General features: G+C 40.2%; 12 protein-coding genes across 20 annotated transcripts in view; 7 read left to right on the forward strand and 5 right to left on the reverse strand.

Annotated features, from left to right (window-relative positions):
• Window positions 1–1,388: 1,388 nt before the first annotated feature.
• Window positions 1,389–4,808, forward strand: LOC116199277 (putative E3 ubiquitin-protein ligase XBAT31). Its single transcript, XM_031529574.1, has 8 exons — window positions 1,389–1,568; window positions 1,983–2,042; window positions 2,148–2,219; window positions 2,329–2,450; window positions 2,533–2,673; window positions 2,767–2,874; window positions 3,219–3,474; window positions 3,778–4,808. Exons 1-8 carry the CDS (start codon window positions 1,389–1,391, stop codon window positions 4,174–4,176), a joined length of 1,338 nt encoding a protein of 445 aa, XP_031385434.1. The 3' UTR covers window positions 4,177–4,808.
• A 1,148-nt stretch (window positions 4,809–5,956) lies between these two features.
• LOC116199279 (uncharacterized protein At3g17950-like) lies at window positions 5,957–8,098 on the reverse strand. Of its 3 annotated transcripts, XM_031529577.1 has the most exons (4): window positions 7,999–8,065; window positions 7,822–7,903; window positions 7,081–7,254; window positions 5,995–6,669 (listed from the first exon to the last, which is right to left on the reverse strand). In XM_031529577.1, exons 2-4 carry the CDS (start codon window positions 7,840–7,842, stop codon window positions 6,166–6,168), a joined length of 699 nt encoding a protein of 232 aa, XP_031385437.1. In that variant the 5' UTR covers window positions 7,843–7,903; window positions 7,999–8,065; the 3' UTR covers window positions 5,995–6,165. The 3 variants fall into 3 exon arrangements, with proteins under 3 accessions (XP_031385438.1, XP_031385437.1, XP_031385436.1); XM_031529578.1 differs by having other exon boundaries at window positions 5,957–6,645; window positions 7,822–8,098; XM_031529576.1 differs by having other exon boundaries at window positions 7,822–8,088.
• Window positions 8,099–8,774: 676 nt separating this feature from the next.
• On the forward strand, window positions 8,775–11,798 carry LOC116199278 (actin-97). The gene is made up of 5 exons (XM_031529575.1): window positions 8,775–9,001; window positions 9,426–9,494; window positions 9,756–10,149; window positions 10,627–11,240; window positions 11,497–11,798. Exons 2-5 carry the CDS (start codon window positions 9,435–9,437, stop codon window positions 11,560–11,562), a joined length of 1,134 nt encoding a protein of 377 aa, XP_031385435.1. The 5' UTR covers window positions 8,775–9,001; window positions 9,426–9,434; the 3' UTR covers window positions 11,563–11,798.
• A 3,848-nt stretch (window positions 11,799–15,646) lies between these two features.
• Window positions 15,647–20,048, forward strand: LOC116198520 (U-box domain-containing protein 33-like). The gene is made up of 6 exons (XM_031528686.1): window positions 15,647–16,442; window positions 17,023–17,141; window positions 17,329–17,438; window positions 17,538–18,603; window positions 18,816–19,538; window positions 19,676–20,048. The coding sequence occupies exons 1-6, from the start codon at window positions 16,172–16,174 to the stop codon at window positions 19,856–19,858; spliced, it is 2,472 nt and encodes an 823-aa protein (XP_031384546.1). The 5' UTR covers window positions 15,647–16,171; the 3' UTR covers window positions 19,859–20,048.
• Window positions 20,049–20,243: 195 nt separating this feature from the next.
• Window positions 20,244–21,836, reverse strand: LOC116198523 (epsin-3). Its single transcript, XM_031528688.1, has 4 exons — window positions 21,530–21,836; window positions 21,309–21,431; window positions 21,056–21,217; window positions 20,244–20,965 (listed from the first exon to the last, which is right to left on the reverse strand). The coding sequence occupies exons 1-4, from the start codon at window positions 21,682–21,684 to the stop codon at window positions 20,434–20,436; spliced, it is 972 nt and encodes a 323-aa protein (XP_031384548.1). The 5' UTR covers window positions 21,685–21,836; the 3' UTR covers window positions 20,244–20,433.
• Window positions 21,837–23,173: 1,337 nt separating this feature from the next.
• On the reverse strand, window positions 23,174–26,531 carry LOC116198521 (probable protein phosphatase 2C 23). Its single transcript, XM_031528687.1, has 4 exons — window positions 24,568–26,531; window positions 24,356–24,469; window positions 23,728–23,992; window positions 23,174–23,544 (listed from the first exon to the last, which is right to left on the reverse strand). The coding sequence occupies exons 1-4, from the start codon at window positions 26,254–26,256 to the stop codon at window positions 23,429–23,431; spliced, it is 2,184 nt and encodes a 727-aa protein (XP_031384547.1). The 5' UTR covers window positions 26,257–26,531; the 3' UTR covers window positions 23,174–23,428.
• An 11,276-nt stretch (window positions 26,532–37,807) lies between these two features.
• On the reverse strand, window positions 37,808–39,663 carry LOC116199963 (fasciclin-like arabinogalactan protein 4). Its single transcript, XM_031530567.1, has one exon. It carries the CDS (start codon window positions 39,399–39,401, stop codon window positions 38,136–38,138), a length of 1,266 nt encoding a protein of 421 aa, XP_031386427.1. The 5' UTR covers window positions 39,402–39,663; the 3' UTR covers window positions 37,808–38,135.
• A 5,296-nt stretch (window positions 39,664–44,959) lies between these two features.
• On the forward strand, window positions 44,960–48,321 carry LOC116199964 (protein TRM32-like). The gene is made up of 5 exons (XM_031530568.1): window positions 44,960–45,117; window positions 45,536–45,724; window positions 45,931–46,016; window positions 46,113–47,451; window positions 47,658–48,321. The coding sequence occupies exons 2-5, from the start codon at window positions 45,568–45,570 to the stop codon at window positions 48,233–48,235; spliced, it is 2,160 nt and encodes a 719-aa protein (XP_031386428.1). The 5' UTR covers window positions 44,960–45,117; window positions 45,536–45,567; the 3' UTR covers window positions 48,236–48,321.
• A 2,951-nt stretch (window positions 48,322–51,272) lies between these two features.
• LOC116199965 (metallothionein-like protein 1) lies at window positions 51,273–52,205 on the forward strand. The gene is made up of 3 exons (XM_031530569.1): window positions 51,273–51,437; window positions 51,539–51,625; window positions 51,792–52,205. Exons 1-3 carry the CDS (start codon window positions 51,382–51,384, stop codon window positions 51,880–51,882), a joined length of 234 nt encoding a protein of 77 aa, XP_031386429.1. The 5' UTR covers window positions 51,273–51,381; the 3' UTR covers window positions 51,883–52,205.
• A 1,797-nt stretch (window positions 52,206–54,002) lies between these two features.
• LOC116199767 lies at window positions 54,003–58,565 on the forward strand. 6 transcript variants are annotated; one of them, XR_004155600.1, is made up of 5 exons: window positions 54,003–54,238; window positions 54,996–57,350; window positions 57,455–57,491; window positions 57,663–58,003; window positions 58,169–58,565. XR_004155600.1 is itself a non-coding variant. In XM_031530248.1 (2 exons), the coding sequence occupies exon 2, from the start codon at window positions 55,141–55,143 to the stop codon at window positions 57,115–57,117; it is 1,977 nt and encodes a 658-aa protein (XP_031386108.1). In that variant the 5' UTR covers window positions 54,003–54,238; window positions 54,996–55,140; the 3' UTR covers window positions 57,118–57,603. The 6 variants fall into 6 exon arrangements, 1 of the variants encoding a protein (XP_031386108.1); XR_004155597.1 differs by having other exon boundaries at window positions 54,993–57,491; XR_004155596.1 differs by having other exon boundaries at window positions 54,996–57,491.
• Window positions 58,566–64,207: 5,642 nt separating this feature from the next.
• On the forward strand, window positions 64,208–67,379 carry LOC116200064 (receptor-like cytoplasmic kinase 176). Its single transcript, XM_031530735.1, has 7 exons — window positions 64,208–64,451; window positions 64,614–64,697; window positions 65,138–65,466; window positions 65,714–65,849; window positions 65,930–66,072; window positions 66,155–66,278; window positions 66,399–67,379. Exons 2-7 carry the CDS (start codon window positions 64,646–64,648, stop codon window positions 66,839–66,841), a joined length of 1,227 nt encoding a protein of 408 aa, XP_031386595.1. The 5' UTR covers window positions 64,208–64,451; window positions 64,614–64,645; the 3' UTR covers window positions 66,842–67,379.
• Window positions 67,380–67,581: 202 nt separating this feature from the next.
• Window positions 67,582–67,660, reverse strand: part of LOC116200063 (serine/threonine-protein kinase PCRK1) — a 2,892-nt gene continuing 2,813 nt past the window's right edge. For both annotated transcript variants that reach the window (XM_031530733.1, XM_031530734.1), the window contains exon 4: window positions 67,582–67,660. This exon is cut by the window's right edge and continues 870 nt beyond it. The gene's annotated coding sequence lies outside the window, so the exon portion shown is untranslated.

Genomic DNA, 67,660 nt, shown 5'->3' on the forward strand with positions numbered 1-67,660 from the left:
AAATTTGTTTGGTAATGATCGGACAAGAAACATATAAAACATAGTGTGAAATAATAATAGCAACAAGAAGAAGAAACATATATATATAATGCTGAGAAAGACTTATTGACTAATTATATAGTGTTAATCCGACAAGAAAAAGTTTTTTCCCCCAAATTATTGTAAATTATGAAAATTCTTAGCTGGATCAAATGGTTAAGGGTCAGAAAAATTAAAGAAATGAATTATATGAGGTAATTTTCCACACGTCTTTATGATATTTCGCTTTGACACGGATTAGTGGTAAACACACGGTTCCTTTTTTTCTTTCTTATTGTTGTATTACTTTTAATCAAGCTCCAATATCTGGGAAGTAAAGTTCCCAGCAGGCAAAAAAAAAAAAAAAACTGCCCAGTTTCTTCTACTCACCAAATTCAAATCAGATCCAAATCATTTTCGATTCAATGTTCATTCGGAATACTAGCTAGTTTATTCAACTCGACATCCATTCCATCAGTCGATGGAATAAACGTAAAACACGAACAAAAGACAAAAATATCAAGTACTAATTGGAAAAAGGACATCATCTTAGTTAACTTTTGAATGGTCTAATAACATTACTTTATAATAATTTCCTAAACTCTTTTTCAAATGTGCCTTCACATTATTGTTCCACGGGATTATTTTTCCAAGAAATGAATTAGCGAAAAGTAAACTCTGGATGATTTGGTGTTATATATTTATCTGTTTGAATTTCGGACTAAGACTTCTTATTTAAAAAAAAAAAGACTGGAAAAACAATTTTTATTTTTTCCTTTAATGCTTTCGGAGAGGAGACTGATGCATGGCCCCACTTACAGTGATATTTTACTATAAACCCGGTGCAGCATGTGCTGAGAGGCAGACGGGCCCCACATGGGGCCCAACTACTAATAAGGGCGTACATGGACCGGGCGTAGGAACGCTTCCATATTTACCCGGAGTCTAATCCAACTGCCCAAAAATAAATATCTGACTGCTGCCCGAAGAGTCAGAGTTCGCTGCCCGCTCCCTCCCTCCGGTCAGCTGCTGATACCCTTACACGGGCAGCTCCGCACTCCAATGAGCTCCTCTCTCTCTCTCTCTCTCTAAAAATGCAGTCTTCGTTTTTTTTTTTTTAAATAATAATAGAAACACCAAAAATTCTTCGCTTTCGCAGAGTATATAATGTGAAAGTCCAATTTTTTGGAAATTGTTCAGCTGCCTGCGGTACAATCTGAGGCTGGGGAGGACGCGCCCGCTACAACCACAGCCACCACACTCTCTCCACGGCCGACGGCGCCCGGAGATAGGAGGTGGAGCCTCCGACTGGGGTCGTCGGCGGCAGCTTCTGAAGTGTGCGCGGTCTTGCGGAGGACGAGCTACCAGCAATGGGGCAGGGGCTGAGCTGCGTGCCGAGTCACGAGCACGGCCTGTTCAGTGCTGTTCAGTACGGCGATTTGGAGGCCGTGGAAGCTCTGGTTGGGGGAGACACTGCGCTGCTCCACCAGACGACTCCCTACGATCGCCAGTCTCTGCTTCACGTAGCTGCTGCTAATGGCCAGATCGAGGTGTGCTGACTGATCCTCCATTTGACTCTCACTACCATTGCTGTGCTTTGATGTCGGAGAAAATCGATTCACAAATCGGATTCTTTTTCTGTTTCTGTTTCTGCTGAAGATTTTACAATTAACTTTCTGTTTCCGCGGAGCTCTTTGATGAAATCAGCGCGAATGATTTCATCAAGTATGTTTTGTGATCCGGAACGGAAATGAGGAAGAACAGCTGTTGAAAAGTTTTGAAAGCTTATCAGATAAACATTGACTAATCAAAGCAGAACGCAAAATCTGTGTGTTTGTTTATGATCTAAGCAGAAAGCTTTTGAAGATTTTAGTGTTTGTTTCTTGATGCAGATTCAGTTTATCTAACTATTCTGTGTCCTATCTGCACTCCAACTTATGGATTTTGCATGTAATGATGCGCAGATTCTGTCTATGCTCTTGGATCAGTCTCTAAATCCAGATTTATTGAACCGCAACAAGCAGGTTAGTCGCAGCTTCATCTTTTGTGATCAGAAGTGCTTGATATTGCGGTTTTTGATATTAACTGTTGGATCTCTGATTATCTTCTTTGGTGTTTGATGTTTTCAGACTCCTCTTATGTTGGCTGCAATGCATGGCAAGATATCCTGCGTCAAGAAGCTGCTTGATGCTGGGGCTAATGTATGTGCAATTTAGTTGCTTTCGATTGCTCCGTCGTTTTTCAGTTCTTCGATGTAATATATTAATGTTTATCCGGGGATTTATACCCGTACTTGCACAAATATGTCAGGTGTTGAAGTTTGATTCTCTCAATGGAAGAACTTGTTTGCACTACGCTGCTTATTATGGCCATTCAGACTGCCTTAAAGCCATATTGTCGGCTGCTCAATCTAGCCCTGTTGCCGCCTCTTGGTTAGTCTCTGTCCCAATTTTTAAACTTTGTTTTTATCATCCATGCATAATGATAACTGTATGTAATTATAATACTTTGTAGGGGATATGCAAGATTTGTTAATATTAGAGATGGACGCGGAGCCACTCCTTTGCACTTAGCGGCTCGTCAAAGGCGACCTGATTGTGTGCATATTTTGTTAGACAATGGAGCTCTGGTCTGTGCTTCAACGGGTGGATATGGGTAATCTTTCTGAGAGTTTCTATGATTAGATAGTAATTCGTATGGTCGTGTCATCAAGTTGTGTCGTGATACCAATAAGATTGCTTTATGCAGCTATCCTGGGAGTACTCCTCTTCACCTCGCAGCAAGAGGAGGATCTCTTGATTGCATCAGAGAATTACTTGCATGGGGTGCAGATCGTCTTCAAAGAGATGCATCAGGGTAAGCCTCATGGTTTCCTTCGTACTTTTCCAAGAAAATTTGGAACTGTAGTAGTAATATAGAAAAGTCTTTCTCGGGTAACTCAGAGCACATAATCTTTGGAAAGTGAAGCCATCTGAAGGGATTCATGCACGTAATATTTCTTGTTTCTGGAAATTCTGATGTTAAGTTTGATATTGACTGCTTGAAGTAGGCACGGAGAGTTAAAAGTATTCCTTTACCCTTTAAATTCACCGCTGGCAATAGACTTTGTTAGATTCTTAATTTAATCGATAGTTATGTCCCGACTTTCTTTCCTTAAGAGCCCTGCCAAACATTTTCTCATACTAACTCTGTCTATGCAGGAGAATACCACATTCAGTTGCTATAAAGCACATGCATGGAGCATGTGCAGCGTTGTTAAATCCTTCATCAGCAGAGCCTCTTGTGTGGCCATCACCTTTAAAATTTATCAGTGAGTTGAATCAAGACGCGAAGGTTCTCTTGGAACGGGCCTTGATGGAGGCAAACAAAGAGAGAGAAAGGAGCATCTTAAATGGAGCTGCTTTCTCAGTTTCTCCATCTCATTCTGATTCCGGAGCAGATGATGATATTTCAGAGGTAAGTTAGTTTTCCATGTCCATGCTCCATGTAACTTTGTTCAACATGTAAAAAAGATGATGGAATCTGTCTTCAGAACCTTTGACCTTGGTGAGATTGTTGAGACTAAGGACTATGAATTTGGAAATAGTTTTATTCCTGGTCGAGTGCCGATAGGTTCAATTCAAGCGGGATCTGTTGCTCTTGCATGCTTGTCAAACTTTGTAGATCATCTGTGAGGAATCATTAGGTCATACTGCTTATTAAAAGGATTATTTGTGGTTATACTTATGATTCTAAGAGGAAGATTCTCTTATTATGCAGGCAAGTGACAATGACTTGTGTTCCATATGCTTCGAGCAAGTATGCACGATTGAAGTCCAAAACTGTGGACACCAAATGTGCGCCCACTGCACGCTTGCCCTCTGCTGCCACAACAAGCCTAACCCGACCACAGCCTCCATAAACCCGCCAGTCTGCCCATTCTGCCGAGGTCCAATAGCCCGCCTTGCAGTCGCCAAGATCAAGAACTCTGATGATCACGATCATGAAGTGAACGAGATTAGTTCCTCGAAGCTAAAGAAGTCGAGGAAGTCGAGGAACTTCAGCGAGGGAAGCAGCAGCTTCAAGGGCTTATCTTCAGCCGTTGGTTCACTGGGGAAAATGGCCAGTCGTGGCTCGGGGAGGATTGCTGCCGACAATGATTGGATGGATAAGTCCTGATATTCTCGCCCTCGGTGGTCACTTTCTTACATATGGCATTGCAAATATTAGTTTTGGTAAAACCATGATTTGATTCGATCAGGATGGGGAAAGAAATAAGTCGAGGATTCGTCAAAAAGTGGTGGGCCCACCCCTTGCTTGGCATATACTGGGAAATAAGCGGGAATCCTCGTTTAAGTTGCAGGTTTGTTTCGGGCTGGTGAGTTTGGTCATCACATCTGGGTTGCGTTGTTTGCGGTTGTTGTTGTTGTCGTCTTCATCAGCATTGTAGGAGATTGGTGATTTTTGAAGTCTCTGCTGTTAGTTAGTAACTCAGGGAAAAAAAGGAGAATTCTTTGATCTTCAAAGGGAAGAAAAGGAAATGGTCAAAGTTCTTCAATGGCTGCTCTGCTCGGCTCTTACGAAAAGGTCCATCACCTCCCATGGATCAGGAGGCCCGCTGTAATTTTGACTTTGACCCCACCTGGCAATTCTTTATTATATTCTCCAAAAATGGGGAGGGTATGTAATTATTTGATATTTCATCAGGGAGGATATGTAATTATTTGATATTTCATTATCTATTTTTATGTAAAATATATATATGGAAAAAAAGAAGAAGAAGGAAAAGCTTTGGCTGCTGTTGTGAAAAAGAGGTGCCGTAATTATTTCACCGGGATTGGTCCGGTCTACCGCATCAAGCCGACACAATGATCGGGTGGTACGGACACGTAGAGATGAGGGTGGGCCTCTGACTGTTATTTGGTCTAATTTGGGTAGGGTCCCCATTTATGGTTGGATCCAAGGATTTATTTCTATTTACGGGCACATAATTGACATGGGAACCTTTCATGTACCAACTTGGTTAGTTACTATCTTTAGGCTCACGGATGTGGTTGGCCCATTCGAATGGCCTTTCCCAACCGCTAGTACTCCCCTCATCATAATAGACACGTTATTATAGTAAAATACATGAGTACATAAAATCAGCTGGGCAATTTTTTTGAGGATTTTTGAAATTTAAATTAATTTAAAATTGTTAAATAGAAAAGGGCTTATATTATAACAAATATCTCTGTCACAATCGCAACGTTGTAAGTCCAAGTGAATTTTAAACCATACGGATAGAATTAATCAGGGTGATGGAACAGTCAACTCAGCTTTTGGGCGCATTAAAAATTCCTTTTTCTTATTTCAGGCTAAATATCTTCTAAATTAAATTTTCGTGGCTACTTTAGTCAATCAATTTGACGACGAATGGTCTCTTTCTTGGGCGAGATGTTGAATAGTCTTTCCACGGTCTTTATGTCATCGTGACATCTCAAATCGTCCCAATGCTTAATCGCACAGGAGCTGCGGCATGCCGTGATATTCATCCCGTAACATGTTATTCACTAATCTTATCATCTACAAAGACTACAATTACATAAACATCGTCGGAAACTTTTCGCGACTTCTATCACGAAAAGCCAAGAAAGATAATGTAAGGATTTATTCAGAAAATCTACCGGAAAAAGAAGGACCTATTCAGGTAATATTTTGATAACATACTTCCTATTTTGTTTTATCTTTTTCTTCTTCTCCCTTTTTTTTTTTGGGCTAATGTTTGCAATTTTTTTTTTCTAATAATAAATGATATGAGCACAATTGTACAAACCCGTGGATGGCAACTCAATCAGGGTTGACCAGTCTGTGCGGATAAGGTAACACCTCACTGCCCTCCCCTCCAATCAATTTAACTTACCATTCACACGAGACTTCACATAATCAGTTTAATATATACATGGATGAAGCTTGAAAATTCCATCCTTCAATAATTGATTCGATTCGGTCGCGCGGTAGTAACTCACGGCATGCGTTTTGCCTCTATATCAATACATTAATCATGTCAATTTTATTTTTGGAAATCAATGTCACGACTAGTTATAAGTTGTCTCGTAACAAACAACATGTGGTCATGCGGTGTTCTTCAGAAGACGAGAAGAGCAGTTGTCAGAGCAATAAAAGAGGCTAAGACTGTCTACTGCAGATCCACGAGAAGATCACTGAACTTCCCGTGTCGTTCATTTGATCGCCATCCGAGCCCGACCAAGGACTTGATCTGGGAGGAGGAGCAATGCGCCCGTCCACGAACAGCGTGTTGGACTCCGGAGGCGTAAGCCCGGTCAGCCCAAGCCCATCATACGGCCCATAATACTCACCTCGGCCCAGCTGACCCCTCCTCCACCGTCGAACTGATTTTCCCCTCTCCACAGCAAGGAGATGGCTCAGAGGTGGAGCCCCGGCAGTGGCAGTACTGTAATTCTTCACAACCTCCACATCGCTGCTGTCCCTGCAGCATGTCGAGAAGGACCATAATAGGTTCGGTTTGGAGTTTCTGTTGGGTTTTTGTGAACTCTTGAGGCTTGATCTCCTGCTCGCTGATGATCTTTTGGAGAGGTCTAGAGTGCTCGAAGCTCCGATCAGCCTCCCGAATGTTATGTTCCTCTCCTGGAAGAATGATGACCCTGTCGACTTTATAAATAACCGAGATTGTATTACTAAGCACAATGCGACGACCAAAACAGACATAAATATTAATTAGTATGTCTCGAAAAGTAAATGGCAGAACGATAGGCCGAGGCATGATGTAATTGATGTCAAGCAATAACCAAACGAAAAAATAACGATAATAGTGATGATAAGATTGCACGCTGCCACCCCTGAAAGTTTCACATGTCAAAGCAGTTCATGTATATGCTAATCTATTTGTCTCATATATATATGGAACGTCTCCTGGTAATATATAAGTTGTCTATATGGGTGTCTGTCCTACGTAACGAGACCGAGACATGATTTATATATATTCTGCGTGCGCAATGCAAAGCCGATGACTACGTACAGGAACTAGGAGAAATTTCATTTTAGTTTGTTTTGTGCACTAACCTCTGAATCCAAATCCGAGGAAGAAGAAGAGCCTGTCGAAGGTGAGTGAGTCGGTGAAGCTGTGAGAGGGGTGTTGAGCGAAACGGACCCACGGGAAAGCAATTCTCTATGTGTTCCCAAACTCAGCCCCGCCCTGACATTCACCGGCTGCAGCCCTAAAGGCCATCCTCCTTCCTGTAAATTCTCGAATATAAATCGATCCCATAAGCTTATATATTTTCTCTCGGACATCAACTTGCCGACACAATATAGTAAATGACATAGCACGAGCGGCACCAGAATCGGGATACTGAAGCAGCAATATGACATAAACAAATCATCAACCAGTAGATGATCCATCTTAATGAGTTTGACCTGAGCAGTTTAGAGAGATTGTAACAAGCTGACAAGACGCATCATCGGACAACGTTACATTTTAACTGACAAGAGCACGAGTTAGAAGCTGCCTGCTGAGGTAGAAAAACTCGGAATTAATAGTCTATGGTTCCGTCGTATGGAATAGTTAAGCTTCATCGACAACTGTCGCAAATGGAGGGAAACTTGACCCTTGCTGAACATGAGACCCCCGCTGACATTTGTCAGTGGGGCTTAACGGTTCCGTCACAGAACCGTGGAAAAACCCCGAAAAACCTCGGATTTGAGTCCCAACTGATAGCCAGACATAATTATTGCAGAATATATATGCAAGTAGTATTACTAACATCAACAGCAGAACATGACAGACGGAGAGCAAGTGAAAACCTGCAGCTGTGGTGGAGCCATTGAGTGTCATGCAAGCTCTTGCTTCTGCTTCTTGACGAACTTCATTCAGATCTCGAATTGACTGATCATAGTAATTATTACTTCTCATGCAAGCTCGCAAAGAGAGAGGCAGACAGTGAAAAATAAAAAAAAAAAAAAACAGGGGAAGGAACAAACAGCAACAGCCAGTCAAAAAGGCCAAAGCTGGGGCTTTGGTTTGGTTCCTTTGCTTTCCTCGGGTGCTTTGTTTCTGACTGACGGAATAACTCTGAGCTGCTGATGATGCCTTGCGAACGCAACACAACAACAGCTTAAAACAACGCAAATGACAATAAAAAGTTAAAAACGACAGCACCGTCAGTCGACGTCAGAAGTTCACAGGCATGCTGCAGTTCACGGTATTAAATGACAAATATGCCCCGCCAATTAAGCTAGAGATGCTTGACTTTCATTCAGATAATAATAAATTAAAAACTGGGAAGTTAAAAGATGTGTGTGAGAACTGAGAACAGATTATTTGATCTCGTGAAAGATGACGTTTGATGTGTCCGGTGGCATTGGGCTATCATGCCAAGTCGAAATCCAATCGGAGTCATGAACCAAAAAAAAAAAAAAAAAAAAAACTAGTAGGAGTGCATTTACGGTCCAAAATGACAGACACGTGCTTGAGAGACGATAACCCGAATAACAACTGGCTTCTTACGATTCGGTCGATTCCATGGAGTACAAAGACGAAAAAGCTATATGGGCCGTCATCGCAGATTTCCAATTAGCAAGGCCCAATGAGTTGCAAAATCTGAGAGGCCCAACTGGTCGAAGGCCCAAAAGGCTTTATGAAAGAAGGTCCAATGGGCCCAGCAGGGGAAAGAAGAGGGCTATCGGTTGTGGGGTTGGAGGGGCCGGTAACGGTAATTCGGGTATGGAAATGGGGTGGGGATGCTGACGAATTCATAGAAGGACGAGCTACATCCGCGGGAGTGATCCGTGACAATCGAGGCTTGAGGCGAAGAACAAATTCCCCACATTTGACCGATTTCCCCTTTTGGGTGGTGCCAAATTTGCTGCAAATATCTCGTTTACCCATTCGCATTCCGTCTGCATTATCAAACTCCGGCCACCTCTCCCCCCACCCCCACTACCGCAAGAAACTCCCGCCCTCTCTGATCGGCGCCAATTCCTGGTAATTCCGAGTCCCCGTATACGATTTCAATCTTCTTTCAGGGTCTTTTGATTCCTTGGAGAAACTCCATTAGCGAAATGGGGAAGCTTGCAATCTAGATTTTCAATGGCCGGGTAGAATACTGAGATTTTTGCCCTGTTTTGCACTCCAATCGTCGGGCGCAATTCGTGTGGATCATGCGATGATTAATGATGCTCGGAAGCCGTTTCTTTTTTCTCCTGTGGAATGGCTTCTTGATAGTTGTATTGTTCATTCATTCCTCTTGGATAGTTTTGGTCTTTTGCTAGTTATTAGTTGTTTGTTTATAGTTTAATATGCTTTTTCTCTGCCTTCGTTGTATATTTATATACATTTTCTTTCTTTTGGTATTATATTGATCCAGTCCTATTCTTTTGTGTTTTATTCGATGAACTTGTTTTGGCAGTAATCGAGGATGGCAGAAGGTGAGGATATTCAGCCGCTCGTCTGTGATAATGGAACCGGGATGGTTAAGGTATGCGAGTACTCAAGACAAATTCTCATTCTTGCTGATGTTTTCCTAATTTCCTAAACATTCAGTCGTTGTTCGAATGGTAAAGACATGCAATTCTATGGGGTTCTTACTTGCACATTATTATTCTATTTCCCCCTTGTTCTATCGTTGCAAAATGGGTCCATTTGTTGGAATGCTCTCATCTGTTTTCGTAGAAATTCGCGTCTTATCTCTGATGAGTCTAGTATCTTTTATGCTGTTTGTTTTTAATCGTGAATTTAGGCTGGATTTGCTGGGGACGATGCTCCAAGGGCAGTGTTTCCGAGTATTGTGGGCCGCCCACGTCACACTGGTGTGATGGTTGGTATGGGCCAGAAGGACGCATACGTTGGAGACGAGGCCCAGTCCAAAAGAGGAATACTGACTCTGAAATACCCGATCGAGCATGGTATAGTTAGCAACTGGGATGACATGGAGAAGATCTGGCACCACACTTTTTACAATGAGCTCCGAGTTGCTCCAGAGGAGCATCCGGTTCTTCTCACAGAGGCACCCCTGAATCCGAAGGCTAATCGCGAGAAGATGACCCAGATAATGTTCGAGACTTTCAATACTCCAGCCATGTATGTTGCTATACAGGCTGTTCTCTCACTGTATGCTAGTGGTCGTACCACTGGTAAGTTATCAAAAGGATGCTGCTCTATCTATCTTTACTTCGTATGAATAAGATTGTGTAAAGTTCAGTCTATGTCATGAACAAATCATAATCTTTGCTAGTTGAACAGTCTTAGATATACCTGTTTATTTTATGTGTTCGCATTGATTCTTTTGCAACACTGGATTAAGTTGCTCCTGTCAGTCAAAACTCTTTTGTGGAAGTCAGGTGGTTAATGCAGTATTAGAGCATTTGTATCGTGTGTGGATCGTCTCGGTAGCTCAGGTGCTTGGTTGATTGCTCCTCCAGAGCTAGTTCAGTTCTTAGAATGAAGAAATGTTGAAAAACGAGTTTCTGTTCCAGTTCCTATGCTTTGCGAAACTTGACTGTTTATTTTGGTTCCTTTTCCAAGTTGGAGATGATCAGCCACGGGCTAGGATTGATTCAAGTATGTATATGGATCTTATAAATGTACCTGACATGAATCTCCTCATGCAGGTATCGTTCTCGACTCTGGAGATGGTGTGAGCCACACTGTCCCAATCTATGAGGGGTATGCCCTTCCACATGCAATCCTTCGTCTGGACTTGGCAGGCCGTGACCTCACTGATGCTCTCATGAAGATCCTGACAGAGCGGGGCTACTCCTTCACCACCACAGCAGAGCGTGAAATTGTGCGTGACATGAAGGAGAAGCTTGCATACATCGCCCTCGACTATGAGCAGGAGCTGGAGACAGCCAAGACCAGCTCAGCTGTTGAGAAGAGCTATGAGTTACCTGATGGTCAGGTTATCACCATCGGGGCAGAGAGGTTCCGGTGCCCCGAGGTCCTCTTCCAGCCATCAATGATCGGCATGGAGTCACCTGGGATCCATGAGACTACCTACAACTCCATCATGAAGTGCGATGTAGATATCAGGAAGGATCTGTACGGGAATATCGTCCTCAGCGGTGGGTCCACCATGTTCCCAGGGATTGCTGACAGAATGAGCAAGGAAATCACTGCTTTGGCCCCGAGTAGCATGAAGATCAAGGTGGTCGCCCCGCCGGAGAGGAAGTATAGTGTCTGGATTGGTGGGTCCATTCTAGCTTCACTGAGCACTTTCCAGCAGGTACGAACTATTTGGTTGCATGGTGCTAGCTCGAAAATGAACCCTTTTCACTTTGTTGCAAAAGTAGGAACTATTTACTTACCAGTTTCCACGTTACATCAATCTTTTCCTTGAAATTCTTTGTTCTTCGAGAAGAGATGACTGGGAAATCTTTTCCATATTACAAATAACAAGTCATGTCATGGTATATTCAGAACCGTTTATTTGTTTAATATAAATAGAAAATGAGCTAATAGAGGCCATCATTGAAATGCAGATGTGGATTGCTAAGGCAGAGTACGATGAATCAGGTCCATCAATAGTGCACAGGAAATGCTTCTAGTTGCGGAGCCACTCTGTTTGGAACTTCCCTTCTGTTGTCGCTGCAGTTCGCAGAAGTCTCATTTTGGTTACAGTGTTCGGCTAGAAAGAAGAATGATGAACTCCTGTTATAGTTACTTTCGATACTTTCATTTCTGTGTCGAGTTTTGACAATTGAACTATTCCATTTGATGCTAATGCAATTTGCTATGGAACTTGAGTCTCAATTAAGAGGTAAGGACCCTTCTTGTTGAAAAAGTTATTGCTGCCATTACTAGCAAACTATTAAGTATAATCAAAGATTAGAGCCCACAATTTGGCGTACTCTTCCAACCCATTTGCTGATGGATGCGATATCGACCACTAGTCTCCCCCGCAAAGCTCAGTTTATGTTCACCTTGCAGACAGTTTCCCTCTCCAAATTGTAATCGTAATGACATAGGTAGAATGGCTTCTCTGAAACTCTGGTGCGATTGGTAACTGACTTCTATGTGGTGGCACCGGAATAGATCAATCTCCGGGGGGGTAACATATCATGTAATCTGGAGACTGAGCAAACCTCATGTGCGTTCAATGTGAGCGGGACGAGTTCGGAGAAGGGCCCGAGCAAGGTTGTCAAGATCTTGATTCTATCATGATCGCGAGGGGTCTAAAGATTGGGTATCGATTGAAAATCATAAAAGTTTACCTACAATTAAAAGACTACATATGGAAAAATAAAAATGTATACTTTCATATGAATATTCCTCTCACAACCAATCTATATTCATACGATTTCGACTAATTCAGCATGAAAAACTATTCTCATTTTGAGTTCCAAAGAAGACCAAAAATTCAGATGTCAAATCTTCTTAAAATTAGGCTGGAAAAATAATCCAAGAATGTATGGTCTTTGGCCAAATTTTATGGTCAAAATGAACACGGAGTCAAGATCGTTTGAACTGTACCCATCTTACGATCTTACCATTTACAACCGATCCTACCCGATCTTAGATTTCTGATTATATAACCAATGTTGATGGTTAAAAAATAAAAATAAAAACTAATATTGGGATAGGTGTCTTGGACAAAAATCGTAGGATCTTACGATCCCATAAGCAGTACCGACAATCTTGCGCTCGAGACGAGAACAATCGCAATCACTGAGAGCAAGACACAAGCACAGTCTCTATATAGAAAAATACGGGTTTTGGAGCAGCGAGCAGTCACACCTCCCCCGGAGGCTTCGGGCATTGTTTGATTGACACAGGCACACAGCTACCCTTACACGGTGCAGCTTCCCCAAAAGCTTCGGGCATTATTAGACTGACATAATCTACCCTCATAAACAAGACGCTAGTAGTTTATTTGAACTCTCTTTAGGTCGGTATGAACTTCCCTGCAGCCTTTTTTGGCTGAAAGTAGCCACCCATGTTCTCTGATTCTAAGATGAGGTTGACCAGCCCAGCTGGATGATGTCTATGTCTCCGGCAATCAATGTCGGGATATCATGGTCTTCGGGAGGAAATCTTCCTCGAAGATGTCTTGTTGGTCGGAGTCACGGACGAAGAAAAATGCGAATTGGGCTTGACCTGACCTATCGAGTTGGGCTTCAAATATTAGACCAAACTGGTCCATGACCAAGAACAAGATGGCTCATTAGTCCACATCCTCCCATTTCTACATTTGTATCCGTATATATATATATATATATATATATATATATATATACTAGTAGGGTTACTCGTGCATACTTGAGAAAATTAATAAATAAAATCATGTATAGTATATATACGATGGAATACATACATTACTTACTTCATACTTAAAAATTCTACTTCAATTTAATTAATCAATTTTCAAATAATTCAATATCTTTATTAAAAATACATTATGTATTATTCGACCGACTCTTATTATGTCATTATATTATTGCATATTATTGGTTTATTCTACGTGGGATCGGAAGGTCTGCTTACTAGATAAAAAAGAGGAGGTTCTATCGAACAACAGTGGGATGGAATCTCATTTATTGACACAGAAGTTAAACGTGAAATGGTATCATCTTTTGCTAGAAATATGAACAGATGGGTTGGTTGTCTTGTCGTCGTTCAGCAGTTCGTCGGAAAATTCCACTTTGTGTCTATGTTGGCTGCCTTCTAAGAACATTCACAATGGTAGGTGTCAATTTCCAAATTCGAGGCTCACTTTTGTACCACATGGCCGCCACATGAAATGGAATTGAGACCATAAAAAAAAATTGGGACGCACTCTCGCATTGATTGGTCCCAATTCCCATCCTAATTGTGGCTCCATATGATCATTCCATATTAAAAAATTGAAATGGATATATTCATTAAATATGTTATCATAGATATTAGTAATTATGTTTTTTTATTTACAAATCCAATAAAAAATAAAATTCTAATTTTTCAAATTATTTTTATCAAAAACTAAATTTAAAAAATTAGGATTGCAGAAGTTATATCGAGTCCGATAAAAAATAATAATTTAAATTGTGGAATTAAAATTTCAGTACATAATTCAAATAAATAGGCAAACATTACATTTGACTTGGCCTTTAAATTACACATGCTTTCACTTAATTTTTTTTATAACATCTTCTCGTGAAGTAATCGTTATCTCTCAGTCATTGCAGATGTGCCTATAGCAAGGACTTGCATCTCAAATTCCCTTTAATGCAACTCTTATCTCTCTTCGCTTCACTTCGATCTCCTCCTCATTTCACTTCACCTCGATCTCTTTCTCCTTTTCCTTTTTCAAATGAATAGTCCTCAATGTGAGATAGTCTCCGGTAATTGATTTCTTTTGTTCCCTGCTTTACGGTCTTAGTTTATCCTCCTACGAGATCTAGAGGAAGAGCTTTCCCCATACAGCTTCAGAATGAGTTCAAGGATGCGCTCCTCTGAATCATCGAGCAACAAATCTTCAAGCAAGTCATCGCAAGAAGGGAGATTGGGTTGATCAGGGTTTCCCGACATATTTAATGATTGAAAGGGGAGTGGTGGTCGTGAGTGGAAATGCGAGGAGAGTAGTGGTGGCGAGTTGCAATGTGGTTTGAGAGGAGATAGTGAGTGCAAATGAGATTTAAGCCTCTTTTAGAGAAAGGGTGAGATTTTAATGGCCAGTTCATACGCCTTTTTCAAAGCATTACTATTCCTGATTGCAGGTTCGGTGATTCATGCCATGTTGGATTAAGTACATGTAGATATGGATGCAATTAAAGAATATCAGCCGATGACTTTTTCCTTCTGTCCTTGCCGGGGCAGTTGGGCACAAAGCAATACGTATTCTTAATTGGCACTTAAAAAAACTTCAGTAATGAACGACCAAATGGAGAGATGTTGCGAGCATGTATTTTACATCTACAGTGTGCTCCAGTTGGCTAGCTTTGGTAAATTATCCATTCATCAACTTCTGAATTATGAAAAGCTCTTCAATAGCTCGGAAATAAACCGCCACGCCACGCCACGCCTCGTGGCACCACTTGACATCTCTCGAGAGTATTAATTCATTATATGAATTCTACCATTTGCCTTCCTTTGTTGCCCTCAATATTTTTGAAGCGGACCAATTACGAGAAGTAAGAAAAGCACGAAATTTTTGGAAAATTCTGCTTTACACAATTGTTCGGTGCCTTTTCGCGTCCGAAATTGTTGAATTGGGAGGTCCGCTTCACGCTTAATGAGGGAAGTACTATTATTATACAATAGTGGGATGGGATGGGATGGGATCTCCATAATTTATTTATTTATTTTTGCTTGAAAGGCAATTCGAAATCTCAGTTAATTGGTAAAACGGATTCGTCTAGCATGATTTCATATCATGCAAATGCGGTTTTTTCCCCGTTGAATGTGTATGGATCCGATATTTCACTGTACATTCAATAATGGAAAGTGACGCGAAATCATGTTAAAAAATTAATCATTATAGAAGTTCAAGATGGAATGGTATCATCTTTTGCTTGGACTATGAAACAGATGGGTCGGTTGTCTTGTCGTCGTCAGCAGTCAGCAGCTTGTCTGAAATTTCACTTTGGCGTCTATCTTGTCCTCTGAAAAGGTTTGGGCTTGATGCTCTCTTCTTGTTGAGCTGTCTTCCTTCAGTCTGTCATGTCTTGATTGGACACGGAAGGTCCATTGTTAGAACATTCAAAAGGGACCACTTTCTGAAGGAAGCTGTGTTGCAAATGAACTGTTCATTTTGCAGTCGAGAGTTTCACTTGCAAATGAAACTATGTTGCACTTGCAGTCGATTGCGATGATTTGATCCCAGAAGTCCCATCCCGGGCACGGATAGTTCTCCCTTTGTGAAAGGCTGGAGCCCTGCAAATTCCGAGCAGTATTCCTTGAATATTCCTCCTCGTTTCTACTCTGTTCTTCCTCGGACTCTCTCTCTCTCTCTCTCTCTCTGCCTGCAAGTCTCTATCATGTCTTAAGCGAAAGTCAAAAGTCCTCAACCTCTCTCCTCTCTACTTCCGTCTCCTTAACAAGAACAGACATTCATTTCACCGAATCCCAGTCCCCTCCCCTCTTTGCTTCTTCAGACTTTTCATGTTCATGTCCTCCTCGCCGCCCCGCAAGAACTCGAAGGAGAAGTACCCCTGATCCTATTCCTCACCCGGGTCCTCCATGGAGCTCCTGAAGCCCTTCCACCCCCACCTCAACCCCGCCGGAGGAGACCCCCTCCCTAGGTTCTCCTCGCCGGACAGCTTCAGCCGTGAGGTCGACCGCGCTGCCGGGTTCCACGAGGTGCCAGGCGGCATGGAAAAAGTGTATGTCGCCGTTGGGAGGTCTGTTGACAAGGCAGTGGCTTTGATCCATTGGAGCTCCGAGAGGTTCAGTGGCAGAGAGATTTGTCTTGTTCATGTTCACCAGCCGTCTCCTCTGATTCCTACTCTCTGTAAGTCCCAAATGGAAGTTTTGTTCTTTAATGATAATTGAACAGTTTAGACTGGAAGTTTTAAAACTTTTTTGTCCATTTGAAATTGGTCTGAATGGATGGGGATCGTTGTCGGTTTACGCGTCTTCAACTGCGTGTTTGTGAATGAAAATGTTGATGTTTGTAACCAGACAATCAAGGGAGAAATCTGCTTTAATAGCCATAGGTTCCATAGGGAGCTAGTCCATCGATTCGATGGTGTTTGTGGAAGTATGGTAGTGAAATTTGAAAACTTGAATTATGAGCTAGACATAGATCCCAAGACTTAACCGAGCCCAGCCAAGCATTGTCTTGTCCGGGTGAATATTTGCATTGCCTCCAAGTATATTTTTTTTGTGAATTGAAACACAGATTACCATCGGGTGACCTTCCATTCAACCTGCTCTCTTTGATTCTATGGACAAGATATTCTATGGCACCGCCTTTCCCTAAATGATGATTTTTGCTTCGTTCCATCACTGTTATCTTAAGTGTCTGAATATTGCACAAATGATGTCTTCTCCGCGATGAGCTCCTTTTGACTGAAGTTTTCTTTATGTAGTGGGTAAATTACCAGCAATCCAAGCAAATCCGGAGGTGGTGTCTGCTTACAGAAGGCAGGAGAGGGAGCAGATGAAAAAGCTCTTGCATAACTATCTGATTAAGTGCCGTGCTTTCAAGGTATGCTGTTTGCGTGAAAGATCTTCTCTATGTTTGCTGTCCATCGTCTACACTTAAACTGCACTATATCAGCTGGTCATTAAAATTGAGGGCCATCTTTCATTTACTTGTTCGGCCGTAAGATAATGATATTCTCCGGGTTCCCTGTCAGTTGGAGTCATTTGAGAATTACAGTTGCTTTTTACAGGCAAAGGTGAGCTTCATCACGATAGAAGCAGATCAAGTGCAAAAGGGAATTGTTGATATGGTGAACAAGTATGGTATTAGGAGGCTCGTTATTGGGGCTGTCCCAGAAAAGTAAGCCTTCTCCTAGTTTCAGCCTTTGCTTAAGGGATCTTTACAGTGGTAGCTATTAATCCTGGTTTATTCTTTCCTTTTTGTGAATGTGCAATACAGTTGTATGAGTATCAAGAAAAGCTCCAGTAAAGCAAATTACGCAGCAAAAAATGCTCCCCCCTTTTGCGAGATTCTGTTTGTCTATAAGGGCAAGCACATCTGGACCCGGGATGCCTTGGAAGAACCAGTAGCATTAGCTGCGCCTAGTAATACCGAGCCTGAAATATCCCCTGAATTTGTTCAACACAATCCTACAGACATTAGACGCACTAGCATCGAAAGCTGGCTTCAACGTGAATCGGTTTACTCAGATATGGCAGTGCCAGCTACTGCTAATATATGTCTTCCCAACTATAACCAGATATTGTTTAGTACTACTAACAGCAGCACGTGCTCCAGTTCTTCTGCCGAAAGACGAGTTTCATCGGATTCTGATCTTAGGATTGATGAAGAGAATCTAAACAGTCGCCTACGAGAAGCCTTGCTACAAGCTGAGGCATCGAGGAATGAAGCATTTCAGGAGCTGATGAAACGTAGAAAACTAGAATCAGAAGCCGTGGAAGTTATCGAAAAGGTCAAAGCACTGGAGACAGCATATCTAACTGAATCTAAAACTCGGAAAGAAGCAGAGGATGCCCTCAGAGATACCCTTCAGGGGCAAGAAAAGTTTCTGGAAGAGAGAGAAGAGGTAGGGAGAGAACTACAGAGAACAATGAGAAATGTGGCACTTCTTGACACCCGTGCTCAAGAAGCTAATCAAAGACGTGAAGAAGCAGTCCGAGAACTACAGGTCATCCAAGCTTCTATCGCCACACTGCAGCTTGAAAAGCAGAGGATTCGAAGGCAGAAGATGGAAGCTGTTCACTGGCTTGATAGGTGGAGAAGCAGGGGCCAATCTCGAGCTGTGAGGTGCAACGGATTTGTTGGTCTCCATGAAGATTTCCCGGAATTGGCAGAGTTCTCGTTGTCGGAAGTTCAATCAGCGACTTGTAATTTATCCGAAAGTTTCAAACTCGGTCAAAGCGGTTTTGGCTGTGTTTATAAAGGGGAACTGTTGGGCAGGACCGTCGCAATTAAGCTGCTTCATCCTCATAACATGCAAGGGCAATTCGAGTTTCAGCAAGAGGTTTCTATCTCTCTGTTTCCTGGATCTCCAAAATTTACCATAGAATAACTTACAAAGAGAGCGTTTCTGTCATCAAAAGTTGCTCATCTATCTTACATATTTCTGGTGAAATTCTGCATTACCTTCACTGAACCTGCCCACGTTTCGAGTTTTTTTTTTTTTTTTTTTTAAGCTCGTTTGCTGATATGTTTATATGCTTCGTTCTTGTGTAGGTTCAAGTCCTTGGAAAACTACAGCATCCTCATCTGGTGACTTTGCTCGGTGCATGCTCAGAAGCTTGGTCTCTTGTTTATGAATACCAGCCCAATGGGAGCCTCCAGGACCAGCTCTTCCGCAAGAGCAAAAGCTCTCCTCTCCCTTGGAAGGACCGGGTTCGGATCATAGCCGAGATCTCAAGTGGCCTCTGCTATTTGCACTCTTCCAAGCCTGAGAAGATCGTTCACGGGGCTCTGAAGCCCGAGAACATCCTCCTCGACTCTGAGCTCAAGTGCAAAATCTGTGACTTCGGGATCTGTAGGCTTGTCACCGAGGAAACCCTGCACTATCCTAGCTTCCGGCGGGTCACCGAGCCCAAGAATGCATTCCCCTACACAGACCCAGAGTTCTATAGAACAGGAATATTGACCCCAAAATGCGATGTTTATGCCCTCGGGCTAATTATCTTGCAATTACTCACGGGGAGGCCTCCAAACGGGTTAATCGCAGAGGTTCGAAGGGCAGTGTCAATTGGGAAACTGGATACTCTTCTCGATTCATCGGCAGGAGAATGGCCTATGAAAGCAGTGAAGATATTGGCGGAGCTGAGCCTGCAGTGCTGTGAATTGCAGTCTCGAAATAGGCCTGAAGTGATACCTACTTTAGTGAAAGAGTTGGAGCAGTTGTACATCTCAGAAGAACGGCCCGTGCCTTCCTTCTTTTTATGTCCAATCTTTCAGGTTAGCAATCATTTTTGGGAAGATTTCCAGATGATGGAAATGACGAAACATTTAAGCAAACCTAAAATCATTTTTTTTTTGCTGAATAAAAAACCTAAAATCATTTGCAAGACTTATGTGTGGTTCATGTTTTTCAGGAAATAATGCACGACCCTCAGATTGCAGCGGATGGTTTCACGTATGAAGGAGAAGCCATTCGAGGGTGGTTGGAGAACGGCCGCGAGACATCTCCAATGACCAATCTGAATCTCGAGCACTTGCATCTCACCCCGAACCATGCCCTGAGACAGGCAATTCAGGACTGGCTCTGTAGACCTTGAGATCTAATCCTGTTCCTTGTATCTGTGCTTGGCCTGTATCTTAATGAAAATAGCAGTTAGGACCATATTTTGTTAGCAGACAGAAGTATTTTGCCCAAGATCATGCAGTGTATGTAGCAAGGTAGACAGGGGAAGCTTACATCTGGATATTCGTACATCAATCAAGTAGTTTACCAAATTCACATCTAAACTTTGGCCTTCTCCGTAGAAGTCGTACAATGCTCGCACTGATCTTTAGAAAATTGTTTATCGATTTCACGTAAAGTTTTCCCCGTTGACGTCTGCGAATAGATGTTTCATTCTTAAATGTTTTGGATGCTAGAATGACCTTTGGTGTTTGTCGTGATATGGATGAATGAGAAGAAATTTTGAGGGACAAACGAAATTGACCATGGTGAGGTTTGGAAACTGACTATACGTTCAGCGATAAAGAACCACTGAACCTTAATAAGCACCAGAAAATTCTCTGCTAACATAGTTCAACACTCATATGCAGAAACCTCTGCAGGACCTTTTGCAGCTGATCTCATAGCTTACAGACAAATACTGATTTCACATAATTTCGTTCCTTATAATCAAAGCAGTGAAGAAGCAGCTCGGTGCTCAGCATCACTAAAAGGGTGATCCTCAGCTTCATCCATTTCATTCCCGGAATCTCCTTTCTTGCCTTTCAGAAGTGGCCTAGAAGGCTCTGTGTAAATCCACTGGTGCACCTCTTCCCTATTAGAGTAACGTTCTTGGCAAGGCTCCACATTCTCTTTTAGACTCGTCCCAGAGCTCAACTGACCATCTCCGAGGCAATTCTCTGATCCCGGGGTCTCCATTACTTTGCTGGAATCAGGAACTATCTTCTGTTCTTGGGGGAGGAACTGGTTGTCCTGATTTCCGGGATTGAAGTCCGAATTTGACCTCACATAGCTCGGAAGAGACGACTCCTTCAGTATCCCTTGAGTCGAACGTGCTGCTCTTTGTGAGAAACTCCCAAACCCCTGAATCCCTCTAGTCAGCTTCCTTGCCTTCTCCCTTTCTTCCTTCAGGAGAGACATCTGCTCAAGCAATTTCAGCACTCTCTCTGATTTCTTCCTGACAGCCAGTCCCCAGTTGAATCTGCAACAAACGTATCAGCATAAATATCGAAATTTGATGATCGGCTGTGATTATTCACTCAAAAGTGCATATAGATTTCCAATAACTGACCCTTTTTCGTCTATGTACTGGAAGTTTCCGGACCGAGAAATGACTTCTTTGTCAGCCTGGAACTCCTCTGCAACACTCTCAGGTCCATGAGTCAACAAGTGCTCAAGAACAATCAGACAGTGATAGGACTCTCTCCAGTTCTTCCTCTCAAACCTGGACAATCTGAAATCATAACCCAACGTAGACAATAAGCGAAAGTTCCAATAACTAGTATCCCGTCTCGTTGCTAAGAAGATCAAGAAATTTAACCCACCTGCTGTGAAGAATGTCCACGATCCTCCAGTAATCGTCGACTTCAAAAGCAGCCTTCGAGATCCTTCCCAAGGTCTGCGTATCAGGTGCTAGTTGATCTCCACTCACAGCTTCCTCAGTCAACCTTATAAAGATCAGATCATCAGCTCAAAACTACAGATCATCGTGGAACACAAACATCAAATCGAGAAATTACACGAAACTAAAACTTCCAGTGCTCACAGTTGTATCGGTGTTACATCTGTGAGGGCTAGTCTGGCAGACTTGATCTTCTCCTTCAGAAAGAACGATGCTTGCTTCTTGAATTCGCGGAAAAAAGGTGTGCCAGCAGTACTCATCGTGTTGTTCATACTGTTCTTTTGCAAGATGGACATCATGTTCTGTGGTTTAGCTGATTAAGGATAAGAACAAAAGGTTAAGCTTCAAAAGATTGAATCAGCTGACGACCAGACCCTAACTAACACACCCATCAACTGCACTACACTGCACAGGAATAGGACATATGAGGCTAACGTGGGAATTACGGACAAGGTTGTCTGATTAGATCTACAAGTTGACTTTTCTTATGCAGCCGTGGAGGTGAAGTCAACATCTAGCAATTAGTTTAAATTTGAATTGGTCTCGCCTTTGCATCTGCTCTTTCCAAGGCCAGATCTTCTATTTCCAGGATTAATAAGAGTTTGGCAGCTTTTGGGTTTATGGTTGATGGAAAGCGTAGGAACGTGGCAACAACTATGTGAGCATCGTATGCACGTCAGGAATTCCTAACACTTTTGAAGTTAATTTATAACTAATTAAAATTGAAATTGCCGACATTGAATAACATCGGAAGAATTAGATGGGGGTTGGAAATTCATACATGGAGTAGAAAAATGGGTCGTGCGATTGTCATCGATGAGGAACTTAACTTGAATAAAGGGTTACAATCAGTCAAACTATTAACTTGTCTCAGTCGGCTCGATTTCAAGTTTCAAAGACTACCTTGATTAACTTCAAAGCTAGCTATTGTCCTCCTCTCCTTCACTCTATAATTCAATCATATTGCTTCATGTTAAAGGAAGCCATGAAAATGGATATAAGCGATGACTCATATAACTGCCACAAAATCTAACTAACAGCATCCGTTTTCGGTGTCTTGGCAGTCAAAACCTCACGTAAAATGAACGATGCCAGATGAAAGCCTTTCTGGTAAGTCGAGAAAAAATGGAGGGCACGGCTCGGGCAAGGTTCGTGGAGAAACTACACTGCACGAGCCCTGTAAGGGTAGGTCCTGCATAGCCCTCGGCCTCCCGGTATAATACTTTCCGGTATCCCGGCCTGAAGTAGATGTAACGGGGAAGACTTGTCTTAGTGGATGATAAAGCTCAGGCAGCTGACTGCCTCTGCCACCTGCAATAGCATTTACGCTGTCAGTTTCAAGAAAGTGGTTAGCAGTTAGAAGATTTATGATCCAAACTTCATTAGGAGGGACCCACGAGCTTGAAGCTTCACCGTCAGTTTCTGTGCTGGGGACTGGTTTGGCGGAGCCCCTCCGGTCCCAGGGCCGGACCGTCCCCAGTAACATTATTTTGATCAGCGAGGAAAGTTCAATAAATTCTGATCAAAATTTTCAATCCTGAAAGGGAATGGAATTAATTGACTGCTATCCTGAAAGACAAGTAGATTGACCCAAAACCGATGACTCATTTACATCTCCTCAAGGAATGAATGAATGCCTTTTGTCTTCAAGGCAAAAGAGTAGGTATAACCGTCCTCATCGAATCAATTCGGTTCAAGGTTGTACACAACTAGGAATCGAGCTCAATCGAAGTAACTCAGGTTCTACAGAAGTTCACGTTGTGCAGCAAAATTGAGAAATGTTGTTAATTGAGAGAACTGAGAAGTTGCAATTTATATATCATAGTTTAGAATTGACACGAACCATGCTTTCTTTTTTATGCCTTTACATCCCTCGAAACCCGGTAAATTGGGTCACTAAGGTGGTTACCTGCGGACTTTACAGGAGAGACCAGGAAAAAAGGAACAGCAAAAAGGAATTTGCCGGGGTGATGTTTTACAAGGCAGGCGGGATATTTTCTTTCTCTATATTTGATTTCTTCTATCTGTGAACTCTAGTTATTATTATACACAAGATCTCCATATCCTTCCCTCTAAGGATATGACGATGACTGATACATCGTCATGGTACCGCCTCCTATCCCCTTGCGGTATCTCGAGCAAGTCATGAAATTCCATCCCTGCAATCCAGCAAAGAAGGCCGTTAAATACAAGAACTAAGATATCTTCTACTTCTTCCCCTGTTTACCATGCATTATGTTGTTTTCCACACTTTTCAGGAAAATGAAAACAGAAAACGGAAAACAGAAAATTGACAGTATTCCCCACCCGCCCAGACCATAAGATGAGATTCATTGTCTTACCAGCTTTCTTTGCAGCCCGAAATAGTACTTCTTCAATCAGATGTTGAGCTGGGTCTCCATCAGGCTGCAACTCGAAGAAGAGTTCGATCTCAGAGACAGCTTCTTCATTCGTGAAGTACTGATAAAGCCCATCGGAGGATAATATCAAAAACCGGTCTCTGGGCCCCAGTCTATGGTGGTAGAGAGATGGTAAACAGTTGATGTATGGGGAGGTACCAACATAGTCGATTCGGAACATCTCCAGAAGAGCATTGTTCCATTTGGGCTGCGGAAAACAGAGAAGAATTTGCGCATTATATAAAAATCTGAAATATTAACCAAATCAGAATATCCATCACTTCTTCCTGGAAGTTCAATGAAGAATCACATTCCCAATCTTCTGATACGGTTCATTGGAAGACAATGACTCAGAGTTTTCGTAGGCTTGCACCTAGCCACTCCAATGTCGAATTACAAGTTATAGTAGTAAGCCTACTGATCAAAACTTCTACAAGCAGAACATGTTCTGGAATTTCTCCATTAGAACTGATTAAATTCTACTTTCCGACTACGAATAAATGCTCTTTCACTGTATCTATCCATTATTCATGAAATTGGGTAGAGGACTGAGCTGAAAATGTAATTCTACCTTTTTCAGAAACCCAGCACCGAAGGCTCTGGTGACTTTCAAGGACCCCTTCACGCGTTCATTCATCACAGCAGAAGCATCATCAGGGTGTTCATTTTTAATTCTTTGAACCTCCTAAAATATGAAGATAATCCAAGATGAGGAAAATGATTTATAGTATATAGAAGACAATTCCGGAGCAACCAATCAATCAGCTAATCAGCAAAGCTCACCTCTTCCACATTTGTGCTGTGATCCACAGTTAGCTGCAGTGCCTGTGAGCTTGGGATCGAACTTGGGTTATCCCATTCAGAAGCTTCAATGTCATACAAGGTTTCTTCCTTGATTCTCTCTAAATCCTGCCTTACCTTCCCGATCAAATAGTCGGGCTCTGCCTTTTGGGCTAAGACAGCCCTGCTATCACCCACGTTCATCACGTAAACATCCTCTCCCTTCATCAACATCACTAGGACGCAAGAACCCATTAGAGCGAGCTCAGGGTTCGTTAACATCTTATCCGCAATCTCTAAATAATTCTCCTCTGTCTTCTTCAGCGCTTGAGAGAGCGCTTTCAGTACGTCGGAGTGGTTGATTGATCTCGAATCTTGCGATCCCAATCTGTTCATCTGCTCCTTTAACCTCCGATCAAGCTCCAATCTCTCCCGGTCCCACTCGCATTTCCACTTTCTCTGATTCTCCTCCCATTTCTTCACCACACCCCGATACTTACTCCTCGAATTCCGATCCCTTTTCCTCTTCGAACTCCCATCAAGACTCACGTCTCTGCTGGTGCAGGGGTAACTCTCCTGCTCAAAAGCTCGTGAACACGCATCCCTGGTCTGATTCCTCATCAGATCACAATCAGCCTGAGGGAAAGAATCTTTATCCTTTGGTTCGGGAGCGGGATTCTCAGACTGAGGTAGCACTGAAACAGAGTCATTCGCAGAGTTCGTTTCATGCTTATCAACATCCCAAAGTAGACCCCTGACTTCTCTATGAATAGCAGGATACAGATGTGACAACAAATAATCGGGCGCATCGGGCCCGTTGAATCCGTCATAGATCCCCACGAAAACCCAACCATGTTCTTCGGAGACGACTACGTGGACCCGATCTTCCCCTGCTTTTCCTTGAGCCCACTGAAGATTTTGACTTTCCAAGGACTCATCATCCTCTAAGCTCCCATCACTGCTAAAGTTAAGACTACTCACCGTTAGATTCTCGTTGTGCGCTGGCTTGTCGGGACCCAGGATCCAATCAGGTTCCTTCACCGCTTTGATTGGGGTGACAATCGAATTCTGTCCACGAACCAGCGTCTTCGAAATCACCCTCCTGATTCCCCGAATCAGCGACGCTTTTCGCGGTTTGTGCCGGAACGCAAAAGCCCCGTGGGAGAAGCTCCTCTTGAACTGGTCCGAGCTCCCGTTCTCGAGGGGGCCCGAGAAGATGCCACGTTCAGGGGGACCTAACAGGAATCCCCGCTCAATCGGGCCGGAAAGGAAGCCCCTCTCGAGGGGACCTGAACCCGGGATTCTCTCGAGGCTGGCCGAGATGGGACCGGAGTTGATAAGGCCCCTAGGGATTGGCTGCAGGGGGATTGAGGAGAAAGAGGTTGAGCTTTCGAAAGTAGACGACTTGTCAATACTGTTGTATGAGTACAAATCAATCAACGAAGTCGACAGGGGAGTCGACGTGTTGGCGCTGACGGAGGCACCGGAGATAGACCGGAAGGTCGTGGTCTCCTCGGAGTGGACCTTGGAGGTGGACAATCGACTCGGGTCCGGTCGGACGTAGCAGAACGAGTGGCCCAGGCCCTCGTCGAGGGGGTCCGATATGAAGACAGGCACGTCGTGCCGCCGGCTGGCAACCTCACCACCACCGCCGGTGAAGCAGACTCTCAGCTTTCCGATTCCGTTACCCATTTCAACTACCCCACAAAATGAAGAGCTGGAAAACTCCGCGAAAATCAGAGGAACAGCAGCATCCGACTGGTTTTTTAGACGAAAAAAGGATTCGATTTTTCCGAGGATTAGGAGAGACCTAGTTGTAGTTTGTTTTGATTATTTGTGCTGGGTTGACAGCGAGAGGAAGGAAGGAAGGAAGGAAGGAAGGAAGCTGTGAAGAAGAAGAGGAAGGAAGAGGTGGGAAGTTGAGAGAGAGAGAGAAGGTGCGGGTGAGGCGTTGACTTTATGGCTGGGGGGGTTTTGAATTCCAGGAGTAAAAGAGAAAATGAATTTAAATTATTATTTTTTAAATGGATTCGGAATTAAAAATGTGTTTGTGCGGTTTTTCCTGTATATAAGGGGGGCGTTGACTAAGGTTAGGGCTTAAGTAAACTCGTGGGTTGAGGTTCTTGAACTGAAGTATGGCCCACAGCCAGCAGTCTCTCTCCAGAGTGCGTGCATCACACGCTCCATACAAATTTATTGGGTCAGTCTTTCCCTTGTGTTTAATCCCAACTCGCCCCTAAATAAAAGTTTGAAACAAGTCGGATTAACCAAAGGTATTGCTTCACAATTCACATATCTATTCCGGCTCTTGAAACAAAAAGCAGTCTAGGTGCTCCCAAGGTATTAATCATGAATTTCATCCGATCATTAATAACTTGATTGTGTTTAAATAATTACATGAATGCGTGTATTTTTAACTCAATTTTTATTATTATTTGTTTTAAAGCCAGCTCATTCAAACGAAAACTTTAACTAAGGCTACACTATTAGGCAAGTAAGTGTAGCTCATTAACTTTGCGATGTTATTATTAGACAAGTAAAGTTTGGCCCCTTTGATCGAACTCCTAGATCCATCCCTGAGGTTAGCTAAGATGGGTTATTGTACTCATGTTATGAAATAAAAAGCAATCTAGGTGCATCCCTTTGTAACATCTTGAGCTCTTTAAAGTGATTAATCTGATAATCGCGCTTTTTGATTTTATTTTTGGATAAGTGCTGCAATTATTTCCATTAATCAAGAACATGTATAACAAAAAAATACAACCCTAATCTAGATTACAACACTATTTCACTCACTGTTTGAGACCCAACCCAAGAGCAATGCTAAAATTAGCAATCTTACTCTGTACATGAGGAATAATACAAATCGTTCTGTAAAATTATAATAACTCGTTTGATTTGGCAGATAGATCGACAGTGGTGAAAAATGGGGGGTCTTATTTCAAATAGGCAGTAATTGTAGACGCAAATGAAGGCAGCCGGACTCGAGAAGGATGAAGATTTGAGGAGGCAAGTTGAAAATAAAAATTTGTTCATCCGGAGAATTGAATGAGATCATCCGACACCGCTAATGGGGTTGCGATCCACGCGCTGACCGGGGCGTGGAGGTCTGAAGGGGATGTTGAACATGGAGAGGGTGAAATGAAAAAGTTATTATTATAATTACCGTTGGATCTGGCGGAGGGGGGGAGATTGATGAAAGCGAGGGTTGACTGACACCTGGCACATCATCACTGATCCTTCCCCCCTTTTGTCAACTCGAGGCTTCCCGAGCACCATCCCTTTCATCGTCTCATTATTACTCATTAATCCCCCCACCCCATTAATTACATTACATTTCTAAGTAAAATTAATTATTCATCTGAATTACAATTATTGATTATTAATATCCTTGCGCTAGCTAGTTACCATGATCCTATATATCTCTCGCGTCCACTTAGCCATTTCAAAACCACACCAACATGCATCTCGTATATTAGCAGCATGCTCATTTCAGAGACACTAATCGTCAAAAAGTGTACAAGTTATTAACATTAATTTCATTTGAGTACGATTTCAAGGGGCTCAATTCATTTGGGTATACTTATAAAAAAAAATCATTTGGGTATTAACTTCAAGGGGGCATTTGGATTGACAGAAGGTTCAGATTTTCTCATAAACACACACACTTTTCATCGTAGATTAAGATATTTGGTGGGAACATTTTTTCTTGTGATTGTTTTTTTCCAAGGATTTTTTTTTGATTGTGTGCTTACAATTTCAACCTTATAAAAAGAAAAATACAAATTCGAGTTTCGAAAAGCGCACTTACTGGGATGAATAATTACTTTTATTGCTCAATCTCCCAGTGTTGTGATACCAATACATCTCAAGTTAAATTTTTACGTTCATAGTTAGGAAACATTTTACAATTGCGTTGCTCGGTACCATGAGATTACATCCATGAACCCACATCTTAATGTTGTATGATATTATTATTCGTAATTCTAGTATTTCAATATAGCTACTAGATGTATTTCTCTATTCATCAAAAAAAAAAAACTAGATGTAATTCTCTATAATCTAACTATACTCGAAAGAAATGCCTAGTAAGGGAAGAAAAAGTTAGGTGAGTTGCATTATTGGACTGGTGATCAAGAGGGGTTTGTAGTGACTTCATCAGCTCGTATAAAATATCGAGCTTCGATTATTAGCTGTGGCGCATGCTGCAAATCCCATAATTAAAATCGTAATTGAATTCGTCCATTTATTAATCGATCATCCCGTCATCTTCTGCAAGCTTTAAATCCTCTTTTTCTATATGTTGCTGGCTTTACGTGATCTGAAATGAATTGTACTGCCTGTTTTTATTGGGAAATAGTTATTAAGTATTGTGGAAGTTATTAAAGAGAGTTGTTGTGGTGGTGATGGTGGGGTGTTTTATGGTCTCTCATTACACTACAATTACTACAGTGTGGAGGTTTTAGGTAAAACTCTTGACCAATAAGGCTACCATGATATATATATATATCCATCTACTTATACTTCCTATTAACTCCAATATAATTTTTCTACAAATTTCAAAATTAGATTTTTTTTAAAGAAAAATCCTTAATTTTAAATTCCATGACATCATCCTTATAGTTTGAATTATAAAACAAACCGCGTGATTTAAAACCTAAAATATCTTTAGCAGTATTTATGGTTCTAGACCTTTATTTGGCTATAATCAATATCATAGAATCCATTTCATCGAAAAAACCCATCGAGTGATCATTTATATTACTGTATAATTAAAAATTTAGGTTCACAACATCACATCTATGAATTTGAACAAATTTCTTGCTCCTGATGGCATGGCCAAGCTACATGGTGCAACGGGCATTTGACACGAGGCAGGAGGCATATTATCTTCTTCTTTTTTTTGGTGGAATAGGAGGCATATTATCATGAGACAAGCTTTTCTTTGCATCACTGTTATATTTTTTTTTTTCTAAAACCCTAAACGTTATATTATGCATTAAAATTATTTCGAATTACATGCATTAAGTATGTACTTGTAATTGGAGTTCAAAACCCTTTTTCTGATAATTTTTTTGTTTCTTACATGCATTAGATATATATGTAATTTGATGATCGAAGTCCTTTCTTCTATTTTAAGAAAATGCATTACACATATTTCAGATCTTCATCGCGGTACATATTTGATGGAATCAGATGCTTTGATGTTAAGGGTACTATTAGTATTGAATGTCTGTATTGATTGTGTGTTAGAAAGTTGACGTTATCCTATAGAGTGAAAAACTTAAAATTTTGTATTATTTGGTTAAATTAAAACAAATTATGTTGTTTTATGAAAAACTCAAAAAATAGTGTTGTATGGTGTTTTCTCTCCAAACAATTACACATCTTAATCCCCAAATCAATTATTTTAATATATAATGGTTAGAATCCCATGAGCTTAATTAGAAATGCAGACTAATTCCTATTTATGTTGTTAATCTTCCGCAATATGGGTGAGGATTGAAACTCGAATTGATGATTCCAAGAAAGTTCTCATTGGAATTAATAGTTATAATTATATATGCAATTGGCTTGACTAATGTTATATCGAAAACAAATTTAATTAAAGTCTGAAAAGGAACTTAGCTAGGTTATTTAGGAGTATGATAGATGATATATATATATATATAATAAATAAGAGAATGGGAGAAGCTCTCAATTTGTGGGTGTTGATTAAATTAAACTAGAAAGAAGTCCAAATTTTCCACTTACATAATAATATATATTTCTCATTTGAGTATTCAAAGCCATCATCATGTTATATATTATGTATATAAATTGGGTGCAAGTGGAGCATGATGATCAACATGCTTGACTCCATGGCCACTCTATTTTGCCTTTTGTCTTCTTTAACTACCCCTCTATACCTTATTTTTATTTAAATAATAGTAAACAAATAGTATAATATCATTTAATTATATGTGAACACACACAAACATATATATTTTACAATTTGCCTGACAATTTTTAATTCAAACAATCATATCTAAGTTTATATTTTATATGTAAGTCAGTCTCCTTCGTGGAGTCAATGAGTGCCCATATGAAAACAACGGACTCCAATGAATTGCACCATATGATTATTAGTTGCACACTTTAACCAGATCAATACATATATTTTGTATAGATAATCAAGACATGAAAACATCAACACCGTATAATAGATTTAATTTAAATAAAATCTTTGATTAAGGAAATGTTGAGTTGAACAAATTGTTCAAAAGTGATTTTTTTTTTCACCATGTCTCTATTTTATTTTTTTGAGGAATTCAGCGGATATAACAAATATCAAAACTTATTGTACCATTTATTTTGATTTTTTTTTCAACTTCTTACTTTTCACATATGTAAAAACTACTCGATTTTCTTACTAAAAAAAAAAAGAACTACTCCATGAAGTACTCACATTCGTGTAGAGTGTATCGAGATTTCTTGTCTCTCTATAGCATCCTTCTTGTAAATAAGTCGGTGCATAATGCAACATCCACTTCCATTTTTTTTTTAGGGTAGTTATTTTCCTTCTAATTGTGTTGACAAGTTGATAGTCAATGTCGAAAGCATATATTTACATGGTCCACCGAAAAAAGAGAGAGCATATATTTACATGTCTCAGAAAACGAGTAATAGAAAAGAATAAATCCCGTTATGCTTGACTTAATATTTGCCTCTATCTAAATAACTTTTCATTTAGATTAAAACTCTGGCATCTTAAAAATTACTAAGAAAAATCAAACAACATTTCAAAGATCAGAACATCATATTCAAATATAAATCATGAGTTATATTAAAACTCTAATTCGAAAATTTCAAGAAGCAAAATAACGTGATTAATTTATGTATTTATATATGCAATTTGCCAAGCTGGTAGGGATTTGGGAAGATTGAAGAGAATTAAATGATATCTTTTCTTGATAAATAGAGAATTATTATTATCAATATATAGAAAGAGGAATTAAAATAAATTAGTGATGGTGCATAGAATGAAGTAAACGTAAAAGGGATTTTGTATAATAAAAAAAACATAAAATGTTTTGGTCCATCCAAATTGGGCATGTCGTCGCGTGGGATTATTCTCAATCACCTGTTGAATCTCTGGCTTTGTTGGCAACTGCAATTTGTTTTTGTTTGACTTATAGTGCTGTCCGCCTCAGCGTTTATCATTATTATATTCTTCTCTTCATTACTTCAAATCTTGTTTATTAAATTGGTAAAATACGATTTATTTGTCAAAGAAAAGAAAAGAAAACGATACGTCCCTATATACATGCACACGCGCAATATATAAACAGTAAACTTGCGTAACATAAAGAAGTTATCGAATATTAAAAAAAAATCGAGAAAAAGACCTTGTTAATTTCCTTGGACAATTCAAAGTCTTTTCCCACGTATAATTTGAGATCATCTTAAATATATTTAATCATCTGTCAAGCAATGTAAAATTTTTTTTTGTTTTAAATTTTTTTACTAAACATATATCGAAAAAATATCTTTTCATCGACTTGCTTCATGTAACTACTAGACCCGACCGAGGTCGGATAAAAAATTAAATTGCGAGGTCGCTGTATCACTTGGATTATCGTGAGAATTATCTTAATTCATACAAGATAAAAAGGAAAGATAATGGTGGAAGTGTTATGTCAAGCTAAAGATATTTTTATGGGGGCGAATATTACAATAGAATATCAATTGTCAGCCATCGAGCAAACAACAAACTACAACGTTTGACTGAGATTGGTTAATACACAGCCCTAATTCATCAATTCACATGGTATTTGTCAATGGCAGTCACCCCCACCACCACTACAACTATTTTATCCACTTGGAATTCCCACACTGTAACATCGATCAGCAGGAAGAAGTTGTCCAGTAGATCCCCGTGAATTACCGGATATTTTCATGGGTAGTTGTCTGGTTTAATAATTAAGAAATCTTGGGGAAATAAATGATAATTAATAATAGATAAGAAAGGAAAATTAAAAATTAAAAATTAGAAAAGGAAAAGAATTGATTAATAAAATGTATTTACATTAATTTGAATAATAAAAATATTTTCTAACCATTGTACAAATTTGAATAAGAAAAAGAAAATTGCTTAGAAAAGTCATTTCATTTCTATATAAGTAAACTTCTTCTTTTTTTTGTAGTTCTTTACTATTTAGCAAATTTTGAAAAATTGAAAAAAAAATTCTTCAAAAAGTAAATAAAGCAATAAACCCTTCAATTATAATTTGAGAATGTATATTTCAAAAGAAAAGATATTATCTCATTAATAATGAGTTGCCCTCTAGCTATTTTCGAAGAATTGGTCTCTCCCTCCGAATTCCCGACCTAATACGCTGATGCCAAGTTTTTCTTTATTTCCCAATTCACATGAATAGTCGGGTGAGCGTATTTTTGGGATGAATTGGACCGCATCAAAATGTCAGCTCTCTGACCAAACTAAACACGGTCATTTTCTGACTTAAAATTTCCCATAACGTAACCAACCTCAAAAACTAAAATTAAAAGAAAAGCTGACTTTTTTTCTGGTGAAAATTACTTATTTATTTTTCTTTTCTTTTTTTGGTCAGTTGTTATATACATGCAGATTATCAATATCGAACAAAAAGGTCTTTCATTCTAGCAATAATGGTTAGAAAAAATCAATAAAAGTTTTCCTTGCCCAACTCACGGCCTAATGCCGATATATTGATAATAAGCTCATTCTGTATATGTTGGTGTGTAAATAAAGGATGTGATTTAGCAGGACCATGGAAAAATATTTCGTATTTGATACGAGTCGAGAACATTTCAATGGGGAAGTTAACTATTTTTTTCAAAGGTTCCAAATTTATCGAATGCGATCAGGGGAGAGAGAACTGAGAGCTGCTTTTTTTGCTTTACTGTGGCAGGAAACTATTCCTTTTTTTTTTCTTTTTTTTTTCAAAGGACTACTTTAAATTTCGTGATCTTTTAGGAACTGAAATTTTCAGTCAAACATTAATTGTTGGAAGCAAATGCAAAGTCCAAATACCCTCCCAAGGGAGGATTGACTATCTATGGCATTCAAATTTCTACAGCAATCGCATCGCATGGACGAAAATTCGACATGTGTTTTTCCGAAACTGACATTTTATCACACACCTAATTTACTGGCTGATCAGGTCATCGAGGGACCGCTACTCCACCCTGGAAATCCTTCGTAGCCGAAGATAGGAAGCATCGGCATAGTTGGAAATCATCCAAATTTGCCAATTGAATCAAGAGTAACATAAGATCTTTATAATGGACCATTTGATAACCTAAGAGGCCTCAGTGGGCCTAAATATTAGAATTCAGTGGCCCCGTCAGCCCAATCTTGCGATGGGCTATGGGATCTCTTAAGGCCCTTTTCTTCTGCTTCTCGGGAGAGGCTCACAAACCTGATCAAGTCAACAGATGTAATTAACCATTTGAATGTCATTATTAGTATTCATTATATATCATCCTAAAAATCAACCTTAAAATCCTCCTAATTTGAAATTCCACTCAAAACTAGCACGACTTATAATTTACTCAATATCTAAGGACTATTCAACTGATGTGAGTATTTTTTTTTTATCTAGTATATTTCTTATATTAGGATGGTCGGCCAGCGTGCTGACTTGGACTCTACCTAATGTATTAAACTCCTTTGTTTGGTTGAATGAAGAACATATATAGAGCTTGAAGTCATCAAGTAGATTGATGTCTTTCAGGACGGGCTTAAGTGCAGAGAGGCCATGAAGAATTCTACCAAGCCATTTGGATGATGAACTCATAGCCATGGAAGAGGAAGAGATGCTCTGAGGACTCTTCCACTCGACGGTAAAGCGGACAGAAGGAGAGGGTCTACTGCGGAATGCTGGAATGTCCATCACTGATAAAATTCGAAGGTACAGCCCCCGAAGGGACCCTCGAGTCCACAGTAGCGACTCAAGCAACTTCACCTCCCTGACAGCCTTCTGTTTCCTAGGTTCGACCTGAGTTTCCACAGGAAGGTTTGGTCTGGTGAGGAAGCTACCCTTTGCATTTGGAGTCCAAATCACCGACTCTGGGATCGCTGACTCAGAGATTTTGTGAGGCAACCAATTTGCTGCGATGATTCAAAAAAAAAGGGGGGCATGATGAGTTTTGCTGAAAAGGATGTTCAACATTAAGGAAACCCATATGCAACATTCTGCATGAAAGTTTCCGATCCGTGACAAGAAGGGCATGGTAGGTTTAATGTAGTAGCTAGGTGGCTGAACTTACATGTACACCAAGGAGTGTACGCGGCATCCCGCAGCACCATTGGCGGATCCATACCATCCCACAACTCCAATTGGCGCAACCTATTTAGCAACGGAAGCGAAGCCTCTTCTTGAATACATTCCTCCCTCAAGTTGCCAGAGGCAAATTTATAGACTCCCTTTGCAATAAACCCCCTAATCCCACCGTGAAATTGTCGATAAAATAGATGAAATCGTCTCTGCAGTTTGGAAGGTCAAGGGCAAAACAGGACACGCAAGACTTGAAACTACAGAACAGTACGTTGCCATGCAAATTGTCAACCTCCACTAATCTTTCTGCAGGCTTGTCCAGCTCAAAGACGAGGAAAGGCAGCAAAGCACCACGACGATCCCACCTGACAATGACAAATACTAAAGCACCACATAACTCGGTCAAGAAAATATATACTTGGGGGTATGGTCCTTCTCGTAGCCAAATCTCAATTTTATTCATTGGAGAGCTTAGTAATATTAAAGAAAAAAATATAAATTTTTTTGGCAATAGCTTCGCTTACAAGATTTTCTTTTCTTTAATTTTCTCTACCAAGAAAAGAAGAGAGCTATTGAAACATAAGTGATATATCACATACATGTTGGAATTTAAAAAAAAAAAAAATCTCTCATTTCCTCCGTTGCAAACATTCCCATCCCATACCTGAGCATGCATTTGCAATTTCTATCACCAATCAGCCCATTCTAGTGATGGGCTATGGGATCTATCTGTAAAAGGCCCTTTCTTCTGCTTCATAAACCTGACCAAGTCAATAGGTAGATGCAATTGACCATTTGAATACAGTCATTATCATCAGTTTTAGTTGTCATTATCTTTATGGGCATTTAATTTAATCAGGAGGGTTGATGGTCTAATCATGGACGGGGCCCATGGAGGCCTCCCTTACCTTTGCTTTAGGTTTGGATAGAAGGATTCGGTATCGTTGGAGGAGAGGGCTTGGAGGCACTACAAACCATTCCAAAAGTCTTATTTGGCAAAATTTATAAATGTACTTCGGGGAGGTTGGAACAACTTTAAACACTTCTACATGTCGCAAGTTTTCGTGCATTTCTTTATAAATTTTTTTGACATTTCTATCTCTGAACAAATCCGAAATATCAAAGCAAATCCAGTCGAACCCCTCCAAGTCCTATAATAAACTCTATCCAAACAAGAATTTTAAAATCCCTTAATGCCTCTTCAAAACCTTCCCTTCCTTGACCTTGCATAATCTTTCAATTCTCTCTCCCTCCGAACCCCTTAATAAGGAATATCCAAACATGGCGTGAGGAACCTTTGGTTCGGTGGAAAGTTTGGATTTTCTCCATTAAGTCCGAACCTTGCATCGTATATTACAACTTTTAGTTGAATCTATTGTAATGTTTTCTGGGATTAATAATTGCGCATGCATGCAAAGAAAATGGGTATAGTACAGTGGCTAACACACTCACTTAGTAACCTAGAGGTTCCAGGTTCGATTCTCATCAGTGGGACTACCCGTGCCCATTTATTTAGATTTTCTTTCCATTTTCTTATACTAAGCCATGAGCCTCCCATTATAACCGAAAAAAATAATTACGCATGCGAGAGAGTTTAACATTTCGTTTGGTTTTAAAATTATGTTTTTAAAATTTTAACTCTAACTTTAACTCTAATTACTAAACAATAAAAATTAACAACACATTTTTTTTCCAATTTTTTAACCATTAAAATTAAATTCAATTTTTAATATTAAATTCTCTCAACTATCCATTATTTTTTTCACAATTCAATAACACAATCATTACTTTTTTAACTATTCATTACTTTTTTACACTTTTTCTCATAATTCAACAATATAATCATTATAATCCAATTAAAATCAAAATTTAACTCTACTTAATTCTAAAACTAAACACACCACGTGATATATGGAATTCTTTCATTATGATGAGATTATAATTGTAGAATCTACATTTTCTTTTAGTAAGAATAAATCATAGATCACAATTTATTGACCCAATATACTTATCAAATGCAAAAATGTCACATTTCAACGAGGGGAGATGATTGCACGAACAGATTTTCCTTATCGATTCATATTCTATTGAAACCCCGCTTAGCTCCATGCCAAGGAACCTTTACAAGCTAGAGTCCCGATTTCGTATGTCGAGCATAATTAAGGAACATTCTTTTGTAGACCCTAACCAAGAAGGACTAGGACCAAACCCGGGCACTGCTGCCGGCTCAATGGGCATATTGAAATGAATGGGAATTCAATTCTACTCTGATATATATGTCTCGTTTATTATCCTGCCCTCCCTCAATTATCATTCCATAATTTCCATTGTATCCTTGTAATCATTCCATTCTATCCTTGACCAAGCTGATTCAAATTATCTTTCATTCCAAGGCAAATCTTACGTTTCCATTCTCAAAATTTGCTTGGCATTCTATCCATTCCGAAGATCTTTCAGATGAAACAAGCCTCACATTGTCTCAAGAATGTGCGGGTCCGCCAGGATTGTAGATTCATCTAGCCAATATCGAACCAAAAGCACATAAAATCCAAGTTCGGCATAGAAGATCGGTGCCAGGGAATAACAGGATCACCAACATATATTCAACCATTGTATACAGCAGTTGGATATCTTTCAGTAATCAGTTTAATGAGAAAGTAGAGAAACAAAACCTACCGGTCAATTCCTTCCGTCTCACGATTCACATTGTCCGGAATTTTGGGTCAGTCACAGCTGCTGCAACTGAATCCCCTGCACACGTAGAACCTGACAAGCTGATAGCAATGGCTTCAAAGCCCCCAATTTTCAACCTTTTCACACTACTCAAGATTATTTCACAGGAATTTAATAAATTAGAGAGGTGAAGCAGAAAGATCACAATTCAATGCTAAAGGGAAGATCTTTCTACTGATCAAAGGACAGAACTTGAAAGATCAACGAAGGATCGGGAACAGTGGTGATTGATAACATTGTGAAGAAATTTACATTAATTAGAATGATTTACATTCGGAATCAAAAATTGGCAGCTCATTATTCTAGCAATTGACACAATTCTAAGCTTCCCCCAAAAAGAAAGTAAACAGAAAAGCTTCAAAAAAAAAAAGAAGGAATTTCGGCAGCCCTTTTCTTGCCAAGAATCGAATCCATGGTGTAAGAAAGAAGATGAAGAAGACAAAGAATGAAAACCCAAAAATCAACGAGCACAGCAAAATAAATTGAAGCTAAAAAATTTTAGGCAAGAAGAAGAAGAAACACTTGAAACCTCTCAATTCAGACCAGTAAGTACACTACTATACAGGACCAGCCCAGGATCAGTCTCTGCACGATGTTATCAGCAGCTCCCGTGCTCGACCCTGGCGGCGAAGTCAGGCGGGACGGCGGCCCACCGTCCTCAGGGTAGCTATCCGGTGACAGGGCATCCGGGGGCGCTGCTGTGCTCATCACAGCCCGGCCTGAACTCGTGTTGTCACTAGGGTTCTTACCAAAGAATTCTCTTGGCAGCAGAACCTTGGAGATCCCGAAGATCGCCACGGGGTTCTCGTCGAAGACGGTCTGAGTGACAGATGCGAGGACGATCCCGGTGTCAATCGCAAGGGACCCATTGACCCGGGAGATGTTGAGAGTGAAGCTCCCCGCGCCCATGTCTTCTGTAGCCAGTGTGGGCTGCAGGGGGTTGACCATTGACTCCAGGGAGCCCAGCGGGTAGTAGGAATGCAAGACGTGGTACTTTAGGACCACCGACTTCTTGACGGCCGGCAGGGACTGGAGGCTGTCGGAGGAGGGCAGCTCAGCGAAGGCCATGTCAGTGGGGACGAAGAGGGTGATCCCGGCCCCGCCCTCGTCGGCCTCGAACTCCTCGACAACCCCCGAGGCGGCGAGCATCGAGGCGGCGACATTGAAGTTGTGGCCGTCGATGAGGGCCTTGGTGATGTTGAGGTCCAATGTGGGTCGGGTCTCCGAGGCGGTCAGATCCGACCCATAGGGAACGAGGAGGGAGTTCACGGAGAAGATGCTGAGGTTGTAAGGGACGGTCTTGATGAGGGCGAGGACGGTGGCGTTGGAGGGGGTGAAGGGGGCCGGGGAGCGGACGGAGATGAGGTCGGTGGAGGGGTTGCGCGTGATGTTCACGCTGCCGAAGTTGCTGGTGGCGCGGCCGGTGGTCTGGAAGAGCGTGGTGAGGAGGGACCCGGAGGGAGGGATCTTGAAGAGGTCGGAGGGGGAGATGTACTGGAGGACGATGTGATAGCGGAGGAGGTCGGCGAGGGAGGTGGGGGAGAGGTGGCGCGTGACGTCCACGGACGCGGAGAGATAAGAGTTTGGGACTGCGAGAATGGTGAGGGAGGTCCGGGAAGCCAGATCCGACGGAATGGTGGTGCCGGAGACGAGGGCCGTGAAGGCGGAGAGTTCGGGGTAGGCGGAGAGGACGGCGGTGACGTTGAGGGAGGAGACGGCCACAATGGGAGTGGTCGACGGCAGTGCAAGGAGAAGGAAATAGATGAGAACGGCGATGGCGGGAGTAATTCGGTGAATCGCCATTGTTTTGCCTCCCTCCGGCCGAGGCGATAGCGACGGCCGCGGCGGAGGCGGAGACCCGTACAGTGGTGGGGAGAAGTGAGCTGAGTAGACTAAGACTCGAGAGGGAGGGAGGGAGTGAAGAAGCAAGTCAGAGAGAGGATGTGGGGTGAAGCGGTGATGGATGATGATGATGTGGGAAATGGATGGTCATGATGTGCTGTTGATGCTTTAGGCATGTTCTTCCCCCACTCTACTCTTGTTCATAATCTCGGGATCGCAAACACGATCCGTTATCAGATACTTTCGTCACATCACACCCCACTAATCTATACTAAAAGTGGGTCATTAGAACATCTTAGGTAGAGGTCGATCGGCATAACGTATCTCATAAAAGTAGCATAGGTATGTGTTTAATTTTTATTAGTTAAGTGAAAAACAAACTCAATGATTCGAAGAAAGGTTACGAGTGCGTTTAAATTTAGAGTTGAGTTTTAGTTTTAATTGGTTTGTAATAATTGTATTGTTGAATTATGAGAAAAAGTGTGAAAAAATAATAAATAATTGAGAGAAAGTAATGATTAAGTAATGCTTGTATTGTTGAATTGTGAAAAAGTAATGAATAGTTGAAAGAATTTAATATTAAAAATTAAATTGAATGATTAAAAAAAAAATTAAAAATGAAAAAAAGTAATGAATGTGATGTTGAATTGAAAAGAAGTGGAGTTGAGTTGAGTTAAACAATTTTTAAAACAAACACATTCATATTATAAATCCAACCCAAGTTGTGCATGTATTCATGCAGAGTCCAACATCACATATTTTTCTGCAACGTGATCTTGGAAGGGGACTATGAACAACAAGCAATGGTTCATATTTATTGAAGATATTAGTTTATCATATATATATATATATAGAGAGAGAGAGAGAGATGAAATATTTAAACATAAGACTGCATCAATCAATTAAATTAGTAATATCTTATGATTTTCCAATATTTGATTTAGATTTTATGCTAGTATTATTTGTTTTCTAATTCGGTTGTTTCCAGAGTCTTTACATAGACTCATTATATTCTATTCTATGTATCTGTAATTTAACCTTGTGACCACCGCATTCAATATTTCAATTGTCTCTCTCGTATTATATTTGGTTTTCTTCAACATTTACTTTAGAATAGAACTTTGGGATGGGCTAATAAGTTGGGCCCGTTGTATCTTATTTATTAGTCAGTACTCGAGCCTGATAAGGTCCGATGGGGCCCAACATGTGCAAACTAATTTGTCATGATAGCTTAATACATATGATTATTGTTTGCGTATATTGCACAATATAGCTTAACGTTGACAGATACTCTTAAATCTATCTCAACATCGTTTTTTTACCTGAGGTATTCCAACGTTGCCATCTTTGTTTTACCAACTATCCCGTACCAACAAAGATAATAACGTTAGAATGCCTCAGATAAAAAAAATAACATTGGAATAGATATAATAATATCTATCAACGTTAGGCTATATGGTGCGATAAATCCTTATTGTTTTAGTTTGCTTCATCTTGGTGTCGACACTTAACATCTCAACCTTTCGAGGGCTTAGCTTTAAAAGTCGATCGTTACCGTATAGAGCAAAGTAAAAGGACAGAAAAAAAATAAAAGAACAAGTAATATTATGGATTAGAACAATGTAAAAGAAAGATTCAGGATGAAATTAGAAAAAGCATGAAAAGGTGAAGTACATCGAGTTGTTTTGTCTACTAATTTATTGTGTTACAAGTGCAATATAGTTGTACAAGGTGGTCCCCTCTCCCATTGTCGGAACTCATTGATATTTTGGACCCCAAAGATATAATATTTTGCTGAACTGTACAACTTCTCCCTTTATTTTTCTATAGCTTCCTTTTAACATATAATAAGTAGAATAGATGTGAAAGAAATAAAAAGTACTTTAATATTTATATATATGATATAATTAAGTAAAGTCGGGGGTAGGACAAGAAATTGTCGACAAAGTTTGTTATCAAAATTTCTCGACCGATGATTATATGGTATGATGAAAATATTACTGCACAAATGATGTTGTCAACTTCAGAAATGGTCTCCCGTGAATATAGAGTTTCGATTTTTTTTTTTGTTTTAAAAAGGCCCACCATAATATATATATCTGTGTGTGTGTGTGTGTTATATCCTGCGCAGTTTGCCAAATTCCAATTGAGTGGACCGGATTTTGCATCTGATCTATTATCCTACCTACATGCCACATGTAGTGGGGCCCCATGATACGCTCGTGCTCTATTTTGTAATTAACTCTAAATCGGACTATTTTGAGAATCGACATGTTAATCTCGTCATAGTCAATGGTCGTGGTCGAATTTAAATTTGATCGACTATACAACTTGTCAGTTTCTACATTCGTATGATCAGAATAAAGAAGGAAATGAAGGGAACAATATGGTGCGCTGGTCGGATGTCCAGCAATGACCTTTTGGAGGATATTTCTTGGAGAAATGGAATAAAGAGGTTGCTTCCCCGTTCTTAGAAAGGTTATAAAAGACGACATACTAAAAAATAAACCCGATATTGTCCGTATTGCAATTTCGCACCCGTTGTTTGAATGTTATTATATATTTCATAGGAAATTGGCATGGTTCGGTCAAATTGTGAACACGATAAACTCAAGAAAGTAACTGCTAATCATGTATCTTAATACTGTGTTAGCAGTTTGTTTTGTGACAGATTAGCGGGGTTCCTATTCCTATTGTTTTTTCCTGTACATGTTTATGTAAATGGCACGATAAGTGACTTTCTAAATATGTGATAGATAATTCACGTTGTGAAAACTTTATCTCTTAGTGAGTCGACCCGCCTGACACTAGATTAGTCGCGATTCATCGGCTTTCGGATAGATTTAAAACAAAAAAAGTATAGAGTCCGATTTCAATGGGCGGCAGGCCCAAGTAGATGATGAAGTGGACTTCGGGTTGGGCACTTACTAAGTGGACTTTGGGTTGGGCCCTAATGCAAGAGAGGCCCACGGGTCTAATGGTCGATGGAGGAAGTGTAGATTTGTAGATTCATGATAACCTTTCAATTCCGATGCCGGAGATTGGCAGGAGACAATTGAGGCCATCGTCTCTCTTCGTTAAGAGAGAGAGGGAAGATTTTGCGGGAGTAGTGGCCCAATTGAGATCGCCATTGACCTCACTCGAGTTGAGCGATGGTGGCCAATGGTCTTACTAGGGCGGTGGTAGGCGCTGGCGGTCAACCACTGCCCCTTTCCGTTGTTCATTCCGTTACGAAAGTAGATTTTGAAGATTTGAGACTGAAATCAATGGCAAAATTATCATTTTACTTATATTATTATTCTTATTTGCCCTTAACCCACATCCCGAGTGGGATTAGATGTTTACACCCCTATTCTAACAAACTTGATTGACGATTGCAGGACTCTGTGCCAACAGTTAGATACCATCTTACCCAAGCATACCTACAGGGAAGCTAACAAATGTGCCGATCATCTTGCCAATCTTGGAGCCGAGCTACCGGATTGCCTCGTTATTTTATCTCACCCACCTCCTTCTATTAGGAAGCTTTTATTTGAAGATATTTTGGGATTTTCATCCCCTAGATCTGTAAGCGCTATGCGCATACATGATTAAGTTTTAATGAATCTTCTTATTTCACCAAAAAAAAAGGAAAAAAAGAAATCCCAAGTGCAGTCTACTACCAAACACAGTCTTGCAGTTTTGATAATTCTCCCTTAACTTGTGGTCTTCTCATCTAGAAACTGGGGATATCACATTCTTTCATCAATAGACTATTCAACCACCGATATGTTCTTAGACCTGCCATATCTCATTCTTTTTTTTCCATGTGATTTTCTATCAATTTATATAAATCGGGAGTGATAATCGACTAGACAACAATTGCCAATGATTTCTAAACGCAAACTATATATATTATCCGTTGATTTCCTTGAGGTCTACTGAGTCAGACCCACCACCTTCCCTTTGGTTATATAACAATTAACAATCGAGAGCCTTTCCTGGTCTAACAAAAACCTTTAAATCCTCCCTTTTGTCTCCAAAGGGACAGCCATATGCTGTTTCCATTGAGTGGGTAAGGCAAAGATTTTTTTATTTATAATTATTTATTTTTGAGAAGATTATGCTAAGCCACTACTATATATATATATATATATATTCGGCATCAACCTGATATTTAGAAACTTAATTGGGCCCTGGTTAATCTAGTGGAATCAGATCGGCCCATTAAGGAGTAAAACTATTCTAACATGTACTTTATGCGTTCACAATGACTAGAACCTGAGATCTTGTTTAAGTGAACCAAGCGCCGAATCATATAAATCAACTCATCTCGATTCCTATAGATATATATCTCTCATTAGTCATTGCTGGTTTTTTTCTTTTTTTCCTCGTCACCTATACCAGAAACCTCAAATGGACTATGGATGATAAAGCAAAACCAAAAGAGTAATTCTCTGGACGTGATTTTTTTTTTGCATTTAGAGTCGACTCCAAGATTTTAGAGAGAACTACTGTTAGTAGTAAATTCAGTATTGACTATGTGAGAATGGTATACTGACGCTTCACATCAAGTGCCAAACAACCACCAGACGAGTGAAAATCCGTTTTCTGATGTCAGTCCATGCAATTATTTCCAGCATGGAGCAACTTCAACTTCCCATGTCTTTTATATTTCAGTCAAAGATTATGTGTTCATGATTGTTAGCATAAATAAATGAAAAAGATGATTTGGTCATCTAATTCTATCAGTCGTAACGGTCGAAGAATGATGGGCCATCTAATCTTAGCAGCTTATACGTGATTTTCAACATACACGTCACACTTGTCAGGCTCATACATGGAAGCGATTAATCTTACGAAAATCATATGGATCGTTGCACGTGATAGAACCGTGATGAGAGAGTCGGCGTGTGTGATCTTTGGCACTTAAAAGAGGTTAAAATGCGTAAAAACAACTGGAAATGTCACCATAATGGCAATTTATCTCTAAGAATTCTATCCTTTACACCATAAGAATAATGGAACTTATGTATACATGTTGTACTTCACAAATTACTGGATTTTGCTCATATTAGAAACCCCCAAGCCACCTCTGAGTAGAACGAAATCCAAACCAAACTAAATATTAGTATCAGTTAATAGATTAAGAATCTTACCAAAAAAACCAACTTCCAAGCCGGTCCATCATAATTTTAACTGTCGTGGGTCCCTTTTGCTCTTTTCTATCAAGGGGGCCCGCGGGCTGGGCCGCTACACAACGGCCGGGCGGACTAAAGGGGCCAGCATAACCGCAGCGCGGGAAGCCGGAAGTGGTAGGCGCACCGTGACCCAGTGGTAGGCTGCAGGCCACGTGTGAGGCAGCTTCCTGCACCGGGAGCAGGGGATGAAGACGAACAACGACCTTCCCCTGCCTCCTTCCCTCTTTTCCGTGTACGGTAACGAATCGGAATCAAGTCAACCAATCAAACCAATTTAAGATAATTAAACATTTTGTCTTGTCCGTTGCTCTTCCTTTTATTGCAATTCGGACGCTGTAATCCATTTCATTTCTTGAACTTCTTTGTGCATTCGTCGGTTTGTCGTCCTTGCCGACTACTGTGTTCAGGGTTCGTAGACCTTCCGTTGATGCTCGCCGGCTCAGCAGCAAGAGCATTCCAGTAAGACTAACTTGAGTTCGAATCTTCGCATACTGAAGGTTAGTTCCTTTTAACTGAAAACCCGAATATGGCGTGGAATATGAAAGGCGAAGATTATGAGTTTCGAGGAGCGTAATGCGTGCTATTAATGTGCTGGCTTATTTAGAACAGATTTCGTGCATTAATGTTTGCATTCTGCATTCGTGTGGAAACTTGCCAAGACTTATATGGCAAGCAATTTAGTAGAACTGTTGTTAATGAGCTTTCCTATTTAAGCCGTTTTCGTAGATTCCCAGGCTAGGATTTATCCTCTTGTTGGGTCATATTTTTCCATGTGCTGTCCTGCTCATTTTCTAGCATCCCTGTCCAAAATATCACCATTCAAACTATGGAGTCTTGCGATTACAGCTACTGGTATATTTGCACCCTTCCTTTCGATGAATTTTATAGTTTGTAAATTATTCGTGGTTGTTTCAGGGTTCCACGCCTGGTCTGCTCTGGCGTCAAAGATGCGAATGCTCCTGGAGGAAAGACTATGTTATGATGGCGATTTCGAGGAGATCCCCACGAGCTGCTTTAAGGGCATAGTTGATATTTTCCGGTACAATAAAGCTGCCAGGAGCATCATTCTCCGAAGGAAGCATCAAGGAGGAAGATACTATCCAAGTAAGCATTTCTGGTATCGTTCCTCTGTAGTCAATGAAGAAATATGCTGCATACCGGAACTTTACGGATTGAATTGAATCAGTTAGAATTTATTTAGAGCAGAGGTCTGAAAGTTCAAGTTTTCCTGAGCAATGACCGCGGTAGATATTTAAATCCTCATTAATTTCTTTCACTTTTGTACGCCGGAAATCTTTATGTACATGTAGGCGATGGAACTCCAGACACTATTTCAATCTGCTCGGGGACTGGTGAAGGGCCAGCATTCATGAGCTCCGAACTGGACCCTATAGTGGTAAATTCCTGTTTGGTTAATATAACTTCAAGTTTTTGCAGATTTTTTGTAACGTTGTACATTGGCTGAACGATTGTTGTGATTCTGAAAATTAAGGTGCTAGAGAACCCGACAAAGGCTATTCCCCTCACTGAAACTTCTGTTCCGGCACTCGTAAGTTTTCGGGGTAAAGAAATGAAGTGCGGAAAGAACCAGAAAGATGTTGAATGTTTTGGTGATCCGATCATTATCTTTCCTGAAAGAGACGGCACAACAGAGAACAAGTTGCGGGATCCGAACTCATTCAAGGCCCCTGATGAGATAGGCGGGGACAACACAACATGTCAAGTTTGCGGTTTCACAAATCCGGTGGATAAGAAGTCGGAGAATGAGAAGTTACACGATGCAGAAACTAAAAAGCCAGCGCTTCAGATTCTACAAGATCCGGCCGAGTCTTTGATTACAAAGGCCAAATTTGCTAAATCTGTGACCTTTCCAGCGGTCGACACTACAAACACCAGTTGTTACCGGCTTCCCACACGTAAACACAAAGAAAGTGAGTCTTGGTCCTTCTCCAATACCGTAAAAAGGCTCGTGGAAGAATCTGTTCCAGCTTCTTCCCATTCGCTTGAAAATGATACAAAGCCAGACGCGGTTGACAAAACTAGCAACGCTGTGACAGGTTTGGTGCAGAAGTTAGATCTTTGGGGATGGAACCGATTGATCGTAAAGCGGTTTAACTTTATTAAGCAAAGGCTGAAGCGTGCACTCTCTCCGAGGGACACCAGACCACGGGCGGCATCAAAGGACCTGAGTATTGCGAGAGCTGATTTCCAGGAGGACAGTGACCAGGATCATGAAGGAAGTTCTAATAGGAAGGGGATCGAATCTTATGCAGATTATCGAGGAAGAGATGTTAGGCTTGGACAAAGGTCGAGAACATCCTCTTTGAATGAGTCACTCAAAAAATATGCTCGGCTCTTCGGGAATGGTCTCAACACAGATGCTAAACTGGAATATTCAAGGAGCCTTACATTGAGAAACGAAGAAGGCGTATTTTGCTCTAGTTGGCACGGGAAAAAAATCTTCAGGAGGCGGCTCTCTCTGCCTGATCTTGACTCATTTGATTACCTCTTGGGTGAGTTGGATCATTCAAGTGCAGATACTGAGAGCCACAGTCCTAATAAATCTAATCCGAGGTGCGATGTTGGTGAAGTGGATGAAAACAAAGGATCGGATGCCGTTGAAAGAGCTGAAGGAACTACAACTCCTTTTGTTAATTCTCCCGAAGATTCAGCTAACTTAACGATGAAGAGAGACATTCCAGAGAATGAAGCAGAGAGCACCTCCGGTTCAGAAGTTAACATCGCGCTCAAACAAGAAACCAGATGTTCTAGTATCGAGCCAGCTATGTTGGATTGGGATGCAGGATCCACATATTCCCCGCACTCGGGAGGTAATTTCCGTATCCAAAGGATCTTCTTGATGTGATGATTAACAGTTTAACACCATATATCCTGTCAAGTCCTTCGTCGTGAAATTGTCTTTGGTAGGGAAGAACAAAAACACAGTCTTACCGATTATAAATTGATTGACTGTTTATGCATTAGTACGTTTTTATATTACTGAGGAAGCTGATAGTATGATCTTTACTCTTTATAGGTGCGGGGTTTAATTTGCATGACAATATTAGCTCGACCGAGAACGTTAGAATCCCGAATGTTGATGATGATGCAGAGAACGTCATTCGGAGTTACTACAGGTTAGATAAAAAGGCAGAAGCAAACTTCAACTTCGTGAGAGACTTGCTGGAGCTATCAGGCTTGTTCGACGTAGAGGGCAAATCCCCCACATGGTTTGCAACTAATTATCATCAGCTGAGTCCGTCCTTATTGAAGGACTTGGACATTCTTCCACTCTACGACCTTGACTTATGCAATCGGAAACTTCTCTTCGATTTAGTCAAGGAGTCACTTGTAGAGATTCGCAGGAGATCATCTATTTGCATCCCAAGGGCCTCTCCAAAAGAAAAATATAGGATTCTTGAGGAAGTTTGGAAGAGAGTATACTGGTATCAGAGACTAAGCTCGGGTATGAACCGATCATTGAACGATGTAGTAGCACAAGATATGAAGAGGGGATCGGACATTTGGATGAATGTTACGGTTGATAGCAAATATGTGGGCTTGGAGCTTGAGGATTTGATCTTCGATGAGTTACTGGATGAAGTTTTCGACTAGTTGTTTGGAGAATAGCCAATTTAAAGATCTTGATGTCCTGTATGTGTGCGTATATATATATGCAACTCACAATTTGGTTGACCAAACAGATTGAATACTCGATCGAAAACCGAAAAATGTGCATTGATGAGGATGGAATGCACAAAACGGTTGTGTTTATCCGGTCCAACATTGTCCATAACATGCCAGTAGATATTCTTTAAATTTGCTCGACAAAAGATGAACCGCAATTTTTAAAAGCTGCCATATACGGAAATGTATCGAGACTGCGTTGGCCTCTGAACAACCTTTAACATTCTGAAAAACTGGCACCCTATGATAGTGAGACTCTCCGTGCTTGTCCCGGCTTACTGGTTGCAGCCTACGGGATACGTCAAAGGAACCTAGCTAACATGAGGAAACAGCAGAGATAACATCGCATGTTCTCTGAAAGCAATATGCATTCCTGGGCCAGCAATATATATGTCCATGTCTGGATACTCGATGGGGTAACACGGCATGCCGATGCAGAAATTTGGTTCATCCCGCATGGTGAAGCTTGGAAGTACCGATACGCACTTAACAGTAGGCATTGCAGAAACTCGGTCCGGTTTCATGCCATCTCTTGTTATCTCAAAAACGATAACCATAACAGGTTTGTATTCTGGATATAGTTCGAGCTTCTCTGCTCAAGCAACATCTTAGCTTATCTTATATACCTAAAACTGTTGTTTATATCCTTTGCAAGGAAATAAGGACACATGTCCTTCAGTTTTCTTTTTTCTATTTTTACTCTTTTCATTCCCCATTTTAAACATTTTTCCAATAAACTTTAAATATTTTTCATCTTTGTCCCTTCCTTTGATTTCTTTTTACATCCTCTAAATAAATTTCAAACTTAATATATTTTAGCTACATACAGATTTAACTAAACATATTTCATCTTGGAAAAATAGAGAAGAATATTATTTTGATATTTACATGCATATTTATTTTTCTCAAATTGATACTATGCGTAATTTTTGCTTATATAAAATTAGTGCAGACGAGACAACGAATTTGATCCTATTAGAGTCTTATAGTATTTTTTTAATGATGTCTCGGGCTCTAACTAATCTTGCAATTTTTTCTTCTACTTTTTTCTTTTTTAAGCAGAATTCATTATCATTAAATCCTTCTTTCTACATATATATTTTTTAAATAACATCATATGTAATAGATTTGTAAAATCTCAACTAATCAATCTTAAAAAGGAATAATATTATAAAATCGGTTAATTTTATTACATTTGTTGATGAACTCGAGCATCTATATATTTTGCACTAATATCGTCGAAGCAAATTTTCGTTTCGTATGTTACATTTGGTATTTTTTACAATAGCATAGAAGTTTTACAAAAACATTACAATATGGTATTGTAATTCAAGAAATAACGATATAAAAATATAAATAATAATACTTAATTCAAAATATTTTCGACTAGAATAACGATAATAAGATTGTACTATTAACAGTACCACATATAGGTACATAGTTCCTTTCTTTTCTCTTCCCTTTTTCTAATTTATTTTCTCTATTTAAATAGTTCTACCTCTCAGTATATAAATCATAACTAAGAAATCAAATTTGTTTGAACAGGTTTCCACCTTAATACTAAAAAATACAAATTTACAATATTTGTAGTATTTAGATTTCGTTAATATAACTAACATGAATTGGTTCATGTGGTTCAACACTTATTCCTCTTAAGCAAAGTTTTGGGTTCGAGTATTGTGAACAGAGAAAATTCATGCTGGTAAACACCGAAAAAAATCATTAATATATATATATATGTGTGTGTGTAAATCTTTAATAATTCATGTATTATCCAGTCATTGAAAGTTTTATTCAATAAATTAAAGTATCGTATTAAAACTAATTGAAAGTGTTGAATTAGCTTTTGGTTACATAAAGATTTATTATTTCGTGCTTAGCACAACATTATGGTGTTTAGCAAAAATAATGTAATATAGTAATTTTACAAATAATAATATAAATATGTAATATTTCTATATTGCAATCAGGCTGTCGCAGCAAAGCGCCACTGTGCCCCAAGTTAGACTTAATTCTGGCATACATACGCTATGTGTCCAGTGTTTTAGACTTAATATCAGAACAGGCCGATCGTTTTGGAAGGTCTAATAGCTAGCTATCAGAAGAATTATTAATCGCAGAATTGCAGATCGAAAACTTATTGGCTTTCAGAATGTTCGTTAATTAACAATAATTAAGCCGTTGTCCTAATGGTAATCACACAGTTAAACTATATATCTCCGATCTAATCAAACATGTCGTCGACCGCCTCAAACAATAATTCGTAGTATTGCCTCACTTGTATATACGCATACCTATATATTTATTAAACCTCGAACAACGAAATAATATTATTTTTCATCATGATATTCCCCGATATCTTCTATAGGAACTGCATGCTTCATGCCTTTAATTTTCTTTTTCTAATTCCCTGACCAAGTGGGTATATATAAAATCTACATTTGTTACAATCTTCTATTTTCTATCTCTTTTCTCATATATGTTTCGGACTTATATATTACGTTAATTTTGTAAATATTAAGGCCGCTTCAATGCTAAATTATAAGTCGAGATTTGGAAAAGAAAGGAAAAAGAAAAGAAAAGATGGTGAATAGATGAATGACCATTTCAAAATTTTACCTTCACATTTCCAATTACTTTATTTTTTTTGCCAACACAGTCCCAGTTTCAAACACATTAATTATTTGATGATCTCTGTATGTAGCCATTCTTTTGGCATTGTATTATATAATATATACATATAATAAACGAAAACGAATATATGTTTTATAATGTCAACCGTGTGTGTTGGATTTGATTATTTTACGCGCTGAATTGACCGGTTGATAAGGAGAGGCAAATTAATGCAATTTCTTGTATGAAATATATACCTATATATATAGTAATTGTATAAGCAGACGCAAGCATCTCAAGATGAAGCCGCGTGTACGGCTGGATGCCCACCGGTGGGTCACCTCCAGCCTTTATAAAGAGCAGCAGACTGTGACTGGCAATTCGACACCAATCACAACACAAATACAGAGTTTAGAGGAAAATACGTAGTCATCTTCTTCGTGCAATTCTCCGATAACACGATGTCGGGCTGTGGCGGGAACTGCAACTGCGGCTCTTCATGCCAGTGCGGGAGCGGGTAATTTGATCTCCCTCGTCAATCGAATCTTGTTAAGATGGATGATATTCGCATCGAATCTTAATTAAAGCTTTATATGTTCACGACTTGCATATATGCAGATGCAAGAGGAACCCGAGCCTGGGTTACACAGAGGCCGCCACCCCCACCGCCAAGACCGTCATCTCTGGAGTTGCTCCTGTCAAGATGTGAGTCCCCCGAGTACAATTTTTTTCCTAGCCAGCTAGATAAAAATTAACGAAGCCGTAAAAATATATAAAACATAATATATATATGTGTGTGTGTGTGTGTGTGTGTGTGTGTGTGTGTCCTGAGTTATAACTGTACATATGGTTTGCGGGTGTTATTTGTCAGGCACAAGGAGGAGGCGCCGGAGATGAGCACCGAGGGAGGCCACGGCTGCAAGTGCGGATCGAGCTGCAGCTGCGACCCGTGCACCTGCTGATGAATCAATCGTAATTAAGCCTCCCCGCCAAACCATGAGAGCATGCATAATTATAAGTTTAATGTGTCTGGTTTGTAACACTACAGGAATATATATGTATGCCTGCTGTAATTGATTAAGAACAGCTCTGGTTGAAATTACTCTGTTTGGTGGGTCCTACAATAAACATATTGTGTGAAGTGAAGTGTGGGTTTGTACGTCTGCTGAAGTGAAGAACAATAGAAGCCTTCTATCTTAAGAGGGCAAGTCCTTGTTTTGTGTAATGTAAATCCGTTTGTAATAAAATAAAACCGCGTTGCCTTTGCGCGTTGCTTTGCTTGTTACATTCAAATTATTACACGATGCTGGTGATGAAATGGTTTGGTAATGTGGGACTGTCGTAAGGTCTAAGTCCACCTGTTTCGTGTACGGACTCGAAATTCGACCACTAAGAGATTATCTCAATCAGAAAAGAGTTCGGCTCCTCCTTAAGTTGCTAAATAGGTGCAAATCAGTCGCAGCAACAATTTTTGAGACCTATAATGAGAAGAAGGGGAAAAAAAAAAAAGATTGTGCAGACTTAGTAGAATCAAGTATCATTCCCAATCTCGCTATGAGAAGAGGTGCGTGCATGATATATCATCAAACCTTGAACATTACCGCCAAAAGAGATGTAATGAATAAAGATCACAAGTAGCCGTACATTTATGATTAATAGCACCATATACCACATGATTTTGAGAATGTTCGAAGGTCAGCACATGTTTTAAGAAATTACTAAAAAGAATGTAATTTTAATTTTGTATAATATATAACTTGTTCTGAAATTTCCGTTTAAAATTGATGGAACTCGAACGAGGAAAAGGACCCAATGATTTTGAAAGAATTAAACGAGGAGCCGTATGAGAGGTAAAAATCTCATTAATTACTGGCATGGTGCGTTTAATTATCAAACAACTATCTTTGCGGGAGGAAAAATTTTAAATGGTTCAGCGTTCGTTCCCTTAAATAAAATTTCGGGTTTGAATATTGTGAATGTAAAAAATCAATATTGGCAGAGCTTTACCAATTTAATGGGCCAATCCGACTCGAAATGAATTAATCAGGGTCTAATAGACATCTGAATACAAGATTCACACCAAAAAGTAACATGTTTTAAAAACACTAAAAATAGGGGCAGTTACATCTCTTTATACATTTAAAAAAACACACACACATATAGGAAATTTCTATGTTACTCGGAGTAAAACTTGGAGTACCGAAATGCAAGGTCGTTGTACCAAAGAACAACCAATACCATTGTCTATTTGTGCAGAGTAATCCGGTCCATATGCCACATTGGATTTTTTTGGTCAAATTTAAATGGAAATTTCACAGCATAATAGATTTGGGGCAATCGACACTTGTCCAATAAAATGTAATTATATGATAGAATTATTTACCATTTTATTTTGCTACAAAACACATTAGCATTGCGACCAATATGGATTAGTTTAAGCGGTTTATCGCTATAGGGTATTGGATACTAGTCTTATTAATCCAATACCGAGAGAGTTTTATCCTCTTAATGAGTGAATCCGACTATAATTGGATTAGTTGAGATCTGTTGAACTTTTAAATATTAAATTACACGATGAAAAAAAAAAAAAGCAATGAAGAGGGAAGCAGATTATGTCCCTCAAAATTCTAAAGAAGTAAATGGGCCGGGCCTATATTCCACACACTTAACTAAGGTGGCCCAATTTATCGCGGACCTCGGTCTTTTAGCTAGGCCACCCCGAATTCGAGTTAGGTGTTAAGGGTTAACAAATCCATAAGCGACTCGGTTACTACTCGGCTAGACCTGCCATCCATGGCATCTTCGTATTGTAATTGGATTCATCCAACTTATCTCCAAAGGACCAAAAATGGAACAATAATATTAAAGATGATCGATATGGTAACTCACAAACGAGTCAAAATTGGATAACTAGTCGTACCAGAAATTGCCAGTAATAACTAGGTTAATGAATTAACATAGACATAGGTGACGTGTGAAGCATCGTGGCCGTTGATTGAGAAGCAACGAGACTGTGGACTGATCTCAGCCGCCAACTGTCGGACAAAGTACAGGCGGTACGTGAGAGGAGCGCTCCTCTCCTCTTCCTCCTCCCCCTCGTCCCCACTCCTCCCCCTCCTTGGCTTGGCCTTCCAAGTTTCCACCTTTCCCCTCTCTCTCTCTCTGTCTGCAATCTCAAGGGCTGATAACCATCTAGCCGCTGTGGCGTGCGGCTGTCCAACTGTCTCTCTGTTTGTCTGTCTCTGTCTCTCTCTCTCTCTCTCTGTGTGAGGAAGCTCTGTAGCTGAGCAGTAGTTGAGCAAACAAGGGAATAATTGGGTACGTTTCTCGTCTCTGTCAATTGCTGCGTGGGTTTATGTGGCATGAAAGGTTCGTATCTGTTGAGCTCGGGACAGATCTGATGCGGGCAATTGTTCAATCCTTTCGTCTGTCGTGTAGGCGTGTTCAGTGTAATTCCGGGTCCTTGGGATTTGCTCGAGCGGTTAAATCACTCTGCTTGTATTTCGGTTTTTCTTCCCCCCACCCCGAAGGTTCTGGCTGAGTGTTTGATGAAATTGTTGTGAATTCTAACCTGCCATTGTTGTTGACTATATATATGAAACGCTTCTTTGATCCGATTGACTCTGTAAGTGTGCTGATAGGTAGTTCTAGGGTTTTGGTTATGCGGGGTCAGATCACTGATCTTGATTACACCGGATCGAATACATGCTGGGTTCATTGTAGCATCATGCATGCTTCCTGGGCACTTATTTAGTTTAGGCCTGATTGTCACCAGCATTCTTTGGTTTCATATGTGCCGCATCCGTGTATCAAGTCATGGAGTTTTTCTAAAGCTAGTCTAGTATGTACTTTCCCTTTACTCCTAAACGTTCTAGTAGTTTGGGGATTTTCTTTTCCCCGACTCTTTGACTATCGTGCAGTTAAAATTGTGTGATGCTTTCAGTTGTCAGAAGTGTTTGCCTCGAGCAATTTTAGGATGTGGAAATTGTTGATAGATTTGCTGATACCCTGTAAGTTTAAGTTCTCTCACTTGGATTTTTTTTTTTTTGGGGTCCGTTTGTCTTCCTTGAAGTAGGTACTGAGCCACATTACGATTTTATCGTTGTAAGTATGACCGGAGGCTGAACTCATGTGCAATAATGAGGTGCTGAAGTTTTCATTAAGTGGCTGGTGCTTCGTGCAGTAGTAATTAATCAAACGGGTCTCCGTCAGGAAGGAAAATGGATTGCAATAAAGACGAGGCCATCAGGGCGAAAGAAATTGCAGAGAAAAAGTTTGCGTCAAAGGATGCAATAGGAGCGATGAAGTTTGCTCTAAAGGCCCAAAACCTGTATCCAGAACTCGATGGGATTCAGCAAATGATATCCACTCTTGATGTTCATATTGCTGCACAGAGTAAAGAGAGCGGGGAGTGTGATTGGTACAGGATACTTGGTGTGGATCCAAGGGCTGATGACGACACTGTGAGAAAACAGTACAGGAAGCTTGCACTCTCCCTGCACCCAGATAAGAACAAGTCTGTAGGAGCTGATGAGGCCTTTAAGCTTGTTTCACAGGCATGGAGTTCACTGTCAGATAGGGTAAAAAGGGCAGCATATGACCAGAGGAGGATCAGCAAAATGATATTATCCCAGAAAGTTGCGACGCCGAATGGAGGTGTTCCTCCTGCTGCACCTCGGGCTAATGGGTTCCATAATTCTAGCAAAACTGCAAGTTCAAGTGTTAGGACCCACAAGAGTAATTTCCATTCTGGTCAACATGTCCATAAGCAAAAAGCAAACACCTTCTGGACTGTGTGCCATCGATGTAAAACACAATACGAATACCTGAGGGTTTACCTGAATCATAATCTCTTGTGCCCCAATTGTCACAAGGCGTTTTTTGCAATAGAGATAGCTCCGCCGCCTTCTAATGTGCAAAGATCTTCTAAACACCGGAATCATTCCCACCCCAAGGACAATCAGGCAGCACATCACACCAATGCCCAGTGGGGCCCATCCTCTGGAGGGGGTTCTTCATCTGCTGCAAATGCATTCCATCAGGCGTATACAAAAGTGAAGAGGGACCGTGAGGAAGGTCAGGGAGCCATGAAAAGAGAAGAAGCTATACGAAGAAAAAGTGCACTTGCCAGTGCTTCAAAGAGAAAAGGAAGTGCGAATGACATGAGCTTTAGTAGCCAAAAGAAAGTATCAAGCTCCATGGGCAGTACTGAAATATGTGGTTCGTCTTTAGTTCCCAAGCCCGGTTCTATGAGGGCTTCTATTGAACCTGATCTTAGGAAGATAATTATGGAGAAGGCTATGATGGAAATTCGTAATAAATTGGACGGGGGGAAATTGTCTACTGTGGAGGAAACTGCACGAGAGGAGGACCAGAATGGTGATAAGAGAGCGACTGGGGATAACTTCAACGAACCAATGGATATGGATAGTGCCATAAAGAAGTTCTTTTTTCATTTATGTATTGATGTCCCAAACCCTGATTTTCATGATTTTGACAAGGACCGCGTGGAGAACTCTTTTGCAGAGAACCAGGTTTGGGCTACCTATGATGATGCCGATGGGATGCCCCGTCGTTATGCCCTGATCCACAATGTGATTTCTTCTAACCCCTTCAAAATTCAGATTAGTTGGCTCATTCCGAGGACCTACAATCACAATGGCCTCCTAAGCTGGGCCACCTGTGGCTTCCCAGTAACTTGTGGGGACTTTGCAGTGGGCAGACGCGAGATCATTGAATCGCTCAATTCATTTTCTCATAAGGTTCGGTGGACTAGAGGCTCAAGCTGTGCCATTCGTATATTTCCTCGAAAGGGAGATGTTTGGGCTCTATATAGGAACTGGTGTCCTGACTGGAACGAGCTGACTGCGAGTGAAGAAATACAGAAGTACAATTTGGTAGAGGTTCTTGAAGACTTTGATGAAGAACTAGGAGTAACTGTAGTTCCCCTGGTCAAAGTTGCTGGTTTTAAGACAATGTTTCACCATCACTTAGACTCTAGAGAAGTCAAGCAGATCCCAATTGAAGAGATGTCTCGGTTTTCTCATTATGTTCCTTCTTTCTTGCATAGAGGTCAGGAAGCACCGAGTGCCCCAAAGGGCTGCAAGGAGCTGGACCCTGCAGCTACTCCAAATGAACTTTCTCACATAGTTGCAGATGCCAAGGAAGAGATCTTGGATAAAGGGGAGCCCGTTTGATATAGTGTTGTCTGAGGATGGAGTAACGTGACCTCACAAAAGTTGCGGAGGAGATCCTGATATCTTCTGGCCCAAGCATATGCAACCATATTATCGGATTCTAAGCAGCTTTCAATCAGGGATCTCCAGGCCACTTGCCGAGCGTTTTGATAGGTGATTGTGAATCATGGGAGTTGTGAGAAGCTTCAACTTGGAGTGAAGTAAAGCGAACTGAATGGCTTGTGGTTTATGAGGTGAGAGCTGTTTATTCTTCCGCGAAGCTTCCTCAGAGGAAGCATGCAAATTGAATTCTGGTTTTGCCTCGTGTGCTATGTCTTAAGATGACATCTCATTGCAGACTAATCTCCGATGAGCTGATTTCCCGCCTTTGCATAGTATGCTCTAACCCACAGCCTCTTATGTATTAGTGGTTCAAAAAACAGTTTATTTTCTGATTGTACAGGAATTTACTTTGCCATCCATTATTAAAGAATAGATCTTCCTCTATGCTTTGAACTTTTTCTCCTCCTCCTCAGTAGTTTTAATTTACCTCTTTGCATTTATAGGTGCACCAGTTTTGCAAAATCAAATATTAATGAGATGTTGAGAGTCAATAAAATCACTGCCCAGTCGAACTTGGGAGCCTGCTAATATCGAACCACTCCCAGCCATCCCACTGCAAGAGGTGCAATATTGAGAGAAACTTTGAGCTGTTGCTGAGGCATCCAAAAAGGAGTGTTGATAATTCATACATTTGTCACACAACTCCAAGTTCCTTGTCAAGCTCAAAGTTCAGGATCTCCAGAAGTGACCCAACAAAACTTTTTCCTGCAGTGGATTCTGTGCCGTGGGCATAGGAACTTGTAGACATTATTACTGAGCAAATCATGGAGAAAGCAAATCCAAGGTATTCTTACCATCGATTAGTCTAATGTTTATGAGTAAACATATCGTAGGCTAGCTCCATGGAACATGAAGTTTCTTTACTGGATTGTGCTGAAAACATCTTAGCTGAAGTTTGAGCATACTTATGTTAGATCTTCACTTTGTGAAGTTATTGTGCCTTTGGCAGTTTGGAAGATGGCTGGAAATGCATTATTTGCCTGAACGATATTCTGCCAATTCCATTCGTTTGGCGATCGGTTTCCCATCTCCGAATCTTTGAAGTGAAAGAGTTATTCACGTCCCACAAACTTGAGTTGTGCAGTGAAATATTAAGAGGTCGTTGAGGTTTGGCTCGGCATTTTTTAATACATTTGCGGAGGCTGTTGCTTGCAAGGAATTAAGTTGTCTTGCTGCTGCTGTTTTTAATTATTTGTGTGTTTTGGGGGCAGAGAAAGTGTTAGCTCTTCTTGGTTTTTCTTCTTTTTTAGGTACAACGGTTTTTCATCTGAAAGGTGACAGTACTACCAACCCATGAAAGCTACTCTTATCAGATTTAATCATAAAATTAAGGAAATTACTCTGTCTGTCACCTGTTTTGTTTGAAACTATGAAAAATGAGAGAGGGGTGGGGGGTGGGGGGTGGGGGAGACGCCGATGAAAGAAGACAGAGAAGAAAAATTAGCACTTTATCATAAATTATAAAATACGTTTTAGACATATTTAAACTTCGGCAGAATATTCGTTAAGCAGGGAGAGAAGGGTCTAATAGATATTATTTTGATATTATTTCTATTGTAATAAAAAAACAATATATTTACTGGCAAATAAATATATTAGTTTAGATTTTCGAGAGTAGCAGCATTCGTACGGTACATCTTAGATAATGTCGAAAAGTCGGTTGGTGAAGTTTTATTCTTTTTTTTTTCTTCTTTTGCCAAAATTTTAAAATAGGTCTATTTTCACGCTTGTATAAAAATAATCCACCTCTTTTACTAGTGACTGGACAAAAAATAACCTTAAATCGATATCCCAAATTCAAGCTTATTTGTATTAAATTTCTTTCTATAACTATCAAATGTTAATTATAAATTTTGATCTCCATGTCGGAATTAGTATTGTCGATGCATATTGAGGGGAAAAAATGTGAAATAAAATGAGGAGAAGAAAAAGAGAGGAAGAATATCTATATAATTCAGTTGAATCATCTAAAAAAATCACAAATTGTTTGCTTAGAGATATTTTTGTTCATCAATTTTATTATAATATATAAAAGTCGGAAGTGAGCGGAGAAAGTGTCACGTTGTTTAATTATGAAACTTTGTGTTTAATGTTAAAAAGACTTATCAATTCTAGTCCAATACATTTTATTGTATCTTAGTTATGTCATATATGATGTATTTTGATTATTCATCCATATTTTTTTTGTTATGGAACATACGTTCATATTATTTGTATAGAATGATACATATTCAAATTAAAAAAAAACTTTTCTTGATAATTTGACAGCATTTCTCGGGATATGTGAATTTTAAAATATAATGTGCCAAATACTTCATAAATACAAAGCAAAATTCATTTCTTTTAATTTTCCTTTTACTCACTGTAACTTTATTTACATCGTAACTCGTGAACAATCTTTTTATTTTTCGTTGCGCTAATACCCAATAATTCTTTTTAGTAACTACGAGTCTTCGAATTTGACTAAACCCACTTGAATTCCATGCGAGTCCATTGGAGTGGATATCCGGTAATAAAAGTCAATTCTATTGCGGATAGGAACATAATTGCGGATATAAATTCTACTCTCAATCTTTTTCGGTATGGTCATGCTCATGGATCTCTAAAACAGAGAATACCCTTGCTCATGACTTAAGCTATTTCGGGTAAGTGTCAAATTTTCAGTCAATATGTATTTTTGAAGTATATTCGAGCCTAGATCCATTGAGCGATGTAGATGCTACTTCTCATTAATGAAATATCTTTAATAAAAAAGTCAATTCTATTGAGTTCATATCACTTGATCGTGGACTCTCTATACATATATTATTTGCATTTTCCTACGTCCAGATTACGTATTTGTTTGTTATCACGAATACTAACAGTCTCAAGAGCCCACTTGATGCAAGTCCATCAAAATGGTCATATACAAAGTCAGTTCTATTAGGCTCATATCACAGGATTATCAACTTTCTGCGCATATATTATATTATTTGCATTTTCTTATGACTAGATTGCGTACTTGTTTGCCATTACATTTTTTTTTTCATAATTTGTATAGTTATTAAGTCTATTTGATAAAATATATAATTTTTAATATACATTATTTGTTATTCATCTGTACGTCACATATATATTAATCAACTAATTTCAATTATATAAAAATTGTTAAAAAATACTGTACAATGCTCCATGCGATGCCGGAGGTTCACGGAGCCTTGGAGGACCAGTCGGATGAAGTCAAGACACTCTGGGTTGGAAAAAAAGAAGGTATCGACTAGTAGTTACTTAAAAGGGGTGGATTAGTGAATAATGGAGTGGAAAATCGTAGTTGTTGAATGGAGTTAATAGGGAATTCAGTCCCTGAATTTAGCAGATTGCATCAATTGGTCCCTGACCCTTTTCTTTATACATCAATTTGGTCCTTTACTTTTTCAATTTGTACCAAATAGGTCTTTGTGACATCATTTAGGTCCCTGAATTACCATAATTTCATCAACACGTTATACATCAATGTGGTCCCTTGTACATCAATTTTCTCCCTCACCTTTGAAAATTATATCCTTTAGGTCCTTTTGGTACATCACTTTAGTCCTTTGACACATCAGACGGTCATCTACGACATCAGTTTTGTCCTCCTAATCCTTTCCATTAGCTGTGAGTGCTGACAATGTTAAATCAATGAACAACGCTACATCACGTTATATCAAATAAGTTCATTACCTAATTTTTGGCGTGCCTTGTCTATTATAATGTTTTTTCTTTACAATTTTTAAGAAATATAAATCTAAATAAAAAAAGACAAACTACTATTTGCCTTCCTCCCCGAGTTCGTTGGAACTTTGGCGAACCATAGGCTCTTCTCCTGCCATGCTTAAGGCTCATGAGCCCGGATCTGGGTTTATGTTGTGGTCATGAGCCCAGATAGGGGGCTCGCGAGCCCCGGGCATGTCAAACTAGGGGCCGAGAGCCTCTGGTACGTAGAGAGGGAAAGGTTTCACTGAAGACGAATAAAAGAACGACGTCGTTTTGTCGTCAAATTACTCCATTTAAATTACGAAAACTATATCAATTTTGAATAATAGACCCAACACGACGTCGTTTTAGTATTCTTTGTTTGTTCTTTTTTTTTTTTAAGAAGAGCCCCATCAGAGTTCCCCCTCTTTCGAAAATGAGGGGAATAGCTCCGGTGGGAGTTTCCTCGCCGGCGACCTCCTTCCTAGGCGAGGTCGCCGGAGGGTTCAGAACCCTTCGACGCTCTCACATTGGAGGGAGATCTCAGGTGGATGAGCCTCGCCCGATCTCCCCCATGTTCCATGAAACGAGGGGCTCCCCACTATTCCTTTTTTATTTTTAATTGAAAAAGGAAAGAAAAGGAAAAATTTAAAAGAGAACCTCTTTGATGCAATCCAAATTAAAAAGATACCCAATATTGCATCATTTGTCTTTGATGCAATATCAGTTAGGTCCTTAAAGATTTAATTTTAATAGCCGTCGAATGTTGTTTCTCTTGCAAACTGATTGATTGTCTCGGACTTAATTGATATGACTAGGAACCTAATTGATGTGCCCAAGTACTTAATTGAAGTAACGCATTATCTAGATGACTAAATTTTTGAGTAGAAAGAACTAATTGATGTAACACGGACTAGTTGGTGCAACTTCGAAATCTAAAAGTAAATATTGATGTAAAAAAAAAAATATCAGGGATCCGATTCATATAACTTGTCAATGTCGGACACCAATTTGCCTATTAACTCGTCCGATAGGAAAATGTTCGTCGGCCGGGTCGGCATCGTACCCTGGGAAAGCCCACTTGCCGCTAAACTTCGGCCCACGGGAACCTTCCAAGATAGCAGAGCTGCAGCTGGAGCCGAGCCGGGAGGGCCGCTCATACAGCGATGGATCAAAAACGACAAGTGGCGAACATGCACGTGGGGCCCGTCGTCCCATCCCTAATCCTGTGGGCCCCAGTGGAGAGACAGGAGTCAAGTGGGACTGGTTAAATAACCGCCGAAAAAAGAAAAGTCAACGCGATGAATGGCTGTGATTGAAGAAGCCTGGTCTGAGGGAGTCCTGTGGTCGGGGATTGCGCAGTACCATTGACGGAATTGGATGTACGGCTCACCGGAGGAGACACGTGTCCCGGGCGGAAAAGTAATATTTTGGATTACCTGGATTGACATGTTCGCTTCGCCCCCCTTCAGATTAGATTTTGCAAAAATCTATCGGAAGATTTATTAATAATTGTCGCCCGAATCTTTGAGTATTAAGCTATTTCACTCAATTATTATTATCACCACATGAAAAAAATTGACACGATTTTGCTATCTATTTTTGTATTGTTGGGAAGATTCTATAAATTTAGTCCGATAATTTGTTCAAAACTTGTGAATTTTGTCAATGAATTCTTATTATTATATTTTCCAATTATAGGAAACAGATTCATAGACAATCTATCTTAAAAGTACATAAACCGTTAATAGCTTCAAATTAGACTATATTGCTTGACGTATGTTAATTCTACATATCTCTCTCTCTCTCCATAATTTAATGGTTGATCTTGATGTACCTTATTATGGTTGTATTTATTATTACACCATGATAAGGACTGTTAGCCCAACAATCGTAATAAATACAACGTTGAGAGGAATACTATATATAACAAATCATTACTTATGTATGAAAGGACAGTCCTAAGACAATAATACGTATATAATAAAATGACTATTTAATGAACCGAATATGATTTATGTATTATTTTTTTAAAAATAGTTAGTGTGGTTTATGATACATGAGATATAATTAAAGCCTCGTGTAGGGGAGAAAATGTATGGTATTGTACATGCCCACGTGACCTTTTGTCATGGGAAAGGTTCCCCTCGTTCCTTTCCAGCTAGAGGGTAATTATGCAAGCTGCAAAATCAACACCTCACCTTTTCTTGCTAATTTTTTTTTTAAAAAAAAACCCTTTTCTCATATATATATATACTTTTCTAAAAAAAAATCAATAAAGCTATTTTTTTTTCTTCCTCAAATACACATTCATTTCTACATCAAACGTCTCCATCAACATAGAGATTACTTTATCAAAATATGAATCTCTCTATTGACATTCTTGACAAATGAGATTTTATTCTATTCTCGAACGTGTAGTGGTTAAATTAGGTTTCTCTTACGGCTATTTTTGTTCAAACGCAATCTAGATTGATTCCGTGAAAGGTCGAACGCCAACCATGAAAATACTCTAATAATATTATTATTACTTGTCATCGCCATATTTAAAAGGGAAAAAGAAAAAGAAAAATTACATTATGCTTGTCATCAAAATCAAAATCCAAAAAAAAGAAGTAGCCGAACCAAGCCGAGGCGCAGCGGGATGGGATGGGATGGGCTGGCAGCAGTAGGAGTCAAAGACGTGACAAAAGTAAGACAGCGATTGCACAGAATATCATATCCAATCTAACGGCTCAGAGACAGCTGCAGCCCAGCCCGTATGTGAACCTGTGCAGGAGAAGAAGGCTTATCTATATCTTCTATGACTACACAAAAGTTATGAACATTTCAATTTGTTCACCATATTTTGTATTACCTTCACTTTTAGTCCTCAAGCTTTCATCATAGGTCCCCAATTGGCTACCCCTCATGCTATACTTGTGCTTTAGTTTAGACACTGCTCTTCCTACCTCGAACAAGGTATGAAGCCATGCAACATACTATACTTATGCTTTAGTTGGTCTGTCCAACTCACGAACAATGCAGATGAAGAGAGTACCATGCGGTAGTTGCCATCAGGTATTTATGCAAGTATATCATGTGGACGTGGTACGTCGGGATAAGAGGTGGAAGTTTCTTGAGCGGAGGACGCAATTAGAAATATAATTAAAGTTTGAGGTTCAAATTTGAGATAGGTCCAAGTCTTGGGGTAAATTGTAATTTCCGCGGGAGGAAAAATCGAAGATGGTATGAAAATGTCGAACTGGGGCCAAACCCGCCATTAATGCCCTTTCTCCCCACCTTCCTTCCCTTAACTTGAGCTTTCAGCTTTCTTCTCCTTCTCCTCTCTCCCTCGAGAGCTAATATTTATGGAAACCAGCTGTCTATGAGCTCTGCTCTACCCCCTCTCCCTCTCTCTCTCTCTCTCTCTCTCTCTCTCTCTCTCTCTCTCTCTCTCTGCTCTGTGTCTCGTTCTCAGTATTTCTCTGGGGAAGGGTTGAAGCAGCACACTTGGTTGAGCTCGCAGGGAAAAAGGGGTACCCTTCTACTTCTCTCTTCTCTTTCTTTTGCCTTTTCTGCATGGAAAGCTCAAAGCTGGAAGCTTTCTGCAGATCTGATGAATTTCGCTGTGTAATCTTTTTGAATTTCAAAAGCTAGTGTTTGAGTGTTTGTTTGTCTGTTTGTCTGTTCGTCTGCAGAGAGTGGATAAAGTGAAACTGTGGGTGTCAAAATGGGGATTTGCTTGAGCGCCCGAATCAAAGCTGAAAGCCCGTGGCACACAGGTACTCCGTTGTTCTTCTCCCTTTTCTCTTTTCAGGTGTTGGATGTTTCTTGCGTTCCTTAATTGAAGGGTTGATGGAGATTATCAATGTTATCTGATTGAAAGCCGCGGAATTTTCCCAGCTCCTGATCAATTTGATAGGAAAATGGTTCATTTTTCCCTAGCTTGACTCGGTGTGAATTGTTCGAGTTTACTAGCCAACAACACATGTTAGAAAGTGGACATGAATTCAACAAGAACTTTTCTATGATTTTCTAGTAGAAATTGGGCTTTTGCTTGGGTCCTTCTATTGGGAGGGATATCTGCACCTTCTTGATCTTGATATGGGACACATGAACCAGTAACTCGAATGATATCTCGAGCTGAGGAGGATGGAAGAGTTTTGAAATTCTTGCGCTTCTAGTTTCCGGGTTTATTGATCATTTTATTATTTTTCTGTAGGGACGAACATGAAATCCATTAGCACTGGCGGGACCGACCTCAGCAGTTCGACTTCAAACAGCAAGGCCTCCTCTGTGGCACCCCCAACTCCACGGAGTGAGGGCGAGATTTTGCACTCTTCGAATGTGAAGAGTTATAGTCTTGCTGAACTGAGAGCGGCCACTCGGAACTTTCGCCCTGATAGCGTGTTAGGAGAAGGCGGGTTCGGTTCTGTCTTTAAGGGGTGGATCGATGAGAACACGTCAGCTGCAGCAAAGCCTGGGACTGGGATGGTCATTGCCGTGAAAAGGCTGAACCAAGAAGGCTTTCAGGGCCACAGAGAGTGGTTGGTGAGTTCAATTTCACCCTTTGATGAAGTAAAATCCATTTGGTTCTTGAAAACTTGGAAGCTTGGCAGCTTGCAGTATGATTCTCTTCTTGAAAAGCTGAGAAAATGAGGAAAGATGGGAAACTGAAGATTTTCCAGAACCAAATGGAGATTGTTCCAACACGACTATGTGATTTGGACACTTTTAAAATGACCAGAAAAGCGAGTATTCATGTTATAATAACATGATTGTAGCTTGGGGCTTGCAGGCAGAAGTTAATTATTTGGGGCAACTCTATCACCCTAATCTCGTGAGACTGATGGGGTACTGCTTGGAGGATGAGCACCGACTTTTGGTATACGAATTCATGCCGCGTGGCAGCTTAGAAAACCATCTTTTTAGGAGTAAGTAATTTACTTTGTCCTCATCGTATGCCACTGAATGAGCTCCGTTCAATGTTTTACTGGAAAAAATGTTGTAACAGGAGGATCCTACTTCCAACCTCTATCATGGAGCCTTCGCTTGAAGGTTGCTCTTGGGGCTGCAAAGGGGCTTGCATTCCTTCACAGTTCTGAAGCAAAAGTGATCTATCGGGATTTCAAAACTTCAAACATTCTGCTTGACTCAGTATGTGAAATTGAAGTCGATGGATCACCTTTCATGCTTCTATAACATGTAGCTTATGGTTGACGATTTTCTCGTATTGCAGAACTATAATGCCAAGCTTTCTGATTTCGGGTTAGCAAAGGATGGCCCCACGGGTGATAAAAGTCACGTCTCCACCCGGGTTATGGGGACACATGGGTATGCTGCCCCTGAATATCTTGCTACAGGTAATGCTAAAACTCTTGAAATAATTCTTCATGCATCTCGATTATTCTTCTGGAAATTTGATTTTGCAAATTCTTGAGACTATTTTCTTGTAGATTTTGCTGATGTTTCTCATTATACAGGCCACCTGACAGCAAAGAGCGATGTTTACAGTTTTGGGGTTGTGTTGCTGGAAATGCTGTCCGGCAGGAGGGCAATAGACAAGAACCGTCCGCTGGGAGAGCACAACCTTGTCGAGTGGGCCAAGCCCTACTTAGCCAATAAAAGGAAGGTCTTCCGTGTACTTGACAACCGCCTTGAGGGCCAATACAAGATAGAGGAGGCCCACAAGGCCACAACCCTGGCCCTCCGGTGCCTGTCAATGAACATAAAGTTCAGGCCCAACATGGAAGATGTGGTGGTAGCATTAGAACAACTTCAAGCTCCTAAGGGAAACGAGAATGGCCAGAGCAAATCCGGGAATTCAAATAACCAGAGGGTTCGAAGACATAGTGCAGATGATGCCAGAAGTACAAACAGACCAGTTTCGTATCCTCGACCATCTGCTTCCCCTCTTTATGCTTAGAAATCTAAGAACTAAAAGTGAGCGAAGAGGTAGCTTCTGATGTCGAATATGTGGCAACTCACCTGCAGTACGGACAATGGGATTCTTGCCTAGATCTAGTCTAAGAAAATTCTCAGACTGAGCGATTGCAACTGCTTGTCAATGTCGTGGGTACTATCGAGGCATGATCACTAACTGTAAGATGGCAGTGATTTGGTCCAGTCTATATGCATCTTTTCTTGGACCGTCTAGGTTAGGATTTCTCTGGGTGAACAAGGTTCTTGATTGGGAATCCATGGGGTAGATGGGTTGTCGTCTGATCAATGTACAGTTGTTTGGTGACTAGACTGAGTCATGGTAGAGACTTGTCTCTGTCGGGTTGGGTCTGTAATGTTGTATGTTTTGCAGGGAAGAATTGAGGTTGGCTTCAAAGCTGAGGTTTATAGTTTTGACTAATATGTAATGGTAATTGTGTATTTCTCTTCTCCCACCCTGACAATCTACTTCTGGTTTTACTGACTGAGGAAGTTGCATATATAATGCGGTTGCTTCCATCTTATATGTCCGGTTAGAGGAGTTGAAATTTTGATTCCAGTTCTTAGATAATAATTGCCGAATATCATGGAATAATTGTTTTATATAACGGATTCCATATGTTTCGATGCGAGGCCCCAGGTGCAAACTGACTTTTAAGCCGAGGATCGGCCGGGTTATAGGCTCTTCTGCTACAACATGGAATACTGCATGAAACCGGCTGCATATTGGTTAAAAGTCATGGACTTTCTTCGATTCTGTTTGTGCAACATAATGCTAGAACTGAGCTGTACTCAGCTAACCAAA

The sequence above is a fragment of the Punica granatum genome, chromosome 3 (genome assembly GCF_007655135.1).
Source record: "Punica granatum isolate Tunisia-2019 chromosome 3, ASM765513v2, whole genome shotgun sequence".
NCBI classification, from domain to species: Eukaryota; Viridiplantae; Streptophyta; class Magnoliopsida; order Myrtales; family Lythraceae; genus Punica; species Punica granatum.

Coding starts and splice junctions, on each gene's coding strand:
- LOC116199277 (XM_031529574.1), top strand. CDS start 1,389: ATGGGGCAGGGGCTGAGCTGCGTGCCGAGTCACGAGCACGGCCTGTTC. Junction 2,220..2,328: donor TGCTTGATGCTGGGGCTAAT/GTATGTGCAATT, acceptor CAAATATGTCAG/GTGTTGAAGTTTGATTCTCT. Junction 2,451..2,532: donor AGCCCTGTTGCCGCCTCTTG/GTTAGTCTCTGT, acceptor AATACTTTGTAG/GGGATATGCAAGATTTGTTA.
- LOC116199279 (XM_031529576.1), bottom strand. CDS start 7,842: ATGGCTCCACCACAGCTGCAG. Junction 7,255..7,821: donor TGGCTCCACCACAGCTGCAG/GTTTTCACTTGC, acceptor GAGAATTTACAG/GAAGGAGGATGGCCTTTAGG. Junction 6,670..7,080: donor CCTCGGATTTGGATTCAGAG/GTTAGTGCACAA, acceptor TTATTTATAAAG/TCGACAGGGTCATCATTCTT.
- LOC116199278 (XM_031529575.1), top strand. CDS start 9,435: ATGGCAGAAGGTGAGGATATTCAGCCGCTCGTCTGTGATAATGGAACC. Junction 9,495..9,755: donor ATGGAACCGGGATGGTTAAG/GTATGCGAGTAC, acceptor TCGTGAATTTAG/GCTGGATTTGCTGGGGACGA. Junction 11,241..11,496: donor CACTGAGCACTTTCCAGCAG/GTACGAACTATT, acceptor ATTGAAATGCAG/ATGTGGATTGCTAAGGCAGA.
- LOC116198520 (XM_031528686.1), top strand. CDS start 16,172: ATGGAGCTCCTGAAGCCCTTCCACCCCCACCTCAACCCCGCCGGAGGA. Junction 17,439..17,537: donor ATTGGGGCTGTCCCAGAAAA/GTAAGCCTTCTC, acceptor TGTGCAATACAG/TTGTATGAGTATCAAGAAAA. Junction 18,604..18,815: donor AATTCGAGTTTCAGCAAGAG/GTTTCTATCTCT, acceptor GTTCTTGTGTAG/GTTCAAGTCCTTGGAAAACT.
- LOC116198523 (XM_031528688.1), bottom strand. CDS start 21,684: ATGATGTCCATCTTGCAAAAGAACAGTATGAACAACACGATGAGTACT. Junction 21,432..21,529: donor GATGTAACACCGATACAACT/GTGAGCACTGGA, acceptor GATCTTTATAAG/GTTGACTGAGGAAGCTGTGA. Junction 21,218..21,308: donor GTGGACATTCTTCACAGCAG/GTGGGTTAAATT, acceptor TTATGATTTCAG/ATTGTCCAGGTTTGAGAGGA.
- LOC116198521 (XM_031528687.1), bottom strand. CDS start 26,256: ATGGGTAACGGAATCGGAAAGCTGAGAGTCTGCTTCACCGGCGGTGGT. Junction 23,993..24,355: donor GTGCTGGGTTTCTGAAAAAG/GTAGAATTACAT, acceptor TGTTTTCCGCAG/CCCAAATGGAACAATGCTCT. Junction 23,545..23,727: donor TCGGGCTGCAAAGAAAGCTG/GTAAGACAATGA, acceptor GCTGGATTGCAG/GGATGGAATTTCATGACTTG.
- LOC116199963 (XM_031530567.1), bottom strand. CDS start 39,401: ATGGCGATTCACCGAATTACTCCCGCCATCGCCGTTCTCATCTATTTC.
- LOC116199964 (XM_031530568.1), top strand. CDS start 45,568: ATGCGAATGCTCCTGGAGGAAAGACTATGTTATGATGGCGATTTCGAG. Junction 46,017..46,112: donor CCGAACTGGACCCTATAGTG/GTAAATTCCTGT, acceptor CTGAAAATTAAG/GTGCTAGAGAACCCGACAAA. Junction 47,452..47,657: donor ATATTCCCCGCACTCGGGAG/GTAATTTCCGTA, acceptor TACTCTTTATAG/GTGCGGGGTTTAATTTGCAT.
- LOC116199965 (XM_031530569.1), top strand. CDS start 51,382: ATGTCGGGCTGTGGCGGGAACTGCAACTGCGGCTCTTCATGCCAGTGC. Junction 51,438..51,538: donor TCATGCCAGTGCGGGAGCGG/GTAATTTGATCT, acceptor GCATATATGCAG/ATGCAAGAGGAACCCGAGCC. Junction 51,626..51,791: donor GGAGTTGCTCCTGTCAAGAT/GTGAGTCCCCCG, acceptor GTTATTTGTCAG/GCACAAGGAGGAGGCGCCGG.
- LOC116199767 (XM_031530248.1), top strand. CDS start 55,141: ATGGATTGCAATAAAGACGAGGCCATCAGGGCGAAAGAAATTGCAGAG.
- LOC116200064 (XM_031530735.1), top strand. CDS start 64,646: ATGGGGATTTGCTTGAGCGCCCGAATCAAAGCTGAAAGCCCGTGGCAC. Junction 64,698..65,137: donor TGAAAGCCCGTGGCACACAG/GTACTCCGTTGT, acceptor ATTTTTCTGTAG/GGACGAACATGAAATCCATT. Junction 65,467..65,713: donor AGGGCCACAGAGAGTGGTTG/GTGAGTTCAATT, acceptor TGGGGCTTGCAG/GCAGAAGTTAATTATTTGGG.